General features: G+C 37.3%; 2 protein-coding genes across 3 annotated transcripts; both read left to right on the top strand.

The window, feature by feature from the left end:
• The first annotated feature begins 43,661 nt into the window (after positions 1–43,661).
• On the top strand, positions 43,662–46,576 carry LOC145038844 (heterodimeric geranylgeranyl pyrophosphate synthase small subunit, chloroplastic-like). 2 transcript variants are annotated; one of them, XR_013679595.1, is made up of 5 exons: positions 43,662–43,848; positions 44,132–44,202; positions 44,329–44,379; positions 46,204–46,263; positions 46,452–46,576. XR_013679595.1 is itself a non-coding variant. In XM_078987076.1 (5 exons), exons 3-5 carry the CDS (start codon positions 45,123–45,125, stop codon positions 46,458–46,460), a joined length of 408 nt encoding a protein of 135 aa, XP_078843202.1. In that variant the 5' UTR covers positions 43,662–43,848; positions 44,132–44,202; positions 44,329–45,122; the 3' UTR covers positions 46,461–46,576. The 2 variants fall into 2 exon arrangements, 1 of the variants encoding a protein (XP_078843202.1); XM_078987076.1 differs by having other exon boundaries at positions 44,329–45,461.
• Positions 46,577–53,927: 7,351 nt separating this feature from the next.
• Positions 53,928–56,402, top strand: LOC145040225 (uncharacterized). The gene is made up of 5 exons (XM_078988182.1): positions 53,928–54,211; positions 54,558–54,689; positions 55,055–55,442; positions 56,138–56,186; positions 56,395–56,402. The coding sequence occupies exons 1-5, from the start codon at positions 53,928–53,930 to the stop codon at positions 56,400–56,402; spliced, it is 861 nt and encodes a 286-aa protein (XP_078844308.1).
• The last annotated feature ends 15,687 nt before the right edge of the window (positions 56,403–72,089 follow it).

Genomic DNA, 72,089 nt, shown 5'->3' with positions numbered 1-72,089 from the left:
TTATTAATATACTAGAACTTATAATATATTAATAACCATAAGTGTCTTATGTCTCTCATTTATTCTATCCAAATGCATGATGCCATGCAACCCAAATGGACCATGTTAGGTCGGGTCAAGTCTTACCAATTATAGTTATGGACTTAGACATTAATCCAACACTTACAACAATAGTTATCATGCCAATATTGATTGACCACCCTTTAAGATGTTTTATGGAAGGAAGTGTAGGACTCTTGATGTGCACAAAAGTACCCACTAATTTTATAATTTATAATCTATCTAAATTAACTAACTAAAATGCACCTAGGCATTGTACCTAGTCGAATTAGAGAATAGTTGGGTAAGTCGGGTGTCAATCACAGGGAATGGTGTTGACTAATTAAATTATGTACTACTAAATTAACCTAATTACTAGCAAAGGAAGGATTTTTATCTAATTTTGCAAGTTTAGATGAACTTAATTCCTTAACACAAACTCAATCAATAAACAAAACACTTCTGTTAGTTCGAACCCGCTTTCACTCAATGGTTATACATTAACTATGACTATTACTGTTGGTTACCAATTAATGACGTATTAGCAATTTAGTTCTAAATCTACTAATTATTAATCAATTCATGTAAATCTATGTATGGTCACACAATAGTTAACATAGAATCAATTATTAAATAAGATTGGAGCCATGAAAGATTGATTAATCAAAACAGAATTACAGTCATAATATGAGTTCTCTAACACAACTTAATTCAACGATTCAATTACTTATCTAAGATTGGTTTGATCTTAGATCTAATAAACTAGTGCTCACTATATTATTAGGTATTCAAATTCATGCAGATTTGTATTCACTAACTACACATAACAAGAATTTAAAGTAATCAAATATTTAATTTAAGCATGCTAGGTAAAACCAATCAACGCAAGCATATTACCAACAAATAAGTAAAATCTAATGCATTAAAACCATGAGTTCCAACTTCATCTAGCTAACAAAAGTAGCTAGATTTAGCTGGACATACTAACAACTAAACAAACAAAAACTATAATCAAAGACATGTTTAAATGTACCAATCTATAAACCAAATTATGAACTTCTTCTTCCTTGGTGTTAAAACCAACTTCTAGATCTTCTTTTCCTCTGAATTTCATCTCTAAGAAACCTTCTTAGTCATCCAAGAGTCTCTCAATCGTAATGGGCAAGGGTATTTATAATATCCTCCAATTTCTCATTCACGTCGTGAGAATTTGAGTCTCACGTCGTGAATTCGTGATAATCGTGATCAGCAAGGATTCCTTCACCCGGGTACCTATCTTCTAGAATTTCATATTCACGTCGTGAATCTTACTTCCTCACGCCGTGAACTCGATTTTTGCTGACTTTTTTATCCTTCTTTTCTTCAAGATCCCCAAAGTTCCAAGTGTTGTCACTTCTGGTCCCTTTCTTCGAAAATACTTCTATTTGGCTGCACATAACAATTTATCCTTATAAGTACCAAAATTCTATGCAAATAACCAAAATATTTATAAAAATGTAGATCAATATTGCCTAAAAATGTGTATAAATATAGCAATATCAGCTTTGGTTTGCTAGAGGAGATTGGGTATCAGGTCATGGTTAGTACATAGGTTGTATTCAAGACAACAGAGTTGACCCAGCAGGTGCACAATAGGTTGTGGGTCACGTAGAGCCGACATAAGATTCATACAGATCGGCGATTTTCAGATCTCGAGTTTTAGGTGAGAGACTTGGTGCTTCTGAAGGTGTCGCCTTGGAAAGGTCTCATCTGATTTAGGAAGCGGGGCAAATTGAGCCTTAGATTCACTGGGACTTTTAGAATTTTGTCCCAGGTGATCAACATCGCATACGGTTGGATTTGTCTGATGATCTCAGCTAGATTCATCACACTTTCCAAGTGTCTCAAGTTTTGAACTGTGTGGCCGATGAGTCCGCAATCATTCCTCTGGATGACATTCAGGTTGATGATCACCTGAATTATATGGAGAGACCGATGGTGGTTTTATATAACGCTCGGTTGCTGGTATTTATTTTAATAAAGAATTATTCATTTTTGCAAAGGGACTCGAAGAGTTGGAGGACTGAACGCTTTGAGTAGGAATGGGCTTTTAGATGCGGGACTTGAAGTCTACTCGATGAGTTGAGAAGCCTCAACTTGACGAGTAGGACTGCTAGAGTGAAACCCTAATTTTCTTGGTTTGCGCCCTATTTAAGGACCTTAACACCTCCTTGTAGCCTCCCTCAGTCTAGCAAACCCTAATCCATGATATTGAGCCTTGCGAGTGTGTGTAAGTGAAAAAAGAGTGATTCTTTGGTATTTCCTTGAAGGAGTGGAATCCAGAGGTGTTTTGTTGAAGGAGGAAGCTTTGGATCCAAAAGTAGAACTTCATTTTCGGCTCATTTGAGGCATAAAGTTGATACCTTGGCTTTCTATGTCTTAAATCTCCATTTAGGGTTGTTGTCAACACGCTGTCACGCGCGTATTAAACAAGTAAATTATCACTGCTAGTTGCACTAAAAATAGCACAGGGAAGCAGGGTTGAATCCTCAGGGACACAACCTAATGGTCAATGCCTTTTTGCATCACGCACATTCTAGTCAAGAAACAGAAAGTATAAAAGGGTGATTTGTATTAAACTAAAAACTAAAATTGCAGTGATATTAAATTAAAAAAAATCAATAATAAAAATGGCTTCAGCTCTGCTGTGCCTTTCCTAATCATGTAATCAACATTGACTTGGTTATCTGAGATGTGTTCTATCTAAGCTGAACTAAGAAAAACTAACAAGCTCTAGTATAATCTCTTTTACCTTATTTTGTTAACCAAAACAAGCTCCTCAATTAACCCTAACTTTTAACTGTCTAATCAAACAACCTCTTAATTAAGATCAGAAAAGTTGCATTATAATCTATGTAAAATTCCCAACAATACCCAATACTTCTCACAAGCTCGGAAGCGTAAAGATATGATTTTTACAGTTTATATCAGAGTTAAATCCCAACACGGAACCAATCTGATACTTGTTACTTTTTTATAAGAACAATTACGGATTCTGTTAACTGATTAATTGGAATGATAAAACCCTAGCTAGGTGATCAAACTAACAAGAATCAAAATCAAACATTCATTAAGAACAAAAATGAAGAATCTAGATAGAAACACAAAACAAAAACTAGATCTAATGACCAATCACATGAAAAGTACTTGTCTTATGCAGAAATGAAAACTAGGGTTTAGCCGGACATGGCCAAAATCTGATCAAAACAGATGAAAATAGACATCAAACAAGTAATCTTACTAATCTAATTGAAGGAGATGATCCACAGTCTTCAGATCTTCATAAATTATTGAAATCAGAGAAGAAACGCCTCCAAAATCATATTTTCATCGTCTGGTACCTCTACAATCGCCAACTTAGGTTACTGGAATGCTATCAAGGTCTATTTATACGTTTAGCAACAAAAACGACGCGCATGCGATTGCATGGGCACAACCTGCGATCGCATGTTTTGAAGAAAATGCATATCGTGGCTTTTTAATGAATTAGGATGCTATTTTAGCACTTTTTGGCCAACCTGCGATCGCATGTACACAATCTGCGATCGCAGGTATTGAGTTTTCACTCCCGGATGAATTTTGGGCACTAAAAAACTTTGAAACCATATTGTGACCTAACCTGCTATCACATAAAGGCTCCATGCGATCACATAAAGGCAACATGTGATCTCATGTTGTTCATAAGACTTCCAAAATTTCGTATACTTTTCCGATAATTTTGAATCGCATCAATTGGAGTTACGGTTGTCGAGATATGGTGAAAATACTGACAGGGGGTCAAAGCTTCCAGCAACATCCTTTAACTCTAGATTGTAGATTATATCTTCGTGTGATCAATTCGATCGAATGTGTCTTGATCAAGGCAACTTCCAATCATTCCTCAACATACTCCATAAGTTCCAAGCTCCATCTTAAGCTCTAAACGCGCATCCAACTGCTCCCAAAGCACTGCTCCACTCGAACTATCTGAAATTGTCATAATAACATGAGGAGTACGGGAATTCTATCGAAAGACATGAGCTTAAAATTATTTAAATAAATGACATGCAAATGTACAAAATATGATCCTATAGGATAATGAAAACTACCCTATAAGATGCACAAAATGGCATCTAACAAATCTCCCCAAGCTGAAACCTTACTTGCCCTCAGGTAAGAAAAAGATAAAACATTATAAACAAATGGAAAGATGTAGGTGACATAAAAAGGAACTTAGAATAAAATAAAGAAAAAAACCTAAACTAAAGTACTTCACTCTTTTTTTGCCACATGATCAGAATTCACAACGAAAAAGCTCCAATGAAATCACTACCTAGATAATTGTCTCAATACTTAATATTAACGATTCATAATTATATTTAATAAGATCAAACCAAGCTTGAGCAAATATTTTTACGCCAAATTAAATTTCTGAAAACGGTGTGTTTTTAAAAATAATTTCACAAAAATTCATTTATAAAAGCTTAGCTTGACCAACCCCTCCTTTTTTTTTCGGAACTCGTCCAGTAAGCACGGTAAGCTCCATTATGGACAGAAAATCCAAGATTACCCCTATGATTCCACTATCGAGGGATCAATCTCATTATACCACACATATTCTTTGTCTCAATCAACTCTTCATATTTAACTTGTTTGGTTCTTGATTTCGACTTGAACTTGACTTGGATTTGACTTTGAATTGCAGATTTCTTCAAGTTTCTTAATGTACCACTTCTAACATATATATATATATATATATATATATATATATATATATATATATATATATATACATACATACATATCGACTAGGCGTGAATTTTACTTTTTGGCCCTCCATATCTTCAATACTTCAAAAATGATAACTATTTTGTGGGTATAACAAGAGTTCCCTCCCAACATCAAAAGGCGTAGAAACTATAGGGTTCGATACTTCAAGAAATGATAAGGGTTATCCAATCTAGGGTCACTTTAAGGCATTCAAGTAAATTATTTTCAAAACACTGTTCATTTTTCCATCCCACACTTTCATTGTAAAAATTATCTAACTCATATGTTGGTTCATATTGGAAAACATTTAAAGTACTTGAAAAGATAATTCTTAAATATAATTATAATGAGACCGTTATTTTCGGTAACTATCACACTTCATATTAACAGAGCTATCGAATGTAAAAAGATATCCTCATCTCATGTAAAAAAAAATTTTCATTTTAAATTATTTATTTAATTTTGATGTGTAGAAAATAAAAAAATAACTAGAAATAAATATGTTTTTGGTTTTTTTGTTCTCTTATTTATTAATGCAGAAAAATAAAATATTTTTTGGACTTTTTTTTTTGAAATATTTATATGCAAAAAGAAAAGAAAATAAAATGCAAAAAGAAAATTTTGAAAAATTTAACTAAAAAAACCGAAAAGTTAAAATTTTAAACAAAAATACAAATTTTTACACTAACCCCCTCCCAAAGCTTAAAATCATGCATTGTCCTCAATGCTTGGAGAGGAATGAACAACTCAATAAATAAAATAAAAGCAAAAGGGTTGCATCTAGGAATGAATGTACCTGTTATGTTCATAGAAATTCCGATTTTGATGATGAATGCTGATGAAAAATCTGGATTTCAGCAACTTTGAAGATCCTTTCATTTCCCCCAGCTTGCTTTGGACTACGACCATCTCTTTATTGAAAGCATAAAAACTAAAAACTACTCATCGGGTTGCCTCCCGGAAAGCCGCCCATTTTTAAAGTCATTGGCTCGACTTTTCCCAACCAGATTATGAACTGGTGTGGTTGCGACTTCTTTGAAGCTCAACTCTTTTTCTTGTGACTCTAGATCCCTTCAAGTATTGAATAATTTTGGGATCTAAGAATTGTTCAACAAACTTGAAAGACTCCACATTGTCTTCAGATAAGTCTTCCAGATGGTTTGATTTCTTTCTCTTTATGATCTTCTTTTTCTTTCCAGAAATCTTCTCTTTAGATTCTTTTCATTTCAGATTCATAGCAGAAATCATTTTCCCCTCTTTTTCTTCCAAAACGTTGTTTCTTTTCAAATTTGTCTCTAATTTTTTCTTAGCAAATTCCAACTCAACCTCTTCCACCTCCCCAAGCTTATCTTCTTCCAGCTCCTTAGATATATTTTCAGATGAATTCCTGTCTAAAAATTTTTCTTGCATAGAGACATTAGAAAACTCACAGTAGCCCTCAGACAAAGGACTCCTAGTACCCATATAATTGACAAAAACATTTTCAGAAGGAAAATCATCATTATTAATTTGAAATTTAACCACTTCCTCATCAAACTCTATTGAAATCATTCCCTTAAAAACATCAATTTTTGTTTTTGCAGTCTTCATAAAAGGTCTTCCCAAAATAATAGAGTTTGTATCTGAAGTGTCCAAGTTTCCCATGTCCAAAATATAAAAATCAGCGGGAAAAATAAGCTCACTCACTTGGACAAAGAACATCCTCCAGCAGACCTTTTGGGTGTACTTTTGAATGATCCGCCAACTGCATAATTGTCCCGGTCTTTTGTAAAGTTCCCATCTTTAATTTTTCAAAAATAGAATAGGGAAGGACATTGACTGAAGCTCCTAAATCAAGCATGACTTTTGGAAAATCAAGGTTCCCCAATTTACAAGAAACTGAGAAAATCGTCGGATCCTTGCACTTTGGAGGCAAACTTTTTGTAAAATTGAAGAGATATTTTTACCAGCTTTTAAAATCTCATTAAATTTAATTTTTTTTCTTAGAAATACATAAAATTTTCAAAAATTTAGCATAGTGAGGGATGTGCTTTATAACATCATGTAACGCGATGTTTACCTTAACTTTGAGAAAAAAATTCCATAAGTCCCTCATCCTCACGCTCGCGTTTCGTGCTTCTCAGTCGCGATGGGAAGGGAGGTAATGGCTTGTACTCCTTCAGAAGTGGCTTGGGTAGTGTTGGAGTTTCTTTTTCTTCCAGCTTTTCAGATTCTTCTTCAACCAACACCTCTTCAAATTCCTCCTCTTCTTTTTGCAGGCTCTTTTAAATCTTCTTCTTCGACCAGAATTTCTTCAAATTCTTCCTCAGAATCGTTTTCTGGTTCTGATGCGCTTGAGCCTTCATATATTTTACCGCTTCTCAAGGAAATGGCACTCATATTGTGCTTCAGATAGTTTTCTGTGTGTCGTGGTAACTTTCCTTGAGACTCCAGACGATCCACAGAAGTGGCAAGTTGAGACACCTGCTACTCCTCTGGTTTCTGTCAGGAATGCTTGGGTGATCGTGGACAGACTTTTAACAATATCCTCCAAGGCCATGCTAGAGCTGCTAGAATGTTGGTGCAAAGGCTGCTGGAAATTCTGGTGCTAAAAATTCTGCTGATTCTGAAAATTTTGCTGAAAACCCGGCTGCTGAAAATTTCGTTATTGCTGAAATCCGGGTGGAGGTTGAAATTGTTGTTTCTGCTGAAAATTATTCTGGTAATTATTCTGATAGCCTCAAACAGATTTGACTGCAACTATATCTTCTTGCAATAATGGGGACATATCAGTTGGGTGTTCCGTCTTCAAACAGATACCACATGGTTTCTTCACATCTACTTTTTCTTTCGTTAGGAGTAGAACAACTTTCGTTAATTCAGATATTTGAGCTTCCAGATGAACATTGTTGACTTCCTTGACACCCCTTGGCTGATTTGGATACCAATCGTCATCATTTCCGGAATGTTTAGATTCGATCACTAGCTTTTCGATAAGCTCTTTGGTTTCGGTTGGTGTCATGTCACCCAAGGAACTACCACTAGAAGCATTTATCCGGCGCCTCTCCATGGGTGTCATAACTTCACAAAAGCATTATAAATATGATAGCCGCTGATCCCATGTATGGGGCACCGAACTAGAAGCTTCTTGAACCTTTCCGAATAAGTATGTAGAGGTTCCTGTCTTCCTTGTTTGATCCCAAGGATTTCTCTTCTAAGACTGGAGACACATGCTTCTGAAAAGTATTTCTCTAAGAACAGCTTCGTGAGTTTTGACCAAGTGGTGATGGAACCAGATGGGAGTTCATATAACCATTCCCTTGCTGAATCTTGAAGTGAAAATGAGAATTTCCTTAACTTTATCTGGTCTTCAGTAACTGCATGCAGCTTCATTCCAGAACATACCATATGAAATTCCTTGAGGAATTTATGTGGGTCTTCGTTTTCCAATCCTCTAAAATGGGAAGAAGATGAATCAGTCCAAATTTAAGTTCAAAGTTCTGGGCTTCTGGAAAAGTGATACAGAGAGGCTGTTGGTTGACCTCTTAAGTGGACCACTCTCTAAGGGTCTTTTCTACTTCGTCTCCACTCATAGTTAAGTCTCCAGATTTGGTTTCTGAAGATTCTTTGGTTTCAGTTTTAATGGAAGGGGGTGGGAAATAAGTTTTATAAGAGATTTTTTGAGGTGATGATGGGGGTACTTTCAGAAAAAATGGATCTGGTTCATTCCACAAGGGAGTGTCGTGTGGTGTGGGGTTTTCTAGAGGTAAGGGTGAAGACTAACCAAATAGATCACCTGATTGTTTCTTTCTTGTTGCTTCTTTCTTCAGTCTCCTTGTAGTTCACACGATTTCTGGATCAAAATCGAAAGGTGTACTTGAACGAAAAATTATTGGCATAAAACTATTAGAAAGCACCGTGTCCCCGGCAACGGCGCCAATTTGTTAACACGCAGTCTCGTGCATCTTAAACAAGTAAATTATCACTGTTAGTTGCACTAAAAATAGAACAGGGAAGTAGGATCGAATCCTCATGGACACAGCCTAATGGTCAATTCCTTTTTGCATCACGCACATTCTAGTCAAGAAACAGAAAGTATAAAAGGGGGATTTGTATTAAACTAAAAACTAAAAATGTAGTGATACAAATCAATAATAAAAATGGTTTCAGCTCTGTTGCGACTTTCCTAATCATTCAATCAACATTGACTGGTTATTTGAGATGCGTTCTATCTAAGTTGGTACTGAGAAAAACTAACAAGCTCTAGTATAATCTCTTTTACCTTATTTAGTTAACCAAAACAATATCCTGAATTAACCCTAACTTTTTACTGTCTAATCAAACAACCTCTTAATTAAGATCAGAAAAGTTGCATTATAATCTATGTAAAATTCCCAACAATACCCAATACTTCTCTCAAGCTCGGAAGCGTAAAGATATGATTTTTACAGTTTATATCAGAGTTAAATCCCAACACGGAACCAATCTGATACTTGTTACTTTTTTATAAGAACAATTACGGATTCTATTAACTGATTAATTGGAATGATAAAACGCTAGCTAGGTGATCAGACTAACAAGAATCAAAATCAAACATTCATTAAGAACAAAAATGAAGAATCTAGATAGAAACACAAAACAAAAACTAGATCTAATGACCAATCACATGAAAAGTACTTGTCTTATGCCGAAATGAAAACTAGGGTTTAGCCGGACATGGCCAAAATCTGATCAAAACAGATGAAAACAGACATCAAACAAGTAATCTTACTAATCTAATTGAAGGAGATGATCCACAGTCTTCAGATCTTCAGAAATTACTTCTCCAAATCGGAGAAGTAATCTTACTGATCTAATTGAAGGAGATGATCCACAGTCTTCAGATCTTCAGAAATTATTGAAATCGGAGAAGAAACACCTCCAAAATCGTATTTTCGTCGTCTGGTACCTCTACAATCACCAACTTAGGTTACAAAACATGTTTTCAAATGTATAGTGAGGTAACTCACCTCACAAATTCAATAGTTATTACAAAACATGTTTTCAAATGTATTATATCAGAGTATCCTAGAAATAGAGTCATCTAAACAAGGAGCGGTAAGATCATGCCTTCGCCTTGCCACGATTCCCTGATGTACCTGAAACAATAAACTGAAAGTGTAAGCCCGAAAGCTTAGTGAGTTCCCCCAAAATACCAACACACATATTGTCCACATATCAATATCAACAATATTATAACATAACAAACCGAATAGAACATCATGCAATGGATCCATAGCTTTACAGATTGAATTACCCCTGGGCCCACAGTGTGAGTCGAGATTGCCTTATGGGCCCACAGCTCACATCTGGCTTGCCATCGAGCCCACAGTACGAGTCTCCCTTAGGATGTAACTGGAATGCTCTCGGGTTTGTTGGCTACCGTACGAAGCAGTCTCACCTCAACCCATCCCACATAACATGTCCACATATAGCATAACCACTGAGCATGCAGATAATCATATAACAACACAGGTAGTCTTACAAATCTACCTAACTAGCATAACCACTAGCATGCAAAACTAACTTCATACTTAACATACTAACACTGCTAGAATAACGTATCCAATGGGTCGGCCTTGGTACCTTAGACCCCTTAGTATAGTGTAGTAACTCACCTCGCAAATTCAATAGTTATTACAAAACATGTTTTCAAATGTATTATATCAGAGTATCCCAGAAATAGAGTCATCTAAACAAGGAGCGGTACGATCACGCCTTCGCCTTGCCATGATTCCCTGATGTACCTGAAACAATAAACTGAAAGTATAAGCCCAAAAGCTTAGTGAGTTCCCCCAAAATACCAACACACATATTGTCCACATATCAATATCATCAATATTATAACATAACAAACTAAATAGAACATCATGCAATGGATCCACAGTTTTACAGATTGGATTACCCCTAGGCCCACAGTGTGAGTCTAGATTGCCTTACGGGCCACAGCTCACATCTGGCTTGCCATCGAGCCCACAGTACGAGTCTCCCTTAGGCCGTATCTGGAATGCTCTCGGGTTTGTTGGCTACCGTACGAAGTAGTCTCACCTCAACCCATCCCACATAACATGTCCACATATAGCATAACCACTGAGCATGTAGATAATCATATAACAACACAGGTAGTCCTACAGATCTACCTAACTGGCATAACCACTAGCATGCAAAACTAACTTCATACTTAACATACTAACACTGCTAGAATAACGTATCCAATGGGTCGGCCTTGGTACCTTAGACCCCTTAGTATAGTGAGGTAACTCACCTCGCAAAAGTCAATTCGATAGATAAACTCCGACTCTCGGATCGCCGCCACAAACTCCACCACCTATTATCATAATAGAACCATACTCGTAAGTACCCAACCTTCCAAGATACCCCATAAGTCAACTAGTTAACCCCTGGTCAAAGTCAAAGTCAACAGTCAAGGTCAACAGTCCATGTTAACCCTAACTCGTCGAGTATCCTCAGCTACTCGCCGAGTTCTTTGAGATACTCATCTACTCGACGAGTCACCAGAGTGACTCGTCGAGTTCCTAAGGCTCGTGATAGAAGCGCTAAGGACACTCGTCGAGTTTTCCTTCTTGCAACTCGACAAGTTCACATGCATCCATTAGTTGGGAAACATCAACTGACTTGTTGAGTTGTTCATCCAACTCATCGAGTCTAAGGAAATCTTCATCGGACTCGCCGAGTTGTTCATCCAACTCTTCGGGTTCATGCCCATCTTCATATGACTCGCCGAGTCGACCATGCCACTCACCGAGTCCCTTCAGTCCTTTAACCATACATACACTTTTTAAGTCATGCCAAGGCTCCAAATTGTAGATCCAACTTCCTTAGGCATGCTTCTCATGTAAAGTTGCAAACTTTACATGCATACAAGGCCTTTAAGACCCTAAAATGACAAAACTAAGCTTGCAATGCAGTTACACACTTGAGGGAAGGCTCATACTAAGCAAAGCTGATGACTTTATGAATCTAGAGGCCAAGGGGAGTCTAGATCTGAAGTTACAACTTCAGATCTTGGCTTAAGCACAAGAACCTTTCTTAAAACTCAAGTAAAAGAGGGTTTAGGTAAAAATGAGCCAAGGAAAACAGTTTAGTACCTTCAAGAGAGTGCTTACTAATGCAGATCTTGAATCCCACAAACTCTTGCTTCAATTAGCTTGTTTCCCCAAGTGTTCCCTTCACCAAAATACTTCCTCCAAGCTTAAACTCTCCAAAATAACACACATAAAAATTAGGGTTAAAGAGAGACAAGATGTTGTAAAGGGGAGGCTGGGGGAAGGCCAATGATCCTTTAAATAGGGTGCGATGCCCCGAAATTTACGGTTTCATCTGCCAGCTCCTACTCATCGATTCCCTTCTTGGAATCGGTGAGTAGGTCACTAAAACACATGGACCATCCCGCTACAACTCGAAGAGTAGGGCGACCAACTCGTCGAGTAGACCCAAAGATTAAGAAGGATTCATATATAAATCAATACCTGAGAATCAGGGAGTTACATTTTTAATAAAGTAGGATGCTATTTTAGTGCTTTTTGGCCAACCTGCAATCACATGTACACAACCTTCCATCGCAGGTATTGATTTTTCACTCCCGGATGAATTTTGGGCACTAAAAAACCATGAAACCATGTTGCGACCTAACCTGCGATCGCATAAAGGCTCCATTCGATCGCATAAAGGCAACATGCGATCTCTTGTTGTTCCTAATACGTCTGAAATTTCGTCTACTTTTCAGATCGTTTTGAATCGCGTCAATCGGAGTTACAGTTCTCGAGATATGGTGAAAATACTGACAGGGAGTCAAAGATGCCAGCAACATCCTTTAACTTTAGATTGTAGATTCTATCTTCATGTGATCAATTCGATCGAATGTGTCTTGATCAAGGCATTTTCCAATCATTCCTCAACATACTCCATAAGTTCCTAGCTCCATTTTAAGTTCCAAACACAACTTCTCCCAAAGCACTGCTCCACTCGAACTATCTGAAATTGTCATAAAAACATGAGAAATATGGGAATTCTATCGAAAGACATGTGTTGAACATTATTTAAATAAATGACATGAAAATATACAAAATATGATCCTAAATGATAATGAAAAATACCATATAAGATGCATAAAATGGCATCTAACAGTTGTATTCTACCATGTTTGGAACCATTCACGGATGCAAGCATGTTTTGGAGTCATGACTTTATATCTAGAGCCTTTGAGGGACTCCATGGCATAATGGTGCCAACTTTATGGCCATAGGAGTCCCATGCATCATATGAACCACTTTTTAGGGATTTTTGAGCTAAATAACCCATGTATGCATGTAAAGTTAGAAACTTTACGTGATATATCGACCCTAAGGAACTAGATCTATGTTTTGGATGCTTCAAACCCAACTAAAAATGACTGTATATATTTAGAATATGGGGGATCGACGAGTTGTTCATATAACTCAACAAGTTGGGTCGTGGTCCCCCAACCTTTTCTATTACTGAGTAAACTCGTTGAATCTAGGAGATGACTCGGCGAGTTGGACATGTTTTGGGCTTGAAGAATTCTAAGAGTTCAAGGAAGAACTCGGCGAGTTATGAAGAAAATGTCTAGACTCTCTATGAAGGAGAACTCAATGAGTCCAAGGTGGAACTCAACGAGTCATGAGTAAAAGGTTTTGACTATTTCATAAGGAAGAACTTGACGAGTTCATGAAAGAAATCGACGAGTAGGATCAGGACTTCAAGGTTTCATGGATTATGGAACACGACGATTTGATGGACCAACTCGGCGAGTTAAGTCAACCAAATGTTGACTTTGACCAAAGGTTGACCTTGACCAGGGTGTTGACCTTGACTTTGACTTTGACCTTAGTTGACCCTTAAAAGGGTTATGAGTATGGAAGGGTAATTAAAGGAGATTGTTATGTGTAGGAGTTTGAGAGGAGTTGATCCTAGCACTGAGGACAATTCAGCTACTTCACAACATTGAGGTGAGTTACCTTCTAGTAGAAGTTGTTTGAAGGCACCAATATCGACCCACTAGTAATTTCTATAGTAGAGATGATTGTCTTTGTGATAATTATCTATTTGTTATGCTTATATTCTAGTATGCTATGATGTTATGCGATAGTGGTACGAGGAGTAGGATAGACCCTAGTACCGATCAATAGGGACGAAAGGGTATGCCAACACCCGGATAAGCTAGGCAGTATATGAATTATATGATTATCCACTAGGATGCTATGTAGTAGAAATAAGGGGTGAAATAGTCCTTGGTACTGGTCGAAAGGACCGAAGAGGTAGGCCAACACCCTAATATGCTAGGCGAGGTACCGGTCAACAGGACTAAAGGGGTAGGCCAGCACCCATATATGCTAGGCAAGTTACCATTTGAAAGGACCAAATGGGTAGGCCAGCACCGTGATTTGCTAGGCAAGTTATCAGTTAAAAGAGAATGAAAGGGTATCTAGTACCCGGATATGTTAGACTGTATGTGTTATTTATGTTATGTGATATGATGGGGGAACTCACTAAGCTTTGTGCTTACGGTTTTCATTTTTGGTTTCAGGTACTTCTTTCACAAAGGGAATGGAGCTGGCACGGTAGCAGCGTATCACACACACAATTTCTGCATATGATATTCTTTGGATTTGTACTCTAAACTATATTATGACATGATTTTAAGACTTATGGTCTATAGATTTTATGAAATGAAATAACTTGATGATGTTTTTTAGAAATTGTTTTATAAATTTTTATATCAAAAACAAAATTTATGGTCCGTATTTTTGGGATGTTACATTTTAGATCGAAAGACAAAGGCTTTATGCAAAAAAGAAATATCATTTGTCAAGGTCCAGTGGCAGCATCGGAAGGGTTCCGAAAGGACGTAGGATTCAGAGGCGGAGATGCGAGAGCACTACCCAGATTTATTCGCAACAGCAGGCTTTCAGGGCAAAGCTAGTTCAAATGGGGGGAGAGTTGTAACAACTAGAATTCAGGTATTCGTTTTAACCTTTGAGTTATGTTTAATTTTCAAGTTTAGTCCCCGATGGCAAATTCTTAAATCTGAAGTCCTCTCGAGTAGGCGAGGTTGACACCCTCGTACATAGGGCATACTACGAAGCGCCTTAGAACGTTGCGCATACGCAGGTACGCAGGGTGTACACATCTAAGGTGCAAACCCAAAATTTTAGGGTTTGGACCCTATTTAATCACATTTATGGTCTCATGCACCTTTTTAGCATCAGCATCCCTCCTCATTTCAAAACCCTAAAGTGTGTTTGTGCATTGTGAAGCTTGTTGAGCCATTTTTGGTGCCATTTGGAGCTTTTAGAGTAGAAATAAGAGCATTGAAGTGGTGGTGCTTCATTGAAGGCTTTGGATCTAAAATTATGTCCCCCTTGTGCATCGTGTGGAGGTAAAAAGTTTCAAACTTGATAAAGAAATATCTTGGATCTTGTTTTGCTAAATTTGTTTCCTTTTTGGTCCCAAACTTAGTCTTTGTGAGTAGAAGGTACTCCAAGGCATTTGAGTTGTCCTTTCAGAGGCTTTAAGGGATGTTAAGTCATAAAGTTGGGTTCTTGGTCACTAGTTTTCCTCCATACAAGTGTTAGATGGTCTTAATGGGTTAAGAGACTAGGGTTTTTGGTGTTAAGGACTTAATAGCCATGATAGATGATAAAGTTGGAAACTTTATGTTTTAGAGCATCTTATGTGACATAAATATTTAGTTCGGATGTAGGTGCTTAAGGGATTAAGCACTTATTGAAGAGGTTAGCAAGCAGCCTCTGAGCGCACGAGGTTAGTGCCCAAATCCTTGGTCAACTGCAAGTTACTCCCCACGTACGTGAGGAGTCCACCCCGCGTACTAACTGTGTCGACCCGATTGACTCGGTTAACGTTGATCTGTAATTTAACTAGGGTATAACCTAGGGGTATTTTAGGTATTTGAATGGTTATCTGATTTTTGGTTACTGTTGTTCGGAAAGGTGACCGGTAGTGAGGATTTCGGAGCAGTGTGACAGTTCATCTTTTCGTCTGTCTGTGAGGTGAATATTCCTACCATCTTAAGTGGGTCGAAGGCACCAATACCGACCCATTGTATTGTGTGAGTGGAACTATATGTTATCATATGATTATGTTTTTGTGCTTCCATGATTTATGTATTGAGCTATATGGGCTCAGAATCATTATGAACTCGGGGTTGATACGGAACCGGAGGTTGATTCATTCCCGACACAGCTATAACCTGTTATTTTCGGTTGATACAGACCCAGGATTTAATACGGACCTGACACAGACACGTGTTGTTATTTTATATGTATGTTGTATGTGGTAATCTGGGAAGCTCACTAAGCTTTATGCTTACATTTTATGTTTATGGTTTCAAGTACTCCAGTTCAAAAGGGAAGGGACCGACGTGATGGCCCAACATCCTCCCCACATGTTTTTCGCACTTGATGTATTTGTGCTCTGATGTTTTCGAATATTGTAATAAATGATGGATGTTGAAACAATCAATGAATGAAAACTGATGGGTTTTAAATGGAAAATTTTAGTATTGTCTTTAGGTCATTAAAAAAAGCCTATTCATGCCTTCAATAAAAGGTGATAGCATATTTTTTGTGTCCAAGAGACGGGGTAGAGTGGAAGTCACAAAGATCACTATGTATTAAGGAAAGGACTTCACTTTTCTTATCAGCCTTTGAGAAAGGTTTGCTAGTGACTTTTATCAACATACAAGTTTTGCACTGGTCTGATGGATGTTCAAATTGAGGGATTGGTCACCTTAGACATTTCATGCATTCTTCTAAAATGAACATGATCCAACCTAGCTTGCCAAAGCATATGATCATTTTTAGAAGAAGATGTAGGTAGGATGTTGGTTAGAAGACCAGTAAGCTGGTTATCATCTAGTGGAGTGCCCTAGGGGTTGTATGTAGTCATGATAGCATGAGAACTCTTGATCCAGGGTTTCTTGCATGTTCCTTGTTTGGTTGTATCTCTAGAGTAGGATCATCTATTTAGGTGTCTATCTCACCTATAGTTACATATAGCTATGCATTCCTTGGAGAATATCGGTAATGGCGTAGTGTGATAGAGCGGCCTAGTAGGCGCTAGTGACCTGTTCAACAAGTAGATTCATTTAGATAGTCACTTATGTGCCTACTTGTTAGATTGATTGATTTTATATGTCTACATATAGTAGGGTCAGGTTGAGGCAATCTTGCTTTGTGTTGTATGCCAAGATACCAAGTATGGGCCAACACTAAATCCATATGCATAAGGGGGCTCAAGAGAGAAGTTGGGTTGAGGCGGTAGGTTAGCAAACCCGAGGAAATCCGGTCTGATGAATGTGGTCCAGGGGCAATGCAGTCTGATGACTGTGGACACAGTGTGCATGATTGTAGGTGCATTGTGGTGTGTGGCATTTTGGGGGAATTCACTAAACTTCATGTTTACCCATCCATTTATGTTTTTCATGTATCATTGGCGATCGTGGGAAGGCAAAAGCATGACTGTACACATTCATCAACAAAAATGGAGATTTCGCGTTTACTATATTACTCTAATCTTTTAATGATTTACTTTTGAATAAATGGTTTTCTTAATTTGAATTCTATATATGTGAAGTTTTACCTTAATTGAAAATGAAAATTTTGAAGTGAAAAATGGGACACTAAAACCAAAGCAATTCAAACAACTAGTACTCACAAGATTTATATGCAAATTAGAACATACAAAACATCAACCAAAGTTACAACTTTTCCTGAAGTAAAAACTAGATCAATTATTCTTATACCCTCAATAGGTCGATTTGATTTATAACCTAAGTGCACCACCAAGCGGTCATCAAGAGAATCCAACTTCTTGAACCACCTACGAATTTTACAGATGTGACTTGTAGCGCCCGAATACTATCATAATTGGTAATTTTAGGTTAAGTTCGTCAACCGAACTACCACGAACCGTGTTTTATTAAGACCTAATGTACGTAATTATGTGTTAATAAAGTATATGAAGGGTTTATTACTCATAATTACTTTCAATATATCTCAAAATGTTCAACAAACTGGCTATTACTAATGATCAGATCAAAAATCATAAAAATGGATATTAAAAGTGAAATTAAACATAAATTTTTGCATAGAGTATATTTAGGAATAACTTATGATCACATTGGAAAGATTATACTCTCAAGACTTTGTAGATATAAAAAAACATCAAAAACGGAGGTCATATCTAGAAGTTGCGTCCATTATAAGATTACAAATCAATATAATATTGATTTTCTTAATAAACAAAAACTGAATTGATCCGTTAAGGTACTTGCACACCTCATTTGGAAATTCCGAGAACATTTATGATCTCATAAATAAGTCTGATATTTGTTTTCATAATCATAATATTTTCACCCAATCCTACTTGTTCCTTGGTACCCTAAGGATTCTTGCTTGGACTACACATTGATCCGGTGCTTTAAGTAGTACGGGCCCTATACTACAGTCCACACCGCATCAGAACTCACCCCAATTCCTCCTCTTAGGATCCCAGATCACAAGTACTCTACTTCTCACAAAGCACCTGCTACCCTTCGGTAGGCCCCTCATAAGCTCCTCACTAGTACCTACTCACTCTCAAGCATCTCATAGTAGCAGTTTTCTCCTAGGATAAGGCATCACATATTAGGCCACTCTAGTCCTAATATGAATACCTAGACTACTCTAACATACATAGCATACCATGACACATAACATAAGGGTATTTTGGGAAATCACCATTCGGGCGCTGAGTGATCGTACACACTGCTTCTTTCTGCTTTCTCAAATTCTTTTAATTTTTAGAAAAATTGTTCCTTGTATGAAAACATTCTCAAATCCTCAGTTTGAGTTCAGATACGCACGAAGGTGCATCCGAATCCCTCAAACCAAGGCTCTGATACCAACTTGTAACAACATGAATTTTCAAAACAATTTTTCATTTTTCAAATAACATAAAGCTTATTCAATATTCTCAAATCTAAAATTTAACAAATGCCATCATGATAAAACATATCCCAAAATCATAAAATAAATCTTCTGCCAGTGTGTACAGGTCATGCCGGTGACTTCCCGCGATCATCGCTAGTACCTGAAACACATAACACATAACACTGTAAGCATAAATGCTTAGTGAGTTCCCCAAAATACCACATAAAGCACATACGTCACTCAAGTACATAACTCTATGGGATCTTCTGATCCATTTGTCTCAAGGGACTTCCGTCTTAACTCTGGTAGACCTTCTGGCCCTACCCGAATGACCATCCGGTCCTCATCATCTTGACCTTTCAGTCCATACACTGTTGACCTTCCGGTCCATATCATGGTACTCATAACATAGAATAACACATACATATCACATAGCAACACATATCACATACTCCACATAGCATATAAGACCTTCCAGTCGCACATAGTTAACCCCTCTAGGTAAAGTATAGTGAGAAGACTCACTTCTCATGATGTCTAGTAAACCTTCTGGCTTGATAACCTCGATCGAGCCTCCGCCTAACACATAAGGAAAACATCTCTAATTAATACCTTCTCTTGTCCTCATCTCTATAGAATGGGTAGAAGACCATTCTACCCTTCCCTGACCTCTCTTGAATCAGTTTGACCAAAACCCTAAGGTCAACTGAAGTCAACAGTCAAACTTTAGCCAGACATATCAAGTGTACTTAGGTGACTCGGTGAGTCCATGCTTGTCCTCTGAATCCTCCTAAGGTCTCACTCGACTCGTCGAGTTAACCTTTCACTTGATGGGTTACCACTGGTCACAAATCACGGGGCAACCCGACTCGAGACATCGAGTCCCCTTTTTCTCCTTGGAGTTGGTCGAATAAGTCATCGATTCGTGGTAGGGGATATCGGTTCTTGATGGTAAGTTTGTTGAGCTCTCGGTAGTCGATGCACATCCTAAATGATCCATCCTTCTTTTTCACAAACAACATTGGTGCTCCCCAAGATAAGAAGCTCGGCCTGATGAATCCTTTGCTGAGTAGCTCATTCAGTTGGCTAGATAGCTCCTGCATCTCCGCTTGGGCTAATCGATAGGGCGCTTTGGCTACCGGGGTAGCTCCGGGAATCATATCAATTCTGAATTTGTCTTGTCTCGCGGGTGGTATTCCTGGAAGATCTTTGGCAAAAACATCGGGAAACTCGCATACGTCAGGCACGCACTTGATGTCCTGGACATCGCGTTTCACATCCACGACATGTGTTAAAAATGCGTGGCCTTCCTTGCGTAGGCACTTCTGAGCTTGGATACATGAGATAATATGAAGAGTGGTACTGGGTTTGTCACCATAGATAATGAGGGTTTCGCTGGTTGGCAGATTAAGGCAAACGACCTTATCATAACATAAAATGTCTGCATGATGAGAACTCAGCCAGTCCATGCCTATGATGACATCGAAACTCTTAATCGGGACTGGCATGACATTGATTGTAAAGGGATTATCGTTTAAACTTAGGGTATAGTTTAATTATATCTCCTTTGTGCCTTCTGTTTTACCATTGGTGATTTCTATTATAAACGGTTCACTTAATGATTGGGGTGTTTGTTTCAGCAGACCTTTAAAATTATGACTCACAAAACTCCTCTCCGCTTCACTATCAAACAAAATCCATGCATACGATTTATCGAGAAGAAACGTATCTGGAACAACAATGGGGTCTGCAACAGCTTCATCCTGTCTCATTGCGAACACTCGGCCCCTTCTGCCGGTATTCCCATTGTTTGCCTTTGGGCAGTCCCAACGGTAGTGTCCCATGGCTCCGCACTCAAAGCAGGCATGGCTTACTCCGGCATTAGCAATGGGGCAGCTTGTTGGGTTGGCTCCTTGCAGAAGCGGACCGTATGCCCCTTCTTATTGCACCTGGTGCATTGGAAGTCACGGCAAGGACCGTGGTGGTGGAAGTTGCATTGGTTGCACTTTAGAAATCTCCCAATGTATGAACTTATGGGTGCAGTGGTGATAGGAACAGTAACAACGTGAGCCGCTACCACTTGTTTCTTGGGGTTCCCCTTTAGGGTTTGTACCCTTCTCTTGTTCCAAGGCCTTCTCTGGCCATATACCTCCTTTGATGGATCGGCAGTAGCTGCAACAATACCTTGTTTGACCCCGTGGTCGATGAGTCGCTGAGCCAGGTGCTTAGCGTTGTTGAAAGTGATAGGGTTGAAGGCCAAGACATGACCTTGAATCAGGGGTGACAACCCCCAAGGCAGCCAGGTGCTCAACCTTTTTTGGTTCTGGGTTGACCATGGTAGGGCACAAGGCAGCAAGGTCGCTGAACCTGGCCGTGTAGGTGACTAGGTTAGACCCAGTCATCTTCAGATTCCAGAGCTCCTACTCTAGCTTTTGTATCTCGCCCATTGGGCAGTATTCCTCCAATAGTAGGACCTTCAAGTCCTCCCAACTCATGGCGCTAGCGACGGTGAGAGTCACGGACTTCACATGGCTTTTCCACCAGGTGAGGGCTCGATCAGTGAGGGTGCAAGCGGCGAACTTGAATTTGATCACTTCTTAGCAAGAGCAGATCTCAAAGACTGTTTTGGTCTTTTCGAACCATTACATCTGTGCAATGACTCCCCCAGTTCCATTAAAAGTTTTTGGCTTTGCGTTGGAGAACTCCTTGTAAGTACATTCTCTTACGTGACCATGACCAGTGCCATGGTTGGAATGATTCGTGCTGCTTCCTGCCCCTCCATTTCTGTTGGAGTATATTTGTGAAAGGGCGACGGTCATTGCTTCTGTGATAGCAACCTGGACCATGGCCGGATCATAAGCTGGTAGTGGAGGTGGTGTTGGTACCATACCCGATCTGGGTCTTAGGTTTGGACGAGGAGGCATCGCGCTGCCAAGAAATAAAAATGAAAGATTATTAGTTTTGGTGGTTGAGGGTTGAATGATAATGATTTAACTATCTTTAATAGTTCAAGAATTTGGTTTGACCTACACAGGGCTTTGAGTTTGATTCACAAATGGAGTTTGAATAGCAATAGATAAACTCATGAACTCGAATGAAATGCAAAGAATTAACACACGGAAGAGATATATATATATATATATATATATATATATATATATATATATATATATATATATATATTAAACATATGGTTGTGTTACATGTGAAGTTAGAAAAAAAATTGACCTTTCTAAAGGTCTCCGATTACAGAAAGTCAAAGAAAGCAAGACTTTTAGCCGATGGTCCTATTCTATATCAAAATTTGGGAGTTAGGCGAGCACTACTTGTTGGTTGGATTTTGCTTGGAGCTTGACTCTACATCCGATTGCTTGGCTCCCATGAGACGCCTGTCAAAGGTAGTTTGTCGCTCCCTCAAATCCCTCATTTCAGAGAGAGCTACAGTCATTTGCTCCTGGAGGGAGTTGGTGTGGAGTTGAGCATTCCCTTGTAGCATGTCTAAGCGATGGATATCAGCTGCATTATTGTAGCACCTGGTTCCTGGTACGTAAAATTTATCTAAGTATTTGTCATTTTTAGCCTTGGACTTCGCAAGTTGTAGGTCCGAGTCACCGAGTAGGGACGGGCTCTGGGGACACGTTTAAGTTGGCGACTCGGCGAGTCCATATTCTGGACTCGGCGAGTCCCCGCTGTCTGATGAAACCCTAAATTTCAAGGGTTTTCACCCTATTTAAGCCTTCTTATCCGCCCCAAGCTCATCCCCTTCACCCCCCAGAGTCTTATACTTCGTTTAAGCTTGTTCCTTGTGAGATTGAAGCTTTTTGGTGTGTTTTCTAGAAGATTTGGAGAGGGAAGGAGAGTAGATCAAGAAAAGAAGGAGGAGGCCAGGCTTATTCGTGTTATATTAGTGATTTCCTTGAGGTATAACTCATTTTCCCTCTGTTTTCATGCTTGTTGTCTCTTGTATCTCCATGAAAATCTTTCTTGAGCCTTTCCCCAAGCTTGTTTGTGTATTAGAGTGGATGATAAGTTGTTTAGCCTCTAGATCTAGGCATGATTGAGCTCCAAGAGCTTGGATCTATTGCCTTTATGGAATCATAGTGCATGAAAGCCCTAGATCTACCCTTTTTGGTGCATTTTGAGCTCTAAAACTCTCATGGATGTTTATTTACATGTAAAGTTGGAAACTTTACGTGTAAACCAGGCCCTAGGAACCCAGATCTATGAATGGCATGGGTTGGATTCAAGAAAAATAGCGTGTATAGTATTTGCATGTCGCAGACTCGGCGATTCGTTCATCTGACTCGATGAGTCGAGTCGCGAGTCCCCGGGTTTTCCCCCTTTTCGTGTTTTCGGATTGGAGTAGTGAGTCATAGGGTGTGATTCAGTGGGTTGGAAGCCAGATTCACTCATGTAGTAACTCAGCGAGCAAATGCCATGATTCGGCGAGTTCAAGGCAATCTTCTTGCCTCAAGAACGGACTCAGCAAGTTGTTCATACAACCCGGTGAGTCTAAGCATAGAGTGTTCTTTAGATAAGGACGAACTCGACGAGTTGTTCATACAACTCGGCGAGTAGAATGAAGAACGTTAGGTCTTCAGCTTAGAAGGAAAACTCGTCGAGTCAATGCCAAACTCGACGAGTAAAGATGGGTTAGTGGTCAGACAAAGGGATAGGGACTCGGCGAGTTGACAAGCCAACTCTGTGAGTCGGGTCAACTGGAAGTTGACTTTGACTTTGACTCATGGTTTGGTTAAGGGTAAATGGTCAGTTTACCCTGAGGTCGGTTAGCAGTATTTGACTAAGTGTTTGGTGGGAATTGAAGCTGGAGGATTTCCGGATCAGCAGCAGCAGACAAACCGTTCCTGCACAGATCAGCAGCTACGAGGTGAGTTACCTTCCAGTAGCGGTGGGTCTATGGCCATAATGCCGTCCCACCAGTAGGAATTGTATGATCGATGTTTGTCTCTGTGATATTCATCTAGGGTTGCTACTACCTGTGATATGTTATTGTTCTAGTATGATATGATGCTATGTGCTAGTGACAGTGGGGGGGAGGGGAGATATTCCCCCAGAATACCGATCGATAGGGCCGAAGGGGCGGTCATGCCCAACCATGCTAGATAGATTATGTGATATATGTGTTATGTGGTAGTAGTAAGGGGTGAAATAGTCCCCAGTATCCGATCGAGAGGACCGAAGGGGAGGCCAGCTCCCAGATATGCTAGTCAGTATCTGGTCGAGAGGACCGAAGGGGAGACCAGCACCCAGATATGCTAGTTAGTATCCAGTCGTGAGGATCGAAGGGGAGGCCAGCTCCAAGATAGACTAGTTTGTATCCGGTCGAGAGGACCGAAGGGGTAGGTCGGACACCCAGATATGCCTGACAATATATGTATGTTATGTGATTGTATGGTATCTGGTATGTTGGGGGAACTCACTAAGCTTCGTGCTTACAGTTTTTAGTTTTGGTCTCAGGTACCTCTTCTTCGAAGGGGAAAGAGCTAGCACGGTAGCAGCCCATCACACACATGCTCCGTATTCCGCACCATGAGATCTTCCTGGGGATTTGTACTCTGACGTTATTATGTTTTATGAAAATGTTTTTCCAGACATGCGATATCTTTATAAAATGTTATGATCGGTAAACGTTTTATTTCGAATGTTTTGCTAAGTATATGTTTTCAAAAATGAAATTTTTGGCTCGTATTTTTGGGTTGTTACAAGTTGGTATCACAGCCCTGGTTTGAGGGATTCGTACACACCTGCGGGGGTGTTTGAACTCAAATCGAGGGATTAAAAGATTTTGGAAAAAGAAAATGTTTTCTAAAAGGCTAAGTAAAGGGTTTTAAGAAAGAACAAAGTGTGTGATGTGCGCGACCGGCCAAGCTCAACTAAGTATTCCCCAAAGTACCCATACAAGCTTATATTATGTTTATCAGTTTCAGTTGAGCAGCATGCTAGAATAGGACTAAGGATCTAGGAGTGATACCTTATGTGCCTGCTTTATGTGCTTCAGTATATGAAAAGTTGCATGCTAGAATTGAGTAGACAGAAGTAGGATAGCCTGTTTAGGTTATGCCTGATAGTACGAGTTATCATTGTATGCTAGTTCAGTTTTTCTCTACGAGGATGGAGTTGCTGAAGATCGTTTCCTTTTTTGTCCAAATTTTGTTTGCTTTGTGCTATGTGGGTTTTGAGTGATGGGAGTTAGCTGTTAGGTGAATACGTTAAGGTCACATGTGATCAAGGTTGAATAATCTCAGAGTGTTGGATTTGACCCTATTGCGTAGCTCTTGTTTGAGTCCTAACCGTGGTAGTGATGAGTCCCCTACTCGAAGGATTATCCGAGCCTCGTCGCCTATGATTGTATTCAGGTAATAGCCAATTGGCATCACAAAGAAACCTTCCGCAACTGAGGACTGGGTTGGGTGGAGTCAGAGGTTTCCTAGGGAAAGCCTAGGATAAGAGTATCAGTGATCAGCGGTAGTGAAAGGGACCTGGTGGAGTCAAGGCAGTCCTTGGAGAAGGTACGGATAGATGTGGAAGGTAGTATGGGCCCGTACTACTGAAAGCAGAGGATCCGTACCCGAACCGAGGAAGGCCAAGATAAGACCAGGGAACTTGTAGTAGGTGTGATCCCTCCAGAGGTGTCGGTATCGCTAACAGTTGTTATTTCTTTTGTATTTCAGAATGGTGGTACTACGCTCGAGGCCAGCAGTTGGCAGTACAGGAGAGGGATCAGGTTCAGGATCAGGTTCTGAGCCAGTAGATGAGGGGCTACGCGAGTTCATCGCATCAGAGACCACCAGAGGCATGCTTGAGTCGACCCCCATTATCTTCGAGTCGATCAAGGAAGGGATATTGGAGATAATGGAGTTCACCTTAGGGAATTCAGGAGTGACATGGAATCTGACCAGTCAGGACCCCGCACATTGTCCTTCAACGACTTCCGGGGCAGTGTTGTGCCGGATTTTCACGGGGCGAAGGACCCCATAGCTGCCAGACGATGGATTGCAGACATTGAGTCTGCACAGTTGACTAGATCCTGCCCTGAGGGGTCGAAGGTGAGATATGTAGCAGGATGTTTGAGGGATCAGGCTAGGGATTGGTGGGAGTCCGTTGGCGACTCGTTGGGAGCCTCGGCTGTCGAGGCTATGACCTGGTCGGATTTCGTGACCAGGTTCAGGGCAGAGTTTGCACCGGCTGTCGAGCTTCAGCAGCTGGCCAGGGAGTTCCTAGATATGAGACAGATGACGGAGATTGTGGCGGAGATCACCGCCAAGTTCCGGGAGAGGGCGTTGCTGGTGCCCCAGTACGCAGGTGACAAGGATATGAGGAGTACCCACTATCATGACATGCTACGAGCTAATATATGGGAGCATGTCAGTTTTTCAGCTTGCCCTACCCTGGACTCTATGATTGCCAGGGCAAGGGAGAGGGAGATAGATTTGGATCACATTCGGAAGAGGAAGGCGGAGGAGGGGAATGTTATGGGGGCTTCGGGGAAGAAGCCCAAGGGATCAGATGCGGGGCCGAACGACCAACAGGGGCGGGGTCGCTGTAGGAAATGCGGCAAGACGCATGAGGGAGCGTGCAAGTTGGGATCGTCAGGCTGCTACAAGTGTGGCAAGTTAGGGCCCTTCAGCAGGGATTGTACCGCCCCTGCACCTGTGATTCAGACATCGTATTTTTCGCGTTTTCACTGCAACCAGAGGGGTCACAAGAAGGCTAATTGCCCCCAGTTGACAGCATCAACGCCGGTTAAGGCGCCGGCTCCAGCTACCCTGTGGATTACAGATGGTCGACAGGGTAACGTAGAGGCTCCAGTGGTGAGGAGCCAGGCATTTCAGCTGGCAACAGAGGAGGCACGCGCCGCACCCGATGTGGTGACGGGTATGATTCTTTCCCTCTATCTTTATTTTTATGATATTGTGTTATTGATATGTGCCCTGCGTTCATGCGTTAGGATCGTTCCATGTGAACGGTATCCCAATTCAGGTGTTGTTTGACTCGGGTGCCACCCGGTCATTTGTTTCCCTTGCGCTTAGCAAAAAATTTACTGAGTCCTCGGGCATGTTGGATTGCCCTTTAGAGGTAGAGATTGTCGATGATCGATCGGTACGAGCAACAGCAGTTTTAATGGATTGTGTTATGAGGTTATTCAAGGAGCGGTATTTGGTGGATTTGGTTCCCATCCCGTTACGGGGGAACAGGATGATTATAGGTATGGATTGGTTAAGCCCTAATGGGGTGGTGATAGATTGCGCACAACAACTAGTGCAGATCAGGACCCCGAGTGGGGGAGAGTTGGTGATCCACGGCGAGAGGCCGCAGCATGGACCTGCAGTATGTTCGGCAGCGAGGGCTAGGCACTACCTTCGGCAGGGTTGCGCGGGATATGTCGTGTATGTTCTGGATACCTGGGAGATGGGTAAAGTGATGGTGAGCGAGGTTCCAGTGGTGCGAGACTACACTGATATGTTCCTGGAGGAGCTTCCTGGAATACCTCCAGAGCGTCAGGTAGAGTTCAGGATCGACCTAGTTCCTGGTCCGGCTCCGATAGCCAAGGCACCCTATCGGTTGGCTCCTCCCGAGATGCAGGAGTTGTCTGCGCAGCTGCAGGAACTGCTAGACAAGGGATTTATTCGTCCGAGCAGTTCACCCTGGGGAGCCTCGATCCTGTTTGTGAAGAAGAAGAACGGGTCGCATCGGATGTGTATAGATTACCGGGAGATGAACAAGGTGACGGTGAAGAACCGTTACCCACTCCCGAGGATTGACGACCTCTTTGATCAGTTGCATGGAGCATCTTGGGTCTCCAAGATTGATTTGCGTTCAGGATATCATCAGATGAGGGTCAGAGAAGAGGATGTGCAGAAGACCGCGTTTCGGACGTGTTATGGCCATTATGAGTTCGTGGTGATGCCATTTGGGCTCACCAATGCTCCTACCGCATTCATGGACCTCATGAACCGCGTGTGTAGACCGATGCTGAATTGGTCTGTGATAGTTTTCATTGATGACATCTTGGTTTGCTCTAAGATGCAAGAGGAGCACGAGGAGCATCTGATAGAGGTTTTGGAAACCTTAAGGAGGGAGAGCTTGTACGCCAAGTTCTCCAAATGTGAGTTTTGGTTGCGCGTGGTGCAGTTCCTTGGGCACCTCGTCAACCAGAACGAGATTTCTGTAGACCCAGCCAAGGTGGAGGCCATGATGAGATGGCAGGTTCTGAAGTCTCCATCTGAGATTCGGAGTTTCCTAGGATTAGCAGGCTACTATCGGAGATTCATTTAGGATTTCTCCAAAATAGCCGTACCCCTGACACGGTTGACTAGGAAGGCCGTGGTCTTTCGGTGGGGGCCTGAGCAGCAGGCAACGTTCGAGATTTTGAGACATAGATTGTGCGAGGCACCAATCTTACCCCTGCCTAAGGGCATAGAGGATTTTGCGGTATATTGTGATGCGTCCATCTCGGGTTTAGGCACGGTATTGATGCAAAGGGGTCATGTCATTGCTTATGCCTCGAGGCAGATGAAGCCTCACGAGGCAAACTACCCGACGCATGATTTAGAGTTGGGGCGGTGGTCTTCGCCCTCAAGATTTGGCGGCATTACCTCTACGGGGTTCAATGTACCATTTACACAGACCACAAAAGTTTGAGGTACCTCATGGATCAGCCGAATCTGAACATGAAGCAGTTTCGATGGTTGGACGCGGTGAAGGATTATGATTGCGAGATCCTTTACCACCCGGGGAAGGCCAACGTGGTGGCTGATGTGCATAGCCGTAAGGCGGCACCGATCGGGGATGTGTGTATGAGGATGATGGTGTTGACCCCACTATTAGAGCAGATTCGGGAAGCTCAACAGGAGGCTATGAAGGAGGAACATCGGAGGAGTGAGCGTATAGTGGGTCAAGTCACTCCTTCAATTATGATAGCCGAGGGTTATTGACACTACACCATAGGGTGTGGGTGCCGTATCACGGAGGCGTGCGCCAAATCTTGATGGAGGAGGCGCACAAATCCCGATTCTCTATTCATCCAGGGGCGACGAAGATGTATCGAGATCTTCACCTAGACTATTGGTGGCCCTGCATGAAGCGGGATGTGGCGTGGTACGTCGAGCGGTGTTTGACCTGCAGGAAGGTCAAGGTCGAGCATCAGAGACCGCACGGAAAAATACAACCATTGGATATCCCGTTGTGGAAATTGGAGGATATTACGATGGATTTTATCACGAAGCTTCCCAGGACGGCGCATGGAGTAGATTCGATTTGGGTCACCGTGGATCGGTTGACCAAGAGCGCCCATTTTATTCCGATTCAGGAAAGTATCGCGGCCGAAAAGTTGGCCAATATCTATATCAGGGAGATAGTGGCGCGGCACGGGGTGCCAGTGTCAGTGATATCAGATCGAGATGTGCAGTTCACTTCCAGGTTTTGGAAGAAGTTTCATGATGGGTTGGGCACTCATCTACATTTTAGCACCGCCTTTCACCCGCAGACGGATGGTCAGAGCGAGCGGACCATTCATACCTTGGAGGATATGTTGCAGGCATGCGTGTTAGACTTCGGTGGTAGTTGGGATACCTATCTTCCCTTGGCAGAGTTCTCGTACAACAACAGTTACCACGCGAGTATTGACCGTCCCCCATTCGAGATGTTGTACGGACGGAGGTGTAGGACCCCGATATGTTGGGGTGAAGTTGGCTAAAGGGTCATGGGGAGCATCGAGGTGGTGCTCAAGACGACCGAGAGGATCCAGCAGGTTCGAAGCAGACTTCAGACTGCGCAGAGTCGGCAGAAAAGTTACGCCGACAAGCGTCGATCAGACCCGGAGTACCAGGTCGGGGATATGGTTCTCCTGAAAGTGTCGCCTTGGAAAGGTGTCATCCGATTCAGGAATCGGGGCAAGTTGGGCCCGAGATACATTGGTCCATTCAGGGTTGTAGCCCGGGTGGGGAAGGTGGCATAGAGGCTGGATCTGCCAGCCGAGCTCAGTCTGATCCACAACACCTTCCATGTCTCCCAGCTGCGGAACTACCTCGTGGATGATTCAGCGGTGGTGCCTTTGGAGGATATACAGGTTGATGATAGTCTGAATTACATTGAGCGCCCAGTCGCAATCCTCGACCGAAAGTCGAAGGATCTAAGGAACAAGAGGGTGGAGCTAGTGAAAGTGCAATGGCAGCACCGCAAGGGTTCGGAATGGACTTGGGAGCCGGTGGAAGAAATGATGGAGCATTACCCCGAGCTATTTCAGGATTGAGCGGCAGACATCGAGGACGCAGTCTAAAATAAGTGGGGAGATTTGTAGCACCTGGTTCCTGGTACGTAAAATTTATCTAAGTATTTGTCATTTTTAGCCTTGGACTTGGCAAGTTGTAGGTCCGAGTCGCCGAGTAGGGACGGGCTCTGGGGACACGTTTAAGTTGGCGACTCGGCGAGTCCATATTCTGGACTCGGCGAGTCCCCGCTGTCTGATGAAACCCTAAATTTCAAGGGTTTGCACCCTATTTAAGCCTTCTTATCCGCCCCAAGCTCGCCCCCTTCACCCCCCAGAGCCTTATACTTCGTTTAAGCTTGTTCCTTGTGAGATTGAAGCTTTTTGGTGTGTTTTCTTGAAGATTTGGAGAGGGAAGGAGAGTAGATAAAGAAAAGAAGAAGGAGGCCAGGCTTATTGGTGTTATATCAGTGATTTCCTTGAGGTATAACTCATTTTCCCTTTGTTTTCATGCTTGTTGTCCCTTGTATCTCCATGAAAATCTTTCTTGAGCCTTTCCCCAAGCTTGTTTGTGTATTAGAGTGGATGATAAGTTGTTTAGCCTCTAGATCTAGGCATGATTGAGCTCCAGGAGCTTGGATCTACTGCCTTTATGGAACCATAGTGCATGAAAGCCCTAGATCTACCCTTTTTGGTTCATTTTGAGCTCGAAAACTCTCATGGATGTTTATTTACACGTAAAGTTGGAAACTTTACGTGTAAACCAGGCCCTAGGAACCCAGATCTATGAATGGCATGGGCTGGATTCAAAAAAAATAGCGTGTATAGTATTTGCATGTGGCAGACTCGGCGATTCGTTCATCTGACTCGATGAGTCGAGTCGCGAGTCCCCGGGTTTTCCCCCTTTTCGTGTTTGCGGATTGGAGTAGTGAGTCATAGGGTGTGACTCAGTGGGTTGGAAGCCAGACTCACTCATGTAGTAACTCAGCGAGCCAATGCCATGATTCGGCGAGTTCAAGGCAATCTTCTTGCCTCAAGAACGGACTCGGCGAGTTGTTCATACAACCCGGCGAGTCTAAGCATAGAGTGTTCTTTAGATAAGGACGAACTCGACGAGTTGTTCATACAACTCGGCGAGTAGAATGAAGAACATTAGGTCTTCAGCTTAGAAGGAAAACTCGTCGAGTCAATGCCAAACTCGACGAGTAGAGATGGGTTAGTGGTCAGACAAAGGGATAGGGACTCGGTAAGTTGACAAGCCAACTCTGTGAGTCGGGTCAACTGGAAGTTGACTTTGACTTTGACTCATGGTTTGGTTAAGGGTAAATGGTCAGTTTACCCTGAGGTCGGTTAGCAGTATTTGACTAAGTGTTTGGTGGGAATTGAAGCCGGAGGATTTCCGGAGCAGCAGCAGCAGACAAACCGTTCCCGCACAGATCAGCAGCTACGAGGTGAGTTACCTTCCAGTAGCGGTGGGTCTATGGCCATAATGCTGTCCCACCAGTAGGAATTGTATGATAGATGTTTGTCTCTGTGATATTCATCTAGGGTTGCTACTACATGTGATATGTTATTGTGCTAGTATGATATGATGCTATGTGCTAGTGACAGTGGGGGGGAGATAGTCCCCCAGAATACCGATCGATAGGGCCGAAGGGGCGGTCATGCCCAGCCATGCTAGATATATTATGTGATATATGTGTTATGTGGTAGTAGTAAGGGGTGAAATAGTCCCCAGTATCCGATCGAGAGGACCGAAGGGGAGGCCAGCTCCCAGATATGCTAGTCAGTATCCGGTCGAGAGGACCGAAGGGGAGACCAGCACCCAGATATGCTAGTCAGTATCCAGTCGGGAGGATCGAAGGGGAGGCCAGCTCCCAGATAGACTAGTTTGTATCTGGTCGAGAGGACCGAAGGGGTAGGTCGGACACCCAGATATGCCTGACAATATATGTATGTTATGTGATTGTATGGTATCTGGTATGTTGGGGGAACTCACTAAGCTTCGTGCTTACAGTTTTCAGTTTTGGTCTCAGGTACCTCTTCTTCGAATGGGAAAGAGCTAGCGCGGTAGCGGCCCATCACACACATGCTCCGTATTCCGCACCATGAGATCTTCCTGGGGATTTGTACTCTGACGTTATTATGTTTTATGAAAATGTTTTTCCAGACATGCGATATCTTTATAAAATGTTATGATCGGTAAACGTTTTATTTCAAATGTTTTTCTAAGTATATGTTTTCAAAAATGAAATTTTTGGCTCGTATGTTTGGGTTGTTACAGTTATCTTCCATCCTTATGTCAACCTCACGAATCCGGTTTGCTTGGACTCTTGAATGATAAGCCTGATTGGCAAGTTTGCCTACCACAACTGGGAGTGCTCGATCAGCTGAACTTCCTCCACTGACATCGTCGAAGTAACGACACATACCATAAGGAGGACGCAGTCCTTGCTGTTGGCTCCAATGGTGGATGTGGCTTCCCCAGGCAGGAGTTGGTCCTTGAAATCCCATCCTGAAAGGAGGTCGGACTGCAGGCGGATTGATTACCTCAGGCTCTGAGGCTGAGTTATCCGAACCTTCCTCCTCCTCGTCTTCCATGGGTTCCTCCTCGGGGTCATCTTCAATCCATCCCCCATTAACTTGGTTGGGGTAGTAGGGGTCGCCGAGGTGATGGAGTCCAGCCATTGAGTCTATACGAGAATAGGTTTAAGAATTGACTATAGGCTAAAGCATGTAAAATTTACCCTTAAGTTTGGCGGTTGAAGGTACCCAAATACTCCCATAGTGTTCTTAATGCTATGCTCTTGGTAAGTTTTAAATTTGTTGTCCACTGCAGACACTCCCTGGCATACGTTAGTCGACTCTCAAACAAATATAGTTGATCAGGCTATATTCATCCCAGTTCCGATTACATGTCCCAAGGCACACCTGCACTGCACAATTTATTTATAATACTTCTATATTGATCTATTTATGACACTGTTATTAATATGAAATGAACGCATGCCTACTTTACAAAAATTAAATAAATTTAATTTTAAAAGTATGACTCTTACTCAGAGTGTTTTTGCCTAGTTGTGTTTATAGTTGTATACCAAAAATGGTTTTGATATACTTAATTCACTATAAACAATGCTCTGATACCAATCTATCACACCCCCAAACCAGAATGGCGGAAAAATTTCGGGGGCGGAGGACATCATATTCAGTATCATAACAGTTCATAGTAAGGAAAGTACACACCACCATATATATATATATATATATATATATATATATATATATACAGGTTTTAAAATGTTTACATAATTGTATTTGTTACATGTTCAAAAGATAAATACATAAACATCTTTCAAAAGAAGTAATTAACGCTGGAGAGTTAATCCCCAAAAGTTGGTTTCCAACCTGCTTAGCAGTTCCCAGAGAGTACAAGTTATTTCAAAGAAAAATTGTCAACAATTAAGTTGTTGAGTTCATAAGCGGTTTTGAGAAAATGTATACCATTCCAAAGTTCGTGTATTTTCCAAGAAAATCCCTTATTCCCTTATAAAAGTATGAAATGCATATGAATGTTCGTGTTATGAAATGTAAATAGTTGTACCAGGAAAATCCCTTATTTTCCTATTAGTTGATTGTTTTGGATACAGGAAAATCTCTTATTTTCCTAAAGTAACAGGCAGTCTCTAATGTCCAAGACCGGAAATCACAAGCAACTGACATGCTTAAAAGGTTGAGGCATAGTTTTATATATTAAAGCTATAAGAAGATCGCACTTGTTAGATGAAGAATACCTTTAATAGCTATTCATTCATAAAAGTAGAATACCATAATAATTGTCCATCCAGTGAGTTTTATAATCATACTAAACATAATATGCCTGTGGCGACGGTCTTCAGGCACTGAAACGTTATAACAAACTGTCACCCAAAGGACTGTAGCTAACAGTCAGGGCGCGGGATCATGACTTCCTGTATAGATCTATACACATTTGACATGCTCTCCAAATGGGAGACTCTGGTTATAATAGACAGGACTTTAGGTAGCACCTTTTAACGAAAAGGTAGCATTGAAGATGTAATCGTCTCACGAATTCTCAACTAAGTATGTATTAAAATAACAGTTTTGTATGCAATGTTTATCCTCTTTCATAATGCTTGATAAAGCATAAATCATAAGTTCTTTGAATGCATAAAATGGTTTAACAAGGATGGCTACCCTGGATACTATGCATTTTGTATAAATCTAATGCATGCAAAGTATAACAAGAGTTTTCACGTTTCCACTCGGGATCAACCGTGTGTTTACTTGTATTCTCCCCCGAAATGTATTAAATGTACATTATAAAGTATTTGAAGGTGTATAATAGGGGTATGAACTCACTTGATAGAGTGAAGACGGTGAGATGAAAACCGAGCAGAACTTCGACAGGAGAAAACGGGTTTCTCGGGATTCTCGGGAATCTCTGGAGCGTAAAACTTCCTTCGGGACTTGGATATGTAAACCGGGGCTTCGGGATATTGCTTGCACGCAAAATGGAGTAAAAACGCAGGAGAAAGAGAGGAAATGAGCAATTTTCCCCACAACCTCGCATCCCTTTTATAGGGGCTGCAAACCCTCGGTACACGGGGCGTACCGGACGTCACGCATGACCGCATCCTCGTCTGTCGAACTTCGTATGGGACGGGGAATAGAGGTGTAGAGGGGCGACGTGGACAATCTGAAGCCTAGCACCCGAGTATGTTGGGCGTACGAGGGTACGCTGGGTGTAACTCGCGTCAGTTTGTGCACCTCAAACTTGTAAAATCCGTAATTTTCGCATACGAGCTCCATTTTTTGACGTTCTTTATATGCACGCGTAGGTGAGAATGTACTCATACAAGTTTAATTTAGACTCCGTCGTCTATTTTTGACTTTATTTTAATTATATTGTTTTTAAAAGTTCGGGACAAGAAAGGTCTGTTAAAATTCCATAACTTCTTTATCTGATGTCTGTTTTCGACAGACTTTTTACCGTTGTACTACCATTGTTGAGGTCTTCGATTCTCATTTAGATTGTTTCGGTCAAAAGTCTCTCAATCTCTATTTCGAGTTTTTAGCAGTTTAATGATATCTACGACTTTCATTTAGATACCTAAGGCTAAAAAGTATTTTATCGAAATTTCTCGTTTTATACTTAACAACGCTTTACCGATAGTGTTACGAATCTTTGATTGGTTATAACTCCTTTGTTATAACTTGGATTTTAGTGTTTCTTATATTTTTGGAAACCTTATCACGATATCTACCACATAGTGTACTCAATCGGAGCTTTTTGAAAATTTCATTTTCGATGATATTCTTATTACTTCACAAAGAGATTAAAAGACTCAACTTTTAGACATTGCATTGACCTAAAATAACGGGTTGTTACATTATCCCCCGGTTAGAGGGAATTTCGTCCCGACTTTTAGACTTTACATTGATCATGGTGAGGATCCTGAATTCCTTCCCTGTCCATCTTGTCAAATGTGATTTTTTTTCACAGCTAATCATGGTATTCTTCTGTGGTCTATCTCACTTTTTGTTTTAGATACCTTGGCGTGTCTTTTAGCCTGAGAATAAGAGATACCACAGATATTAGATCCACCTGGGATAACATTAATTATCTTAGCATCAGAGGGTGGAGATCCTGGTTTCTCCAGGATCTTGCGATCATCCTGGCTGTTCTCCTTGGTTTTTTCTCTTTTTCTCCCAAGGATCTCTTTGAGGTTTCCTAACTAAGGAGGTAGTTGATTTCTTTTCTTAGGGCTATCTAGTCCTCCATCATGTGGCCAAAGTCTTAGTGGTAAGCACACCATTTGGACATGTCTTTCCAAGCGGTGAACTTGTTGTCTCTCTTTGGCCATCTTGCTTTGTCTCCAAGATCCTGCATAGCATGAATTACACCTGAAATATCCACAGAAAAACAATAGTCAGTGATTTTAGGAAGCTCTTCTTTTTCTTCTCCTCCATCTTCAAGAGCATTAACCCTGTGATGATTCGTTTTGGAATAGGGGTTTGATTTGTAGGATCTTTGAGTCGAGGATTCGACCTTCCTATTGGGGTTCTTATATCGATCCGAAGGGTTGTTTCTCTTCTGGACCTCTCTATCCTCTTCGATCCTTATGAACCTCAACGATCAGCACCTGACTTCATCCAATTTTTGCATGGGGTCATCACAAGGTCTTCATAGAAGGGTGAATCCTTTCTTAGTATCATTTTAAAAGCTTCTACAACGGTTTCCATGTCGATGTTAGGGATGCTCAGAGCTTCCCTGCCAAATGTGTTAACAAAGTCCCTAAGCTTTTCCTTAGGATCCTGGACCGCCCGGTAGAGATCACTAGTGATCTACTCGAAGGTTCTGCTGCAAGAGAATTGGTTATTAAAGATATTGACTAAGTATGCAAATGAAGTAATAGAGTATGGGGGAACGTTTAGCAACCATTTGAGGGTTGATCATGTAAGGTTCGAACCAAAGCCTTTACATAGGCAAGCTTCCTTCAAGTGCCCTAGGATGTGAATGATCTTCATCCTTTCTCTGTATTGGGCTATATGCTCTTCGGGATCTATAGTTCCATCGTATAGCTTCATCCTGGGAGTTTGGAAGCGCTTAGGAACTTCGGTATCAGCTATCGCATGAGCAAATATTGAGATCATGTGGCTTGTAGGGGATGCTTCTGGTATTGGTTGAACCACTCCGGGTACACTGGAGATCATTTGTCTTAATTCCTGAAGTTCCCAGGCCATGTTTGGGTTTATTCCTACATCAATGTTAGTATAGTTAGTATTAATAGTATTGTTGTTTAAGAAGTTACTAGAATCAAGGTTTCAAGGAGTGTTGAAAGGCTCATTGAGATTATTGATCATAAACACTCGGTTGTCCATAGTTGCCCCCAGGGTGACGCTATAGTGGTAGGAATCGTGTTCTTCTGGCGATTTTCTGAGGATCCTGCATTATCGAAGTCCAGGATCCTTGGTTGCACAACTGTGGACTTTGTTTCCTGGGATTTCTAAAATTCCGCCTTCATCCTCTCCACTTATTTGAGTAGTGCTCTATTCTCCTCCTTTTGTTGGGTCACCTGTTGCGTTATTTTCTCCATCATAGCAAAAACTTTTGCATTAGTGACTAAGGCAGTTGGATCCTGGAGCCCTGAGGATCCCAAACTTCCTGGATTAGCAATTAAGGGGATACTTTTCTTGGAAGTGTCAGGCATTTTCCTTTGAGTAGGGAGCCCACTCGGAGGAGGTGGTAGGTTATTGGTTGGAATGGAAGGAGCAGAGGACGGAGAGAGGATCGGTTGTGTGGACATGATTTTTTTTTTTGAGGATTTTGAACACCACGGCCCCACGGTGGGCGCCAAATTGTTTTGGTCAAAATTACACAAGCACTAATCAACCAAATTGAATGAGAGGTTGTGATGTTAAGATTGTGTACTAGCAAATGGTAAAAGAAAGTGATACAATAGTTTACAAGGAAAACCCTTGATCCTTGTTAGGATCGCTGACATAAATGACCACCTACCTTGATGATTTTATTGATATAAAATGAAGATTACAGTGAATTCTTAGTAAGAATAAGTAAATAATTTCGTAGAGTAAGCTTAGACTAAAAAACAGTGTGTTGTGTGCAGATTACAAGTGTCAATTTATAGTCTAAACTAGCCAACAAGATGTCCGTTATTTCCGCGATCCTCTATGACCAACTTCATGAACATTATTTGACCTACTATTCCGGGTCTTCAGCGCTATTGAGATGATTCTTCGTTGAGAATTGGTCTTCCTTTGACTACTTCTGCACACATGTTAATTATAGACAAGACATGATCATTATAAATATTAATAAAAATAATAACGGTAATTAGCCCGGATCCTGAGGTAGTTGAGGATCCTGAATATTCTAAAGACCCTGACCCTAACAATTTTTATATATATATATATATATATATATATATATATATATATATATGGGATGGTTTACTTGAGATTAAAAAAAAAAAAAGTAGAGTTCTTAAGATTCAACCCCACCCACATATTTCTCATTTGTCGCTCTAATGCTCTAGTGTACCGGCAGCAACGAGGTATGCCTTATCATAAATGATTGTATGAGTGAGAGGTATAATCATATATGATTATACATGTTTATACGTATATGCCTAATCATAAATGATTATACATATATGTATGTTCACAGATTAAGTAATCATAAATGATTATGACAGTTGGTGGTAGAATAGGTGGTGATGACAGTGGTGGCGGTGGTATAAATAACAGATGTGACAGTGGAGGAGTCAGCCGATGTCAGAGGTGGTGGTAGTGGTGGTGGCGGTTATGGTGGCAGAGGAGAAAGGAACAGGCGGCGTAATATAATCATTTATGATTATACCAGGCCGCCGCACCGGTACGCCGGAGGGTTAGAGCGACAGATGTGAAATATGTGGCTGAGGTTGAATCTCAACATCTCTATTTTATTTTTAATCTCAACGGAACGTGAGTGTGTGTGTATACATACATACATACATACATACATACATACATATATATATATATATATATATATATATATATATATATATATATATATATATATAAGGTCCGGTTCCTGTGAGGACTCGTTTTAAAGTGAGGAATCGTGAGGATACCTTTAAAAAATTGAAAAAAAATCAAAAAAAAAAAATACAAATCATAAAATCAAGCATATATCTATGTCAGGAAGAAAAAATTGGAAAAAAATTGCATCATTAAAATTGATCTTTGATTCAATTTTAATTTTTTTTTATTTTGTATCATTATGATGCATGATTCAATTTTAATGATCCAAAAAAAATTCTAATTTTTTTCTCACGGATATAGATCTATGATCGATTTTCTAGTTATATACACACACAGAGAGAGAGAGAGAGATAGGATGGTTCAATTGAGAAAAAACGGTTGAGAATGAGAGAATCATTCTCATCCACTCATTTATTTTTCCGCATAAAACTTAGACATATAGGCGGAATGGATAACGGATATACATGTGTTTCCAACCAAAGATGTTTCCTTAAAGTATGTTAATCATTACCTTAATATACACACAAAACATGTTTTTTTTTGTTTTTTTTTTTATAATGTTATTTTTTTCGAAAGATTATTTTAATTATATCAAAATTCATAATTTTTTATTCTTTATAAATAGACATCCATTTTGATATAATTTTAAGATAAAATAAAAGAATTATTTTTTTGAGTTTCAGATATCTTTATTCATAAGTGAATAAAAACGCATCAGGTTTTTATTATAATACATTTGTTATTCACTTATGAATAAAATATATGTTTAACTTCTTTTACAGTTTAAGTATCGTTTATATATGAATATAACACGTTATAAAGTTTTCTTATCTAATATATATTTTTTACATCATGTTTCCGTCAAATGTTATATTTATATATGAATAAAACGTGTATTTGTTATTGTCATATGTTATATTTATATATTAATAAAACATTCATAAGATTTTTGTTACATTTCATTTGTTATTCATATATATAAATAAGTAGTATGTTAAAAAAAGATAAAGTGTTTTGAAAATTTGAACTACTTATTCATATAAGAATAACAAATGAACTGTAATAAAATTATGATAAATGTGTTTTTCGTATATTAATATAACTTGTGAGGAAAGTCAATACACGTTTTATTCATATGTGAATATATCATGTGACGAGAGTTAATGTAACCAATAAAGAGTTTATTATATGTTATATTTATATATGAATGATATTTAATCTATAAAAAAAATTAACCATATTTTTTATTCATAAATGAATAACGAATCGACTGTACTAAAAATATGATGCATTTTTATTCACTTATGAATAATGATAGTTGAAATATAAAAAAAAATTATTTTATCTTAAAAAGTATATCAATATAGATGTCTATTTGTAGAGAATAAAAAATCATAAATTTTTATATATTTAAAATTAATTTTCGATAAAAATAGTTTCTTAAAAATTAAAAAAAAAATATATGTTTTTGTATATATTAAGGTAATGATTAATATAATTTAAGGAAATATGTTTTGTTGGAAGCACATGTGTATTCCTTATCAATTTCCGCTGGTACAACGGAGGCTTTTGTGACAAAAAAAAATGAGTGATTGAGAATGATTTTTTCATTCTCAACTTTTTTATTTTCTCAATTGAACTTATATATATATATATATATATATATATATATATATATATATATATATATATACAAGTTCAATTGAGAAAATAAAAAATGTTGAGAATGAGATAATTATTCTCAGCCACTCATTTATTTTTACCGTAAAAGCCTCCGTCGTACCAGCGGAATTGGGAAAGGAATACACATGTATCTTCCAACAAAACATTTTTCCTTAAACTATGCTAATCATTAACTTAATATATACAAAAAAAATTTTTTTTCCTTTTTTTTAATTTTTAAATAACTATTTTTATCGAAAAATAATTTTAAATATACCAAAATTCATGATTTTTTATTCTCTACAAATAGACATTTATATTGATATAATTTTAAGATAAAATAATTTTTTTTTATATTTCCAGCTATCGTTATTAACAAGTGAATAAAAATACATCTGATTTTTAGTACAGTATATTCGTTATTCATGTATGAATAAAAAATATGATTAATTTTTTTTTGTACGTATTAAGTATTATTCATATATAAATATAACATATAATAAACTCTTTACTGCTTACATCAACTCTCGTCACATGTTATATTCACGTATAAATAAAATGTGTATTGACTTTCCTCACAAATTATATTAATATACGAAGAACACATTTATCATAATTTTGTTACAATTCATTTGTTATTCTTATATGAATAAGTAGTTCAAATTTTCAAAACACATCATCTTTTTTAACATACTATTTATATATATATATATATATATATATATATATATATATATATATATATATATACTAATTTAGAACTCCCCCATGAACAATACTTGGTTGTGATTAGTGGGTTTTTTTTTCTTTTTTTGCATTTTTTTTTTGTTATTTGTCCATTTTTATATTGTATAGCGGTGGGTAGCTGTTGTCAATGTTCGGTGCTACGTGTTGTTACCTGCTCCCACCTCCGGCTGCTGCCAATTACATGCTAACAACAAATATCCCACTGCCTCTCCTCATCCTGTATCCAGTTCCTTCTTACACCCAACCCGACGCATTCCACCCCCTTCGCCGACTTTCACCGACTTCGTATATCCCCTTCGACTCAAATACCTTCTCTCTTCTATTCTCCCTTTACCTCATTCCTTCTCTAAATCAGCGTATCAATAATGGATCGGGGAGTAAACGGAAGGAATCGCCAAGCCGGTCGGCGCAAACGAATGCTTAAGGAATGATCAAATTAAAGGTTTGGGATCCAAAACCATCGAGTTATGTTTCAATATTCTATAGCGCAAATAACAAAGATTTATTATCATTCTTTGGTGATTATTGGTTTGATAGTGATGAGCGGTGTAACCTTTATTGGAGGAAAAAGGATGGGGTGGAGGTACTTGGTCGGACTTCAAAGCTTCTTCCCTACAAAGATCGTAGATCTGACACTTCTTGGCTCATCTATCTTCTCCATTTGTAAAACCCCAAAAATACGAGCCAAAAATTTCATTTTTAAATACACATACTTAGCAAAACATTAAAATAAAACATTCACCGATCATATCATTTCATAAAAGATGTGCCTGTCTGGAAACCAGTTTAAAAAAACATAATAAAGTCAGAGTACAAATCCCCAGGAAGATCTCATAGTGAGGAATACAAGGCTTGTGTGTGTGATGTATTGCTACCGCACGAGCTCCTTCCCCTTCGAAGAAGAGGTACCTGAAACCAAAACTGAAAACTATAAGCACGAAGCTTAGTGAGTTCCCCCATCATACCACATACCATACAATCACATATCATACATATTGCCAGGCATTTCTGGGGTGCCCGACCTACCCGATACGGCCATTCTGGGGTGCCGACCTACCCGTGTCAAGCCATTCTGGGGTGCTGACTACCCATGTCGAGCCATTCTGGGGTGCTGACTACCCTTCAGTCTTAACGACCGAACCTTGGGGACTATTTCACCCCTACTGTTACTATCATATATCATAACATAACAATCCAGCATGAAAACATATAATCACATACTATCAGACGTATCTGGGGTGTCTAACTACCCTTCGGTCCTAACAACCGAACACTGCTACTATCACATACAACATATCATGCTAGCATATAACATATCAGGTAGTAGCAAACCTAGATGATATCACAAAGACAATCATCTATCATACATCCCCTACTGGTGGGCCGGCATTGTGGCCTTAGACCCACCGCTACTAGAAGGTAACTCACCTCGGAAGTAGCTGCTGAAATCTGCTTGCTGGGCATCTAACTGTTGGATCACAAATCCTCCAGCTATAAACCATAAACATAGGTTAGACACCCATAAATACCATTGGGTCAAAAGACTGACCCTCCCTTGGCCCAAGGTCAACCCCTTGGTCAAAGTCAATGACCGTTTGACTAAACTCGTCGAGTCATGGCTGGGACTCGCCGAGTCCTTTCTCTAGTAACCCGGTCCTACCCAACCAGGCGTTCTTCCCACTCACTGAATCACTCTTCATTCATGACTTGGGACGATTGAACTAACTCGTGACCCGACTCGCTGAGTTTGAAGAACAACTCGCCGAGTTCCAGGCAATCTTCATAGGACTCGCCGAGTTGTTCATCCAACTCGCCGAGTCTAAGGCCATCTTCATGGAACTCACCGAGTTCCTCCTTGGGACTCGCCGAGTCCCTATGACCCATTTCCCATATAGGCCAAATATGAGACATGCAACGCTTCAAAACCATAGATCCATGTCCCTTGAGCTTGCTTATCACGTAAAGTTGCAAACTTTACGTGCATGCATGGCCCTATAAGCTAAAAAGGCCAAAACCAAGCTCTTCAAGAGGTCATAGACTCAATGGGGACCTTAATCACTTCAACCACAAGAGCTTTATGCTACTAATTCATCCAATAAGTCCATATCAGAAGTCCTTTCAGATCATTAAGCACCACACATGGAGCTTGGTGATCTAGGGCTTGAAAACCACCAATTTTGGGACAAAAATGGCAACTAATGATCTAAAGATCAAGGTAGAGAATTTTCTACCTGAATGGAAGCTTCTCCCTACGTAGAGTTCGGATCTACTCCTTTCCTTGCACTCTTCAACCACCTTTTTCTCCTTCTAAGCTCCAATCTCCTTCACAAGGCCAAAAACTCTCTCCAGATCAATAAGGGGGCTAGGGTCTCACTCTAATGCTCTCTGGAAGTGTTAGGGACAAGGAGGCCAAGGTAGAGTGTTTAAATAGGTGTAAACACCCGGATTAGGGTTTTTGCCCAACCAGGGCCTACTTATCGAGTCTGGGGACCGACTCACCGAGTCCAAAGTCCAAATCCCGCTCCTTGACCCACTCCTACTCGACGAGTTGGCCCATTAACTCGCCGAGTCCAAGGCAATATATATAAATATTAAGAAAATAATTATCAAGAAGTACGTACCGGGGACTAGGTGCTACACCATTTCTTTCATGTTTTCTCCTAGATTCTAAATCAATTAAAGCTTCTTAAAATATCAAGATCGAGAATCGGCCTACCGTATCAACCCTTCTAAACTGCCATCAGGTAATTTCGTTTGGGGGGAGACAAAAGGCAAGAGTCATTACATCAACGTCGATGATGGTCGGTCCTAATGGCTATCCAGGTTTGTATCTTAATTCGTTCTTCTTATACATAGCACCGTCTAACCATATTCAAAACCTAATTGTACATAATATGGTGATGGAAAACTTCAATTAGATGTTTAATTTCATGTGTTTTCTAAAATGCATATATGTTGCACTCTATATGTTTACTGAAATGCATCAGAGAAATAAAATTCCTTATGTTTTCATTTGAGGACTCTCACATAATAAGAACATCAAGAACGTTTGTTGATTCATTTATGATCACAAAACAACCAAATAACAATACCTAATTCCTACAAGATCATGGGGGTGATCAAGGCAGAGAAATAAAAGTCTCGTCTTCACAAATCAAGCATGTTCATGATGATCAGGTTTGGTTTTCTTTTTGATTATTAACTGTTGATTACCAATATTTTTTGTTTGACTATAAAGTTCAAACCTTTCACATACTTACTTACTTTTCTATGTTTCCTTCTAAATCCATGGTGCACTTAAAGCATGTGCAATCTGAAATTGATATACTAGAAGATCACAAGCAGCAACTGCATGTGAGTTAAGTTGACTATTATTGTTTATTTATTTTCCCCTTTTTTTCTCAAGTTTCAATTGTATATCTTCTCATCAACATAATGGAATGATTGATTGTTGAGTCCCATTTTAAATCTAATTTAGCATATTGATTGGTACTGATTTCTAATATTGAGGAGGTTCCCCTCTAAATTCATATAGATGCAAAAGAGATATAAAATTCCATTTTACCCTTACCCCTTTTTATCTTCAGCAAATCAGGTTTGTGACCTCAATCATCTCAACGACTGCCTCATTTTTTTCCTGTCTACCTCTGAATTTTCCTTCATATGTGATTTCATCTTCTCAGCATCATTAAGTATTATCAATTTCACCTTCTTCTTTGTCATCTTATCATTTTCTTAGCAAATAAGTTTTTTTTTTTTTCAAATTGTTGCTGCGATTTCATTTATTTTTTGGATAGATTCTTTTCGAGTTTTGACATTAACGAATTGTAGATGTTAAATATTTGAGTATCAGTGATATAAACCTTACATTGCATACAAGGTGTTTCAGAAAATTTATATTTGACTTTTGTCCTAGTTTTGCCAATTATCATCATTTTGTAGCACAAATGTTGCTATCTTTTGTTGTTGATGATTAAGCATGTATTGTACTATTTGAGTTTGAGACTTGATACCTGATGTTTAATGTATGATTATGTACAATATTGAACATTTGAACTTCAATTTAAAAAAAAAAAGGAAGATAGAAAAAAGAAGGGATGATGTTTGCAACAGCCATAAGTTCATGTCCATATCTTCATTTTCCAAAGAGACTTTTTGTAACTCAAAAAAAGATCAGATGTTGTTCAACTATCTCATCATCAATCTCTACAAACTTTGACCTTAAAACTTATTGGTCAACTCTAAGAGAAGAAATTAATCAGAAGGTTGATGAAGGTATACTTGTCCAATACCCTAATCAAATCTATGAATCAATGTGTTACTCTGTTCTTGTAAAAGGAGCAAAAAGAGCACCACTAGTTGTGTGTGTTACCGCCTGTGAACTCCATGGCGGCAACCGCCTTGCCGCCTTACCCACCGCCTTTGCCCTTGAAATGGTACCCAAATCTTCTTTTATTCTTTTGCTTATATTTTCCAATTCCTCTCATGCTTTTTCACTTTAGTAAACATTACAATCAATTCGTGATTCGCCATCCAAAAAATCTATAACAAATTTGGTCCAAGGGTAATTTGATCATATTTAAAAAACTAAGGGTTGAAATGTTGGATCAAAGAAAATGGAACCATGAGGATGAGGATTGTTAGTGCTAAATTTTTTAAACATGGACTTAAAGTGCAAATTTCACTATACCATAAGGACCATTTCTCTAATTTACTCTATTAAATATAATATTTAATAACCTATTTATATCAAGTATTATAATTGTGGACGTTAGGTAATATTCACACAAAATAAATAATAAAGGTAGTTTATGTTGAACTTCATAACATAATTTGAATAAGAGTAAATTGCAAAATTGGTCCCTGTGTTTTCCCAAAATGTACAAGTTCTTGCGATTTTGAAGGTAAGGGCATTTTGGTCGTTTTTTCTAGATTTTCAATTTAACTGATTTCACTTCAAGTGCAATGAACTTTTATTGTTGTTTTAGATAACATTGTAATTTTATTGCTTAGTTTATAATGGATTTTCGTTTACCTAAGCAATTGAAGGTAGTTTGTATGTCACATTATTCTAATTCATTAAATGAAAGAAGTACTTTTGACACACACACATAAGTTCATTTTTATGGTTTTTGTTTTAATCTTGATTTTGAACCCTAATATCATCTGAATTTGCAGGTCTTGCGAATTACAGTTATCTTAAAAATGGCATTGAAGACTAAATTTTCAATAATTCAGGTTTGTTATAAGTTTCCATAATTATTTGTTATTTTTGTTTTTTTTTATCATATCAATCACCATATCCATCAGTCAAATAAATAATTACCTTTGACTTCAAATAATTTGAATAAATTGAATTATGAGATGTCATTTTAAGTACTTGCATGCATCCAATCAAGAGTTTGTGTTCCTTTTTTTCTTTGCAGGTATGGTGATGGTGGATTGATGATGATTGGACTTTCTCTGCGCATTTTATTCTTTCTTCATCAAACCAATAACTAAGAATGTATTTTATTCTGAGTGTTTTCAATTTGTTAAAGTTCAATGATCTTACCCTTAAAGTAATTATGTAATGTAATGTATCCTTATGTTTACATATTCCAATATAAGTATTATTCATTTAAAACATAATTTAATGGAAGGATGAATATGCCTTAAATTGCTGATTTGATTTGTATCAATCACATATTTCCATAAATAGCAATGTACATTCTATTACACTACTTTCATCTTTTCTGTTACAACACAACCAATTTTATAATTAACATCGTTTTGGTTAATGTGAAAGAAGAGCAATATAATTTTCTATTTTTCCTAACTACGTCACTGAATTAAAAATACTACAAGCAGAATCCAACCCCCACAAAGCGGGGATCCTTCTCTAGTTTATATATAAATAACAAATGAACTTTAACAAAAATCTTATACATGTTTTACTAATATTTGAATATAACATATGATGATAACTAATACACGTTTTATTCATATATAAATATAACATGCAACGAAAGATAATGTAAAAAGATATATTTCATTTAAGAAAACTTTATAACATGTTATATTCATATATAAACGATACTTAAACTGTAAAAAAAGTTAAGCATACGTTTTATTTATAAGTGAATAACGAATGTATTTGTTGGGTCAAAAATATGGTTTATACTTTGCTTTTCTAGAAAAATATATTTTTATGTAATGTTGTATGTGTTTGCGGTTTGTGTGTACGGCTGTACACATGTGTATGGTTGGAGGTCCATATAAATAGATGTAATGAGTAGAGGAGTGGAAGGCTAGAGAAGAGAGAAGAAGTGTGTATGAGAGAGAATCTATTGTAAGGAGCATAATTCATATCATCAATACATCATTAGATTCATCTTAATTCTTCTTCTCTTCTATTTGATCTGACATCATCCAATTGATTGGGATTCCGCACCATCAGTTGGATCGGATTGATACACAAACAATTTTGGGGACTTACGGTATTCTAATAAAAACTTGATGCGTTTTTATTCACTTATGAATAACGATAGATGAAACTTAATTTTATCTCAAAACTATATAACATAGATATCTATTTATAGAAAATAAGAAATTATGAATTTAGATATAATTAAAATAAATTTTTGATAAAAATAACATTCTAAAAAAAACATGTTTTTGTATATATGAAGGTAATGATTAACATACTTTAAGGAAACATGTTTTGTTGGAAAACACATGTATATCCGTTACCCATTTCGCTGATATGTCTAAGTTTTTTGCAGCAAAATAAATGTGTTGCTGGGAATAATTCTTTTATTCTCAACCTTTTTTTTTTCAATTGAACCCTCATATCTCTCTCTCTCTCTATCTATATATATATATATATATATATATATATATATATATATATATATATATATAATTTTCTATTTTTATGTATTATTACCTTTTCAAGTAATTTTTTTATTGTCACGGTCAATATAATTATTATATTATGGTTGCAAAATAAATTATTATAAAATTTGAGAAATTCATATTTGCTTTGTAAAGTCGTATTTCCATGATTACATCAATTATTGTATACTAGGTGTGAGGCCCATGTATTACATGGGTTTATTTAAAAATAAAATAAATATGAAATTTTAACAATTTAAAATTTTTGAATTTGTAAGAAAAATGAGAAATTTTTTAAATTATTAAAATTAATGAGGCTTTAATGTATTGAATACATTACATATATACATCATTTTTAATAAATAACTTACATATATATTACCTTACATATTAAATGTGGAATTTTAATTTAATAAAATGAAAAATACAATAAAATGACAAGTGGAAAATAAAAAAATTTAAAAATTCTACAAAATGACATGTGTCCAAATGAATAAGAAGAGGACATGTGACAAAAAACCATCATTTATTAGAGTAGTAGATGTTTTGATCAAATTACCAAATATATATAGCATGGCCTATTTACATTTTGATACATAAAGTCCTAATATTTACATTTTGATTGGAAATAGTGGCTTAAAAGATAACGAAATTTTAATTTTGTTAATATTTATCATGGCCGGTGATGAGCATATGCAATGTGGGCATGTGCACAGGGCCTATCTTTTCGAGGGGCCCAACTTTTTTCTTTTTTTATTATATTCAGTTTTCAGCCCAAATGTAAATCCAAGTACTGTGATCGTAGTCCCTACGCGAGAAGGGCAAGGCAGCATCTCACAAATCGCAGCAGAACAGAAGCTAATTGCATACAACAGTGAGGGTGAAGGGTTTATAGCCGATTACTCATTCAGTCATTTGAATCAATCATTATGAGTTTATAATTTCATCAGGTAATCAATAATCATTATTCAACACCAACCATGGATTCCAACACACTACTTCAGGTCGCAGGTTCTGTAACGCCCGCAGATCCGGGCTAGTCAATTTAGAGGCAATAGGGGTCAAAAATGACTTTTCGACAAAAGATTATTTAGAATGAATAGTCTTAACCAAGTTTTAGAATATGTCACAAGGTTTCCGTACATATAAAGAACGCCGAAATCCGAGTTATAACGAAGAAGTTATGGCCCGCCGAAGTTTTACGGCAAAACCGGCACAGCACCGGAAGACGTAAATAGTGAATTTACGATAGAAGACTTTTTAGCCTTAGCAATCTAAACAAAAGTCGTATAATATGTTAAACTAAGAGCGTCGATAAAAAGAACGCCCAAATCTGACTTCGTATGAGGAAGTTATGATTTTTCTAAGATTCGGCTTAGTAGTGTACAGCCCGAAACTCGAATTTTAGTTCGAGCGGTTTTTGGCTTACGTGAAATAAATGAGATTTGAAGATATCATTAATAGGAACTCAACGGTAAAAAGACAGACGAAAACGGAGTCCGTATGAAGGAGTTACGAATTCTTCGCGGTCATTTAACAGTCTAAACGCCTCGTACTGTTAAATTTAAGATCGGTCGAGAATTAGCCGACGGAGTCAAAATGAAAGTTGTAGATATTATTTTTACCTACGGGTGGATATAAAGAACGTCAAAAACGGAGGTCGTATGTGAAAGTTACGGATTTTAGAAGTCGGAAGTGTGTTGTGCGAAAATGGGTGATGTGGCACAATCTTGGCCATTGCTTTCTCCCCAAGTCTTGCCACTAGATGGTGACATGTGGCACCAAGTTCAGCCATTTTCACCCTATAAATACCACCTCTCCCACCCTCATTTTCTTCACACCTTTTCCATTCTTTCTTCTCTTTACTCTCTCTCTAGAACCTCTCTCTAGCCCCGAAATCCCCCAAAAAGCCTAGGGAACCTCCCTAGCACGAGGCGGAAGCCCCGGAGTGCTCGACGGCTCCGAGAAGAAGAGCTTTTCGGCTCGGAAACGCTGCTCCAAGCAAAGCCTGGTTTTCTATAAAACCCGCTGTAAGTGAGCTACGTCTACGCTATTTTTAATATAGTTTTTATTTAATTATATGAACGTTATTAAGAACATATAATAAATACTTGGGCTATTATTATGGGTTATATAAGTATTTTTTTTAACGCTTATATAATAGTAATAATAGCTAGACTATTAATTAGTCTCGGCGAATAATAGACTAAAATCTATTGGTGATAATACTAGGTTTCGTCGAAGGAAATTATTTTAAAGTAAACGAAGCGTTGTCCGAGTACCGAGTCACCACCTTCTCAGGTGAGTGCATGGTCCCTTTCATCTTACACATAGATATGAAGTATTTATTATATAATTTACGTGTTGTGAGTGCATGGTCCCTTTCATCTTACACATAGATATGAAGTATTTATTATATAATTTACGTGTTGTGAGTGCATAGTCCCTTTCATCTTACACATAGATATGAAGTATTTTATATAAACTACGTGCTATGTGTGCATATTATCTGAATACTTGCTGTCTATGCTGGATGAACGTTTTATACATGTTTTAAAGGATTTAAACTGTATACGTATTTTATATACACGAATATGTTGGGTATGATGATGGGTAGATGAATGATGAGAGATAGAAGATGACGTGAGTATACATTGGCAGCTATAGACTTAGTGCCTATGGGACAAACACTGGTAGCTATGGACTTAGTACCTGTTAAACGTTGGTAGCTATGGATTTAGTACCTGTTGGGAATTGGTAGCTATGGACTTAGTACCTATTAGTTAGACACTGGTAGCTATGGATTTAGTACCTGTAGGAATTGGTAGCTATGGACTTAGTACCTGTTGAGCACTGGTAGCTATGGATTTAGTAACCGATGAATAGACTATAGCAGCTATGGAATTAGTGCTTTACGAACGAATATCGGCAGCTATGGATTTAGTGCCAGTCCTATAACCCTGGAAGTAAGGGAATTTGGAATAACGAATGCAGAATAGATGACTCTTAGGAGTAAAGAAGATAACGGGGATGGGTAATTGGGTTAATTGTTTGATGATTGAACATAACAATTATATTATTGTGGGTTGAAAACCCTATGTACTCACCAGGTTTCCCAACCTGACCCACTCAGTTTATTTACATCACAGGTGGCGATATGAAGTGACATTACATTGAGAGATTTAAAGAGATGTAGATCACTAGTGTAAATAATTGTAAGTTCTGTTTATGCTTATGTTTCTGTATTAACGATGACATCCCAAACGTTTTAAGATGAATAAAAATACGTTTCTTCGAAAATGTTTTAATAACGTATTTATCGTGTTTTTCTGGGAACAAATTCCGCAACCTTTTTATAAAATGAAGTACTCTGATTTTTATAAAGCATAAACAAAATCGGTCTTTTCTGGCCGTGATTTTGGGGATGTCACAGGTTCACATCATTTGTTTGAAACTGTATCTTTTGATTATCTTTACTGGCAGTAATTTTCAACTGTCGATGTTTGATTTTGTTAATATTGATCAAGAGGTGTTCAAGATTTATGTTTCGGTTTTATCTATGTAGCAGTGATGTTTACTTAAACAAATCAGCTCTTAATTCTGTCGCATTTTGATTAATTTGAAAAGAAGATTGACTCCGGTTCAAATTATGTATTTCAAAAACTTGTGCTTTATATTAACATCTAATTCTCCATTATTACAGCTTAATGGAGAGCTTAATACAGGAACTGGGCTTCCAACTTTCTTGTGTGCATCTGTTAGATACTCTTATCCTAATTTATGTCACAATTCTACCCTTAAAATATGAATCATTTGGGCAACTAGGTTTAAATTAGCAAATCTTTAACACATATACTTACTTGATACTATAATTGAATACTTCACACTTGAATAGTTGAGTGAATAGATTATTAGATACAGAAACCTGAATGTTGAACTTGAATCATTATCAATTTATCGCTTATTCACTTTATTATTTAATACTTCATACTTGAATAGTGAATGTTGTTAAATTCACTGAATTTCTGCTCATGGTACAGTTTCATATATATCTTGTTAATTCACTTTATAATTGAAGAACATCTTTGAAAAATTGATTTTCTTGAACAGATTGTGTTTAAATTCTAAATCATTTTGTATTGCAGATTGAACAACACAAAGCAGAGATCAAGAGGCTTTAGGAATCTAAGGCACAGATCAAGGCATTATCTGTTATGCAGCTTTACTAAAAGAGAGGTATTATTTTGTTTTTTATGAACTTTTTATTTCCTAACTACCCTTACATTTAAAATAGTACGGTCTAGCTTGTTACTTGAACTGTAGTATATAATGTACCTCATGACTAAGTATTGCAAAGAATGGTGATTCTCATTATGTATTATTAATGCAATCTATGATTAGTATATAATGTACCCCGTTACATGTTAAGTGCTTTTTCTTAACTGCAATTATAATGTACCCCGTTACAAGTTAAGGCCTAAGGGCCTTTTTTTTCCGGCTTGTCCTGGGCATTTGAATCCTCAGGACCGGCCCTGATATTTATTGCTTAACTTATATACTTGATTTACCCATAAATTGTTTGAAATTGTTTACATTTTATTTTTATGATTGATTGTAGATGGTTTTAAGATCAAATGTGAACAATTTCAAATAAATCATTAGTAAACCAAGAATGAAAATAAATTGAATGATTAAATATGAACAAAATTAAAACTTAATCATTAAAATCGTTATCTCCTTATCAAAATGTAAATACTATCAAAGTGTAAATATTAGCATTTTATCCTAACATTATCAATTAATTTATCATATAAATAAAATAAAATAGTAAATATGGACGACTACAACAGTAGAAAAGCATATAAGATTAACCTTAATATTTGAAATAACCCGTTAGCTTTATTTTCAGTATTAACCCATTTAAAACTATAGAAAATATCTAAGCTTAAATAGTTAAATTGGTCCAGAACTTGAAGAGCTAATTATTTCATCCATAAAAATTAAAACATATTATGTTTTTGAGAGAAAATTCAGTTAGAAGATAATGACAATGACAAGTCATTTTTTGTTCGGAAGCATAAAGTGTATAACTGTAAGTAAAATAACATGGCAAGACAAATAAAAAACAAAAATATTATCCATTACGTATTTATATATTATTACATCATTTTTCCATATTCAATGATTTAGTCCTTACTTTTACCGTCGTCAAGCTTGAGGTTTTAAATTTCGTTATGTGACATGCATGTGATAAGAGTACTTTTGGTCATTTATGCATGTGGGTTTGATTTTCTAAGAATATATTCAGAATTTTCAAAAAAAAGTCTAATTATTTTGAAAACATTAATTATTATTTTTAAATTTTTTTAATAGAAAAATCCAGAAAACCAATCAATTTCAGGTTATGAGGCAAAATCGTTAATTTTCCCATAATAATTGAAATTTTCTATAAAATTTTTCAAAATTTGTATATAATATTTAAACATATTTTGATGTGTTTTTATATAGTTATGTATTTTTAAAATTTTTATATAGTTTTTTTACGTTTTTATATATTTGAAATATATAAACGTATTTCTATGTATTTATATGAACTTATTTTGACATCCTTTTATATGTTTTGGTATATTTTTTTCACATATTTATGTTAAGTGTTTTATATAATGATTTACATATTTTATGTATTTTAAATGTATCTAAAATACCCTCGATAACTATAATAGTTTTGTGTCTAAGAAAAATGTAATTTACTTAGAGGGACATGACACCTAATAACAGCGCTATAACGGGTGGAGCACCATCCCATCTTGCCGTTATTTGGTGTTATGTTATCACGACAACAGGCCATAACATGTATAATTGATGCAAACGGTCACAATTTCGACCGTTTTTTTTAATAGTAACTAAAAAAAACTTACACTATAAATACATACAACTTATATCATTTTTAAATACAAAAAACATAAATTTCTCTCAATATTTCAGTATTTCAACTACATAATTCTTTCAATATTTCAGAACCAACTATGAATCGTCTTGATCCGACTCATCTGTACAACGATGATAACGACGAAGACGATTTGTATGTGACAATGATGTACCGGTATTATACAGAAAACCTACTACAACTAGATCCAACTCCACTACTCACGCAACGTGCGACATTAAACAGAGATCGTGATGAAGGGCATAGACGGCTACTTAACGATTACTTTGCCGAAAATTGTGTCTACCAGCCAAGCGATTTCAAAAGAAAATTCCGTTTGCGAAAAAATGGCTTTGAAAGAATAGCCAATGCTATGGAAGCAAGGTATCGTTTGTTTCAACTTTTATAAATTACAAAATCACTTTTAGATAAAATAAATACAATTTTTACATGTTTAATATTTATTTAGGCATTGTTTGTTTCAATTTTTATAATTTACAAAATGTCACTTTTAGATAAAATAAATACAATTTTTACATGTTTAATATTTATTTAGGTATTGTTTGTTTCAATTTTTATAATTTATAAAATATCACTTTTAGATAAAATAAATACAATTTTTACATGTTTAATATTTATTTAGGCATTGTTTGTTTCAATTTTTATAATTTATAAAATATCACTATTAGATAAAATAAATACAATTTTTACATGTTTAATATTTATTTAGGTATAAATTTTTCCAAATGAGATATGATGCTAGAGACAAACGAGGCTTCACATGGTTGCAAAAATGTGTTGCAGCAATAAAACTTATGGCAATGGGAGAATCACCAGATTCTGTTGACGATTATATGAGAATGTTTGAGAGGACCGCACGAAAAAGTTTGTATTTATTGGCAAGAGGTGTTGTTGAAACCTTCGGTGACCAATACTTGCGCAAACCTTCGTTGCATGATATGCAACAATTATATGCGGCGCATAAAGAAAGACATGGTTTTCCGGGTATGCTTGGGAACATTGACTGCACACACTAGAAATGGAGAAATTGCCCAGTGGCGTGGAAAGGCCAGTATTCGAGCGGTCATCATGGAGCGCCTTCGTTGGTCTTAGAGACTATTGTTTCACAAGATTTATGGAGTTGACATGCTTTTTTCGGAGTTGCAGGTTCTAACAACGACGTCAAAGTTCTCGATCAATCACCAATATTTGACGATCTTTTGTCAGGAAAAGCCTGGATGCTCCATTCACAGTGAATGGAAACGAATATAAGTTTGGGTATTACCTTACAAATGGAATATATCCACAATATTCTACGTTTGTGAAGGTGTTTCGACACCCAATAGATCCAAGGGACAGATATTTCAAGAGACGACAAGAAGGAGCACGTAAGGACGTTGAACGTGCTTTTGGGGTTTTGAAATCAAAATGGCACATAGTTGAACATGCAGCGAGACCTTATGAGTTAGATACTCTACGATATATCATGTATGGATGTATCATAATGCATAACATAGTTGTTGAAGATAAAGGACGCAATATTGCAACGTATTCGCCTATGGAGCCAAGACATGTGCAATTTCAACCAGAGACATCGGAATATTTACATAGAGTGGTTGATGTTCAAGATTAACGAAAACACAAGCAACTCCGTGAAGACTTGGCGGATTACATCTTTGTTGGTCACGAAAACGAAGATGAATAGTTTTAGGCCAAAAATGTAGGTTTTATCATCTTTTTTTTTTTTTTTTTTTGCTTTTTAGGTTTTTAAATGTTTTTGTGTTTTGTTGTAATTTTTTTAATGTTGTTTTTAATTTAAGTTTTATTAAAATTTTATTTTTACTTTTCAAATATAAATAAATAAATAAAATAAATTCGAAATATAGAAAAAAAAACATCAAAAAATAGAAAATAATTATTGTTATCATATGTTATTAGATGTTGTTCATTTCCACCTTGTGTGTTATAACATTCATGTATGAATAGGATGCTGACATGATACTTTTTGGGTGTGATAATATGTAATAACATGTTGCCCACAATCCTACACCTAATAGTCTTATAATGTATGAATCAAGGTTGAAAACATCAAAAAGTTCAAAAGTAATGATGGAGATCGTCAACACTCGTTTATAGAGATTTATCGGCTCGGGGTTTGGATTTTGATTATGATCGTGTTATCATTTCTCATTTTCCAAAAAACTCAATAAGAATTTTCTTGCAATATTTTTTATTTTCTAAGTGTTGGTTGTGGGGATAAATTTGTGATATTCACATAATAATTTTTTCTCAAGTTTATTTTTGTTTTAGATTGACTACCTTCGTAGTACCGGAAGAACCAGTCGAATGGGCGCCAAAGGTAAATTTCATCATTTTTTTTCTTGGTAAAGTTTCAAATTAAAATTACATATCTATCATTCTTCTATTATTTCGATCCTTACATTCTCTTTATTTAAGTGAAATGTAGGGATACGACTTGTACTAAACTACATTCCTTGTTGCAATACTCATGACATATCACATCTTTTTTTTTTTTTTTTTTTTTTTTTTTTTTTTTTTTTTTTTAGGAAAATGACAAGTCTAATTAGGAAAAAGGACCTCACTCTAGCAAACCGTGTAGAAGCGGCCGTGAGGAAAATATAAATACGTAAGTATATGTCTGTTTTTTTTTTTTTAAATGTGTTTTACACATAAATACATGAAAAAATATACCAAAATACATAAAATTAAGTAAATATACTTAAAAATTCATATAAATATATAAAAAGTATGTTTATACATTTAAAATACATAAAAAAAACTATATAAAAGAACTTAAAAACTTAACAAACACATAAATATGTAAAAAAATATAGAAAAATACATAAAATATATTAAAAATATAAAAATACATTTATACGCTATATATAAATTTTGAGAAAATCTGTAGAAAAATCATAGTATTTTAGGAAAATTAACGATTTGGTCTAATGAACTGGTGAAAATGTCAATGGGGGCTAACATGAAGAAAGTTGCCGATTTCTTGGGTTTTTATATTTCATTTTTTGGGACTTAATCATTAATTTCCTCTTAGATATTTCTAATTTTATATCATAACTAAAACTTATACCATCTTGTTTTGCTGGGGATAAACCAATAATTTTCAGTTTTCTTTGTCAAACTCTTAAGTTTCAATGTCCAATTTGCAGGGGCATAATTTATAAATTTTATATTAGGAAGCAACCATTTTTCCATTTTTTTTAAATATATGGACCATTACTGCAAAAAAAAATCTACACATAGACATTTTATGTACATTAGAAAGACAATTTTGTAATTGATTTTCTATAAATTGACCAAACATGCAAAAGTTTTGTGACGAAAGTCTCAAACACAAAAAGTATCTTGTTTAAACATATGGATTATTCTGTAAATAAAAAATAGACATAGATCTTTTATACAAATTATAGAGACAACTTCTGTAATTTATTTTCTATATAAAAATCAAACCTGCTACCATACAAAACTATTGTTGTAAAAATCTAAAAATCAAAACTATTGTGACAAAATTCTAAAAAGCAAAAGTATACTATTCATACATGGCTTTGATTTTTATTATATATAATAATTTTTGGGGAGGATGGTATTGACAAGCTTAAAGATTATTGAAAGAATTTTTTTATATATAAAAATAGCATAAATATATAAGATTGTTATGTGTGTGGTACTTATGCTTATGATAAGATGTAACAGTGTGCCGAAATAGAAACGAGAAGTCTTGATAAATTTAAGGAATGGACTCATATATAAGTTGAAAGGTTAGCCGATAGGCTCATATACTAGCTGTAAACTTATGAAAAATGATTATCGGTAAAAACTAGCTGATAAGCTAGTTAGAAGATATAAAATAATATAAAAGAACATTTAGGAAAAGAGTTTTTTTATAACTAAGGGTGTATTTGATAAATTTAATAATAATAATAATAATAATAATAATTTAAAAAAAAAAAAAAAAAAAAAAACTAATGAAAAGCTAGTCTAAGTTGTTTTCAAAAGTTAGCTTATCAACTAACATATATGACCCATTTTTTGGTTTGTCAAATATGATAACTTAAAAAAATCGAATAATAAGTTAGCTTATCAACTAAATGCAACATGACAAACATAGCATTAGTATTGTTACTCAAGCATTAAGCTTATACTTAACACCTTACGGTGTTGTATATTACATTTGCATTTTTTTTATTGATTTGAATAATTTTATGGAGCTCGGGAAATCATGACCATCAAATTGACACTTAGTGATCAGTTCAATAACAAGAAATAGTTGGAAGGAAATTTGCCTTTAAAGATGGGTAGATTTTCAACATTTTAAAACTTATGGTGATTTCATTTGGATATTGATGTTTCTTAGAAAAAAAAAATCAAATTAAGCATGCTAACAGAAGCAATAAATAAAACTATTAAGATCCAGCTTTGGATATATATTCATCAAAATTACTGCAACAATCTAATCTACAAGTGGTTTGTGCGTTTTTACATTTAATAGATGAAAATGATGATGAAGAGGACCTAAAAGAGAATCCATGTATTATAGTCTAATTTGTAGTTGTGTTCTTGAGTCCTATATAAGCAGGTGAGTTAAGTAAGTGGAAAGAAATAAAAAAATAAATAGTGATCCTTAGTTATCCAAGGAACCAATGATGTTTATGATGTTTTCCTGTATCTCTTAGATAATCAAGTTTAACACTACAAAACCTAAAATACAATGGTTTTGGCACAAAGGTCAAAGGGGGACCCTTTTATAGGTGATTCACAACATACCCAGGTTAAACATCATAAATTCCAATTGAAAATATTTGAGAAAACGACATAAGCACAAAACCTTCTACAAAAAATGAACCAAATTGTCAACGTACATTAACATAGTGTTTCTCTCATCACTAAAAGAAGAAACAAATATTCTTACAATAACATATATCAAATAAAAAACTAAAGGAACTCCAAAACTTAAAACCCATTTATTTTGTTACCGACGTACAACTCGTACTTTAATTCAAGAATTTTCCAGGGGAGAATCATTTAACTATAAACAAAAAATCATAAAACGATTTTTGAATGCAAAAGGTCGGAGGGACGAAAATAAAAGAAAGAAGATAAGATTGGAAACAAAATAGTGAACAGAAGAATTAAAAACGATAGTGAATGAAAATCTACTGAATTTCTCGAATTAGGGCAAAAGTTGTGGATCTTGGTGAGCACCAAGTATAGAAAAATTAGAACCAAATTTTTAAAAGCATTTACCATAGAACCCAAAGCATCCCCAGTCAAATAGATTTTTACGGGGTAGGAAAATACATCGACATAATACGGTAAAAAGTAGGAAAAAATTGAAATCAATTAAGGGTTCGTGTAGAATACATACCAATGGGAAGACGATGATGGCAGATGGAGATGATGGTAGAAGGGTCAATGTGTCATTCTTATTTGATTCAGTATTACGAATGTTTGCGGTGAAGATTTGGGAATTTTGTGTTCGTTGTGTAATAATTGCAATTCGTTTTATGGAAGATGTTGTCATATTTTTGTTGATAAGGTACCGTTGAGTGTATTCGAAGAGGCATAGTATGAAGGAGTAATTAGATTTGGAAAAGGTGTATGTTAGCGGGATGGGAAGATCGGGAATATTTAATTGACCTCTCCGTACGTTATGTCATTTAGGAATGGTGTACGTAAAGGAACAATAAGCCTATGAATTTCATATTGAAGGTATTAGAATAAAAGAGTGTATGTGTGTGTGTGTGTGTATATATATATATACACACACACACACACTAGAAAAGTTTGAGGCCCGTGCTATACTATGATGATGTAGTTGAAGGTTAATATGAAATATGCATGAACATATTTATTAACATAACATACATTTGAAGTTTTATATTCTGAAGGTTAAGTGAAATATATCATTTACATATTATTTACATATTGAAAAATATAATATTCACACTTTTATTTACATTGGCATTTGTTTATAGCTTCATCATCAGGTAATACACGGAAGGAATGAGGTAAGTAACATGTGAACAACCTTTATAATAAGTGAAATCCTGCATATAAATTATAAATTTCAAATCACATTTAATATATAATTAAATGTATGATGGTTTGCATTATATTTGAGTAAATAATGATTATGTTTTTGCAAAATTTGTCATTATATATAATTGATTTTCACATGAATTTTTATGAAATGAAAATGAATAAGTATTGCTTACCTATTTAATTTTCTTTGTTGGTCTTGCAGGAGCAGATGCAGAAATTTCTATTTCCTTGGATCTCTCGATTTGATGTTGGTTATGTTTTTGTGTTTGCTTAGGTGAAGGTGGCTTTGTTGATGATTGAGGTTCTTTTGGATTTGATGTTTCGATTCGTTGTTGGTTTTGGGTATGTGGTTGATGAAGTTTATGTGCCTTAACAATGACATATATTGTGGTTTTTTTGTTGGTGTTTTGTTTTATATGATCGTATGAATGCTACAACTGATAATGATTGAATTGATGCTGCAATTTTGTCATGAACATTTTCTCTCTGGTTCAATTAATGGGTTAGTTGTTGTGATAACGTATTTCTTTACATATGGGTAAATTTGAAAATAGTTGCTTACACTTTCTTCGGCTTCTCTAACTGCATCCGGATTAAACGGAATGAAGGTTTCTATATCTGGAGTAGAAATAGTTGCACAAATTGATCTGCTCCCATCATTGATGTAACGCACGTAGATCCAGGCAAGTCAATGTAGAGATAATAGGGGTCGAAAACGACTTTTAGACAAAAGATTATTTAGAATAAATAATCTTAACCAAGTTTTAGAATATATCTCAAGTGTTCCGTACATATAAAGAGCGCCGAAATCCGAGTCATAACGAAGAAGATATGACTCGTCGAAGTTTCGCGACGGAACCAGCACGACACCGGGAAGACGTAAATAGTGAATTTATGATAGAGCAACTTTTAGCCTTAGTGATCTAAATGAAAGTCGTAGAATATATTAACCTGAGAGCGTCCATAGAAAGAACGCCCAAATTTGACTTCGTATGAGGAAGTTATGATTTTTCTAAGATTTGGCTTAGCAGTGCACGGCCCGAAACTCGAATTCTAGTTCGAGCAGTTTATGGCCTACGCGACCTAAATGAGAGTTGAATATCTCATTAATAGGAACTCAACGATAAAAAGACAGACGAAAGAGGAGTTCGTATGAAGGAGTTACGAATTCTTCGCGATCATTTAACAGTCCAATCTCCTCCTACTGTTAATTTAAGATCAGTCGAGAATTAGCCGAAGTAGTCTAAATGAAAGTTGTAGATCTTGTTTTTACCTACGCGTGGATATAAAGATTATCGAAAACGGAGTTTGTATGCGAAAGTTATGAATTTTTGAAAATCGGCTGATTCCACCCTGTGTGCGATACCACGTGTCAGCACCAGACGAAAATTTGGAGCCTACGCAATACCACGACGTGGTGACGCCCCAAGCAGCCTATAAATAGAGGTGTCAGGTGAATCTCATTCCTCACTCCTTCAATCCCTTCTTTTTCTCTCTAAAACCTCTCCTAGCACGAGGCGAAATCCCCGGAGAGCCCAACGACTCCGAAAAGAAGAGCCTTCGGCTCAGAAGCTCTGCTTCGGTGGAGCCTGGTTTTGAGAAAAATCCGTTGTAAGTGAGCTACGTCTACCCTATCTTTAGTATAGCTTATGATTCCATATAGTAATGTTATTAGGACCTATAATAAATATTTGGGCTATTATTATGAGAGTTATAAGTGTCGTTATAATATCTTTTTAATCACTCACGGTACAGGGAATTTGGTTTAAAGGCCGCATAGGGTTGTTGGATTTCAGAAGTGTTATACGCCAAAATGGTCCTGTCCTCTGGTATTTTATGTCTAGCCCCTGTCTGTACATAGTGGGTGAAGAGTATTGTTTAACGCTTATATAATAGTAATAATAGTTAGACTATTAATTAGTCTCGACGAAGTGTTGTCCGATTGCCGAGTGGTAATGATACTTGGAGTAACGAAGTGCTGTCCGATTGCCGAGTCACCACCTTTTCAGGTGAGTGCATAGTTACTTTCATCTTACACAAAGATATGAAGTATTTTATATAAACTACGTGCTATGTGTGAATATTATTTGAATACTTGCTGTTTATGCTAGATGAACGATTTTATATATGTTTTAAATGATTTAAACTTTATACGTATTTTATATCTACAAAATGTGTTGGGTGGAACATGGGTAGATTAAATATGAGATAAATGATGAGCTATGAGAGATGAGATGAATGATGAGTGATGATATATAAGTGGTAAAATATGGTGAGAAGCGAAGAGCCAAAATGATGACCTACGCGATGACTCAAAACGTTGGCCCCGACAGCTAGTAGAGTATGGATGACAACCATGGACTATTCTAGACAGTCCAGTGGAACACTAGCAGGCTCGCAACTTGTACGTGTTGTGAACGATGTGTTTACCGGAGTACTCTAAAAACCCATTGACTTGTATTGCGAGTGGACTCTAAAAAAGGATACTGTCAATAAATGAGATAACCCTAGCAGTTGTGCTCAAAGGACAATACTGGCAGCTGCGCCTTATAGAGAATGTCACAATTTTGGTAGTTGCGCCTAAGTGATAGAACTAGAAGCCGTGCTTGACAGTTGTGTCATTGAAAACAATGGACTTCTTACCTACTCCTTAGGATAATCCTTAGGAATGAATGAATGAGAAATAGCTGATTCTTATGGTAGATCCTTAAGAGTAAAGAAGATAATGGGGATGGGTAATTGGGTTAACTGTTTGATGATTAAACATAATAATTATATTATTGTGGGTTGAAAACCCTGTGTACTCACCAGGTTTCCCAACTTGACCCACTCAGTTTAATTATATCACATGTGATGATATGAAGTCACCTTACACTGAGAGATTAACGATATATAAATCACTAGTGATAATGAATGTAAGTTCTGTTTATGCTTATTTTTCTGTATTGATGATGGCATCCCAAATGTTTTAAAATGAATACAAATACTTTTCTTTGGAAATGCTTAGATAACATATTTATCATATTTTACTGAGAACAAATTCCACAACATTTTTATTAAAATGGGCACTCTAATTTTTATAAAGCATAAACAAAATCGGTCTTTTCTGGCCGTGAAAATGGGGATGTCACAGTTGGTATCTACGACATCCCCAATTTCACGGCTAGAAAAGACCGATTTGTTTGTGCTTTGTTTTATAAAATCAGAGTAATCCTTTGATTAAAAGAGTTGCGGAATTTAATCCCAAAATAAAATATGATAAAATAAAATTTATCAAAGCATTTCTTAAAGAAATGCATTTTTCATTAAATAACAAAATCTCGAGATGTAATCTTCCGATATAGACCAAAAGCATTAACAGTATAAAATAGACCTTACAATAGTTATTTATAACTACCAATCTATAATCCAAAATCTCTCGTTAAGTCCACCAACTTATACTCTTGTGTCAATACCTGTAATGCAAAGAAAACTGAGTGGGTCAGGCTTTGGAGCCTAGTGAGCATATAAGGTTTCAACCCACAATAATATAATTATTATATTCAATCATCAAACAATCAACCCAATTACCCATCCCCATTATCTTCGTTTAATCTTCCCTAAAGATATTATCCTAAGGGTCATCTCCTATTTCATATTTACCTCTCATCGCCTTACATCTTATTTCCTTATATGTTTGTTCCTAAGAACTTTTCCTAAGGATCATCGCCTACATCGCCTACACATTACTAATTCGGGGATCACTCCTTCAATATGTGTCTAGTAAGGGTTAGGGTATCATCGCATGATTACGCAGCCACAACATCGCCTGGACTCATAAATCATAATAAGGGTTAGACTATCATCGCATGAATACGCAGCCACAACATCACCTGGACTCATACTTCATCACATATCTATCATCACCTAATTATCATCACCATTATATCCTCACCTATCTCTTATCATATTATTTCATCACACACCAACTATTTCATCTAACCATGTTCTACCCAAATTATTTGTAGATATAAATTACATATATATACAGTGTAAAACTATTTAAAAACTCGTATAAAACATTAATTCAACATCCATCTCAAGTAAACAAACAATGTATAAACACATAGCATGTATTTCATAGCAAATACTTCATATCTATGTGTTAGAAGAAAGTAACTACACACTCACTTGATCAGAAGATGATCGGACAACACTACGGCTTGTAGAAGTAGTATTCTTCAGTGAAACCGGGAGATCTTCACAAAAACCGGGCTTCTTGCGGGCAGAGCTTCAGCTTGAAACTCTTTTCTCCTTGGGATCTTCGGGGCTTCGGGAGTTGCTTCGGGTGTCGGGGTTGACACCGGGGATTCGGGATATTTCTTGCACAAAAAAACGAGGTAAAAACGAGAGAGAAGGAAAGAAATTTGGCAAAGAACTCGGCTGCCCTCGCACCCTTTATATAGGGTTTGAATCCTCAGATTACGTTGGGCGTAATCTGGATCATACCGATGGCTCCTCCTCCTTCGGATAATATAGGGTATTTATATTTAAATTAAATATTTTAATTATTTAATAAACTTCAAAAATTCGTATCTTCCTAATACGAGCTCCGTTTTTGACGTTCTTTATATTCATGCGTAGGTGAGATTACGCTCTACAATTTTCGTTTAGACTCCATCGGCTAATTTTGACTTTATTTTTATTATTTATTTTTAGTAGGCCGGGACAGGAAAACTCCGTTATAAATTCATAACTTCTTCATCCGAAGTCCGTTTTCATCTGTCTTTTTATCATTGCCCTACTAATAACAAGATCTTTGATTCTCGTTTAGATTGTTTTGACCAAAAATCACTCGATCTCAAGTTCAAGTTTCGGGCTGCATACTGCTAAGCTAGAACTTAGAAAAATCCTAACTTCCTCATACGAAGTCAGATTTAGGCGTTCTTTTTATACGTGCTAATGGTTTAACGAAATCTACGAGTTTCGTTTAGATCACTATGGCTAAATATCGCTCTAACGTAAATTCACGATTTACGTCACGCTGTGTCGTACCGGTTCTGTCGTGAAACTTCGACGTGTCATAACTTCTTCGTTATAACTCGGATTTTGGCATTCTTTATATGTACGGAATCCTTGTAACATATACTACAACTTATTTAAGATTATTCCTTCTAAATAATCTTCCATAAAAAAGTCATTTTTGACGCTTATTATCTCTAAATTGACTAGCTTGGATCTACGGGCGTTACAATTATCTCCCCCTTAGGATGATTACGTCCCGAAATCATCAACGAAATTGGACTTGTATAATGATTCCATACATTATCTCTTCATCCTAGGTAATAACTGTAAGTTCTATGTTTCCTTGAAAGAGTATCTAACTCTTGGACTTCTCGATAGCAGGTAGTGATCAATCATGTATCTGCTCTTCGTACTATGTTGGACTTTCACTCGTAACCTTTGAGTTACTAAATAAATCCTTACTAAGAACTACTTCTTCTTCTTAGAATAAGTACTTTCCTTTAGCTATTGTAATAGACCGATGGGTCGTGTTCTAATGACCTCTCATCGTATGATGCAACGCTTAGACTCAAGTTTCTTAGAGTAACATTCCATAATGGAATATACCTTCCTTCATATTCTAATGTGATCTAATCATATTTTTACATGTAGCATTTCTAGCTACAAGCTTCCTTAACAACGAGCGTGATGCTATCGATCACATTGATTTCAATCTTCTGACTTGCGTCAGATGCTACCTCGAACTTGGTTCTATGAACCACATAACAAAATCATCATAGTCGGACTCAATTTAATATGACCGCTAGGGTCAGAATATCAATCATCTTCTTAGTCACTACCGAAACAATGGTAACGACATACTTGAATAAAACGAGACCAATCACTAGCTTCTTGGTAACCTTGTGACTTTCCCTGATCCAAGCGTGAGTCATGTGCTTCCAGTAGTATAGATCTCTACTACTATTCACACCTACTCATACTCGTTCCAAGTATTGTCCCGCTATCGACCAAGTCACCATACATAAATCATACAACTATTCAAAACATAAAATAAAAAAACCAGGGTTATATATTAATTCTTTAAATGATTACACAAAAGTTCAAGTTCACCCTATACTATGCCTCTATCTGGCTACGCTTGCTGATACAGACTTTATATATTGATATGAAGTCTTCATCCTTGATTCCTCGCATTGTTTTCTACTTCATCAAGGATCATGTGGAATGCCCTTGGCTTTGGCAGTGCCTCTAGCCTTGCTGCTTTATTTTTCTTTGGACAGTTCTTCGAAATATGCCCATCATATCCACATTCATACCACTTCTTGTTGTCGAATGTACAATCTATGGAATAGTGACCGGTTCTACCACACTTATAGCACATCACTTCTCCATCGCATCTTCCGAAGTTCTTCTTCTTGCACTTCTCGCACCATCTTGCTTCACTTCCTCTTTCTCCTCCTGACTTTAGAAATTTGGTCTCCTTGTTGGACCTTGAAGATCCTTCGAACTTTCTTTTCTCGCCTACTTCAGCCTTCTCCAGATTCTTTTCCTTTATCTGGGTATCGACATTCTTAGCAGCCCAAATGGCGGCTTTCAGAGTGGTCGCTTGCTTGACTATCAGACCAAAGTCCGTTGGTAGTCCATTGGTAAACTTGTTGACCTTGGAAAGTTCAGTTGGAATTAGGTATGGAATAAGCTTCATCTTCTCCGTAAAGCTTGTACCATATTTAGTGATGCTCAATCTTCCCTTCTTCAGATTCTGGAACTCGTTGTTGATTTCCAGAAGATCCTGCTCAGAGCAGTATTTCATTTTCAATTGCACTACGAACTCTGCCCAAGACATCTTGCTAGCTTCCCCTTTGGGCATCGAACTAGCCAACAACTTCCACCAGCTCAATACTCATGATTTCAACAGAGGAATTGCAAGAGTGGTCTTCTGCCTATTTCTACACTCGCAATTTTTAAACATTGTCTCCATCTCGGAGATCCACTCCATAACTTCCACTGGTGTCGGGCTTCCAGATAGACACGACGGTTTGGATGCCATGAAATCCTTGTACTCGCATCCGCGTCCGTCAATTCCTCCATCCTGATTGTTTCTTCTATCTATCGGTGGGTTGGCTTGACCAACGGTCCCACTATAGTTCCCTCCTTCTAACTGCCTATCATTCAGCTCAAGCTATTCAACTGGCATTGAGGGTTCACTCCTGTTGTTCAGTAACAATTGTCTCATTTCCTCCTTTTGTTCAGCCATTATGGCTTGAATCATGGTTCGCACTCCAACCATTGTGATTGGTTCAGGTGTTGCTGCTACAACAGCCGCTCGCTCAACCACAGGTGGTTGATTCCTGTTTTCTTCTGCGTTTCCAACGGCACTTCTGATTCTTACCATAATGATATATACACCGAATAAAGTGAAATTAGATCCTCATTCACAGTAGATATTCAAATCATCCTTATCACTCCGAAACGTTTGCATGCTAGTTCTAATATCGTAGACGTACGCTTAGAATCCTAAACACATAAGGTTTCCTGACCTGGTCGGCAACAGACCATAGATCCGAACAAATAATCATATATGGCAAACATATAACATTTAGCACATAAAATCATTTTAGGCAACTTTCCTAAAATATACTAGTGCTCGTGTCTTAAAATATGGTAGACACTCATCTCACAATCATCACTTAGCATTCTAAGTTCAAGTCTAGAAATCCTACAGATTTCCTAGTTCGCTTAAACTAATGCTCTGATACCAACTGTTACAACCCCAATTTCACGGTCAGAAAAGACCGATTTGTTTGTGCTTTGATTTATAAAATCAGAGTAATCCTTTGATTAAAAGAGTTGCAGAATTTAATCCCAAAATAAAATATGATAAAATAAAATTTATCAAAGCATTTCTTAAAGAAATGCATTTTTCATTAAATAACAAAATCTCGTGATATCATCTTCCGATACAGACCAAAAGAATAAACAGTATAAATCGACCTTAAAATAGTTATTTATAACTACCAATCTATAATCCAAAATCTCTCGTCAAGTCCACCAACTTATACTCTTGTGTCATTACCTGTAATGCAAAGAAAACTGAGTGGGTCAGGCTTGGGAGCCTAGTGAGCATATAAGGTTTTCAACCCACAATAATATAATTATTATATTCAATCATCAAACAATCAACCCAATTACCCATCCCCATTATCTTCGTTTAATCTTCCCTAAAAATATTATCATATGGGTCATCTCCTATATCATATTTACCTCTCATCTCCGTACATCTTATTTCTTTATATGTTTGTTCCTAAGAACTTTTCCTAAGGATCATCGCTTACATCGTCTACACATTACTAATTCGGGGATCACTCCCTCAATATGTGTCTAGTAAGGGTTAGGGTATCATCGCATGATTACGCAGCCACAACATCGCCTGGACTCGTAAATCATAATAAGGGTTAGACTATCATCGCATGAATACGCAGCCACAACATCGTCTGGACTCGTAATTCATCACCTATCTATCATTACCTAATTATCATCACCATTATATCCTCACCTATCTCTTATCACATTATTTCATCACACACCAACTATTTCATCTACCCATGTTCTGCCCAACATATTTGTAGATATAAATTATATATACAATTTAAAACTATTTAAAAACTCGTATAAAACCTTCATTCAGCATCCATCTCAAGTAAACAAACAATGTATAAACACATAACACGTATTTCATAGCAAATACTTCATATCTATGTGTTAGAAGAAAATAACTACACACTCGCTTAATCAGAAGATGATCGGACATCACTACGGCTTGTAGAAGTAGTATTCTTCGGTGAAATCGGGAGATCTTCACAAAAACTGGGATTCTCGCGGGCAGAGCTTCAAATTGAAACTCTTTTCTCCTTGGGATCTTCGGAGCTTCGAAAGTTGCTTCGGGTGTCGGGGTTGATACCGGGGCTTCGGGATATTTCTTGCACGAAAAACGAGGTAAAAACGGGAGAGAAGGAAAGAAAATTCGCAAAGAACTCGGCTTCCCTCACACCCTTTATATAGGGTCTGAATCGTCGGATTATGTTGGGCGTACCGAGGCATTATGGTGGGCGTAATCCGGATCAGACCGGTGACTCCTCCTCCTTCGGATAACATCGGGTATTTATATTTAAATTAAATATTTTAATTATTTAAAAAACTTCAAAAATTCGTATCTACCTCATACGAGCTTCGTTTTTGATGTTCTTTATATTCCCGCGTAGGTGAGACTACACTCTACAACTTTCATTTAGACTCCGTCGGTTAATTTTGACTTTTTTTTATTGTTTATTTTTAGTAGTTCGGGACAGGAAAATTCCATTATAAATTCATAACTTCTTCACCCGACGGCCGTTTTCGTCTGTCTTTTTATCATTGCACTGCTAATAACGAGATCTTCGATTCTTGTTTAGATTGTTTCGACCAAAAATCACTCGATCTCAAGTTCGAGTTTCGGGCTGCATACTGCTAAGCTGGAACTTAGAAAAATCCTAACTTCCTCATACGAAGTCAAATTTGGGCGTTCTTTTTATGCACGCTCACGGTTTAACGAAATCTATGACATTTGTTTAGATCGTTAAGGCTAAATATCGCTCTAACGTAAATTCACGATTTACGTTACGCCGTGTCGTACCGGTTCTGTAGCGAAACTTCGACAGGTCATAACTTTTTCGTTATAACTTAGATTTTGACGTTCTTTAGATGTACAGAATCCTTGTAACATAAACTACAACTTAGTTAAGATTACTCCTTATAAATAATCTTCCATCAAAAAGTCATTTTTTTACACTTATCGTCTCTAAATTTACTAGCCCAAGTCTATTGGCGTTACTGTATCAGAGCATTAGTTTAAGCGAACTAGGAATAAGGATTTATTTCTAGACTTAAACTTAGAATGCTAAGAAATGATTGTGAGGAGTGTGTCTAATAAATTTAGGTAATACACCTAAATAGACACAAGCGCTAGCTTATTTAGGAAAATGCCTAACGTGCTTTTATGTGCTAAATGATTTATAATGCTTTATGATGCTAAATATCTAACGGATCTATGGTATGTTGCCGACCGGATCTGGAAATTTTACGTGTTCAGATTTCTAAATGTTTAGATACTGTATTAGAATTGGCATGTAATTTTTCGAAGTAATTAGGAGGATTACACGTCTAAATCTTCTCTATATATATTCTCGTCTCGATGCAATGAATGCATGCTTCCGTGAAAATAATGTCATGGTGAAAGACTCATAGAGAATTGAGTAAATAGAGGAAATGAAAAGGCTTATGATAGTGAATGACACTTGTCGGAAGATATCGTAAGAGTGGTATCATGCCTTTAGAATATATCAAGCAATAAGTTTAGAGGAATACGGTACGTTCGAAGTACACATTCGATTGACGGGATGATGGAACGATTGGTGTAATTCCCGAAGTTGTCCCATCGTATGGAGTTTCCACCACCAACCGAGTTGAAGCAGAGTTGATGATTGAATATACGCATGGAATAAGTCCTATTAGAGTCTAGGAAAATTCTTGTGATTGTTTGGACACCTTATTATGTGTTAAAATTGTTTTGTGATAATGATTTGGAAAACTGCGAGACAATATACTACCGGAAGCACATGACTCACACTTGGATCAGGGAAAGTCACAAGGTTACCAAGAAGCTAATAATTGATTCTGTTTTATTCAAGTATGTCGTTAACATCGTTTCGGTAATGAGTAAGAATATGATTATTATTCCAAACCTAGTGTTCATATCGAATTGAGTCCGACTACGATGAGTATGTTACACGGTTCAGAGAACCAAGTTTGATGTAACAACTGAATTAAGCCGGAAGATTGAAATAAAAGATGATCAAAGCGATCGGTAGAGGTATCGCGATAGTTGCTTGTATCTAGAAATGCTACCTTTTAAGATGAGATTAGAACATGAAGGAAAGTATAGTCTGTTCTAGAAGACTCTAAGAGACCTGAGTCTAAGCGTAGCTACATACGATGATAGGTAATTAGAATATGACACATCGATCCATTGTAGTAATAAAATAACTTATCTTAAGTTTGTTAAGAAGAAGCAGTCTCTAGTAAGGATCGAGATTGTGACTTAAAGGAGTCTACCGTGTGATAGGGAGCAAGTGCAAGATCGAGCACCGCTTGCAGTCAAGGAGTCTAAGAGTTAGATACTCATTCGAAGAACCAAGGAAGTTACAATTATTACCTAGGATGAAGAGATAACATATGAAGTCATTATACTACCCTGTTTCGTTGATGATTCCGGGACGTAATCATCCTAAGGGGGAGATAATTGTAACGCCCGTAGATCCGTGCTAGTCAATTTAGAGATAATAGGGGTCAAAAACGACTTTTAGACAAAAGATTCTTTAGAACAAATAATCTTAATGAAGTTGTAGAATATATCTCAAGTGTTCCGTACATATAAAGAGCGCCAAAATCCGAGTTATCATGAAGAAGTTACGACCCGTCGAAGTTTCGCGACGGAATCGGCATGACACCAGGAAGATGTAAATAGTGAATTTACGATAGAACAACTTTTAGATTTAGTGATCTAAATAAAAGTCGTAGAATATGTTAACCTGAGAGCGTCCATGAAAAGAACACCCAAATCTGACTTCGTATGAGGAAGTTATGATTTTTCTAAGATTTAGCTTAGCAATGCACGACCCGAAACAGGAATTCTAGCTCAAGCGGTTTATGGACTACGCGACCTAAATGAGAGTTGAAGATCTCATTAATAGGAACTAAACAATAAAAATATAGACGAAAACGAAGTCCATATGAAGGAGTTACGAATTCTTCGCGGTCATTTAATAGTCTAATCTCCTCCTACTATTAAATTTAAGATCAGTCGAGAATTAGCCGACGAAGTCTAAATAAAAGTTGTAGATCTTGTTTTTACCTACGCGTGGATATCAAGATCATCGAAAATGGAGTTCGTATACGAAAGTTATGAATTTTTGAAAATTAGTTAATTTCCACCATGTGTGCGATGCCACGTGTCAGCACCAGGCGAAACCTTGGAGCCTACGCAACACCATGACGTGATGAGAGGCACCACGACGTGGTAACGCCCCAGACATCCTATAAATAGAGGTGTCGGGAGAAGCTCATTCCTCACTCCTTCAATCCC

The sequence above is a fragment of the Lactuca saligna genome, chromosome 4 (genome assembly GCF_052625555.1).
Source record: "Lactuca saligna cultivar CGN05327 chromosome 4, ASM5262555v1, whole genome shotgun sequence".
Taxonomy (NCBI): Eukaryota; Viridiplantae; Streptophyta; class Magnoliopsida; order Asterales; family Asteraceae; genus Lactuca; species Lactuca saligna.
The sequence above is the reverse complement of the archived record's forward strand: the minus strand, read 5'-3'. Positions and strand labels throughout refer to the sequence as shown.

Coding starts and splice junctions, on each gene's coding strand:
- LOC145038844 (XM_078987076.1), top strand. CDS start 45,123: ATGATGTTTGCAACAGCCATAAGTTCATGTCCATATCTTCATTTTCCA. Junction 45,462..46,203: donor CCGCCTTTGCCCTTGAAATG/GTACCCAAATCT, acceptor CTGAATTTGCAG/GTCTTGCGAATTACAGTTAT.
- LOC145040225 (XM_078988182.1), top strand. CDS start 53,928: ATGAATCGTCTTGATCCGACTCATCTGTACAACGATGATAACGACGAA. Junction 54,690..55,054: donor GTTGACGATTATATGAGAAT/GTTTGAGAGGAC, acceptor ATCTTTTGTCAG/GAAAAGCCTGGATGCTCCAT. Junction 55,443..56,137: donor CGGAATATTTACATAGAGTG/GTTGATGTTCAA, acceptor TTTTTGTTTTAG/ATTGACTACCTTCGTAGTAC.